Here is a 71384-nt window from a genome sequence, read left to right as displayed (position 1 = left end):
GCAAACAGGAAATGAAAATCTAACTTCGTGGGGCTTTTCTGTTTACCTGGCCACGCGCATCCGAATCTCAGATTGCTGTCCAGAGCGGTCACAGTGGTGCACTGTGGGATACCGCCGAAGGCCAATACCGTCGATTAGTGCCACACTAACCCTAATCTGATATGGTAATACTGATTTAGCGCTACTCCTCTCGTCGGGAGGAGTACAGAAACCAATTAAAGAGCCCTTTATATTGATAAAGGTTTTGGTAGTGTGGACGGGTACAGCGTTAAATCGGTTTAACACTGCTAAAATCAGTTTAAACGCGTAGTGTAGACCAGACCTCAGTGTTATCACCATAAACACTGGCTAGCAAATTTGGCTCAAGCCAGGGAATTTGCATGAATATTTTTTTCCGACATATCGAAATGTGATAGATACAGAGAAACTTTTTCTGTTCAACATTTATTGAGATTTCACTTGTCTTGAAATTGAAACTGTGAGCATTTTGATTAAGTGATTGAAGGCTTTTTATTTCACTGGGACATCGGTACATTCCCTTGCATCTTTGACTGAAATGGAGCATGTTAGTCTTACAGCAGTGCTCCCAGCCAATCATGACAGATCTCTGTGTCTCCTCCAGCAAGGGTTCATTGGGCTGGGGGCTGTGCTAAGTCAGAGCACAGTACTTTTCTGTGTAGGCTGCACTTAGACTACAGACCTGCCTATCCTAAAAAGACAGGCTTATGGTTTATGTGATGATGGTGATTTTGCATAATCTGTATTAGTAAGGAACAAGCTAAGTCATGGATGCTAATGGCTGTTTTCTCTCTAATGCTGCAGGCCGCTGACTCGGATTACGAAGATGAGTTGCCAAAGCACTCTTTTGTGAACCATTATATGAGTGACCCCACATATTACAATTCTTGGAAGCGTCAGCAGAAGGGTGTGAAGCACCCAACATCCTACAGGTACGAAGAGTGCGCGGCGAGTGAGACAGAACCCTATTTCCAGACTGTCATCACAACTCAGAGCACAGGTGGGGTGTACACCCCAATAGGACAGCCGGCTCCCGGCTCACGGACTCCAGTGACAGGGTTCTCCTCCTTTGTCTGACACTGAGAGGAACCTGACAGCACTCCTGTGGAGATGAAAATGACCTGTCATAGTGACTGCGTGTGTGATCGGTGCAGTGAACTGTGGGGAAATTTCTCTATCAGGGTAGAACAGAGGTGAACGTGAATGAGTCTATTTTTCTGAAGACAATCAACTCTTAAAACACGGAGCTGAACGTGCTAAACTTTTGTTTAAAAAAAAATATTCTGAAAAGGTACAATTTTAACCACTTGTGAACAGTGGGGGGGGGGGGTTTAACCACTTTTGTAACACTGCTTCAGGAAGCAGTTTCCATATTCTTATTTCCTCTTTCCAGCCGAGGAGGTGAATTCCCTTGATGCAGTGGGTAGCTTTGATGTAATTTGAGGAGAAAACAAAGGAAACCTCCCAAGATCTCCCCTCCCCATCAGGATCAAGTAGGAATATTTAAAGAGAGGGGAATGTTTTTCATGAAAAGCCACAACATTCTTTCCCCTGCTCCTTATCACCATTCTGCCTCCACCTTAGAAACACCAGCTGATTAGTTTACAGTGGTATCACTTCTCTTGCCTGTAGGTTCTCTACGGGTATTTCTGATAATGAATATCTTACCTGCTTTTCTATCCTACTCAAACAGGGTTTTTGAATTTCTAAAATATTCCCACCTCCGGGCTCCTCTAAGAGGAGACAACTTGGAAGCGCTGTAGATGATACTGGGTGAAGCAGCTAGGATGCTATTCTGATATGGTGTCCGTTTGTTCTTGGTGTGACTCTAACCCTCCTTTGGTACCATTTCAATTGCAAATCTGAAAGGAAAAAATAGCAAGAAGAGGAAAATTTGAATGAACGTGACAGTTACAAACTGGGGAACCTGCTAACTGATAGATTGGTTTTCACTAATCAAAGTTGTCCTTTGTTGATAGAAGCCAAGCGCCTTCCTCTCCACCATGCTGCTCTGACTTGATTCTGCAGCACTGCCCACTGATCTGTAAAAAGTACATATTGTTAACGGGGTCTGTTTGTTTTTTATTTTTATACAAATATCACATCACACAAAGGGGGTGAGTTTTGGTGTCCACAGGTGCCTTTTATTGATTGTTGCAGCTTTGTACATGAGAGAAGCGTCAAAATGTCTCCAACGTAGGTTCAACGGGTTTTCAAATGTTAGGGTTGCGAATTACCTCGTGTACATTTACAGGCTGGCTCTGTGCACCGAACCTCCAGTCGTTAGAAATGAGAGACCTTTTTTTGTTTGTTTTACCTCCATTTTGTACTGCCCCATTTTTGACCCGCAGAGCTGCAGACTTTTACCCAAGTCTGTTGTGTTTATCAGCAAGTGGTTGTTTTCAAGGGGAAGCTGTCAGTGGTTTAAAGAATCCCAGTCCAGCTTTTGGATTTAGCAACAGTCCTGCGACACCATGAGGTGTTTGAAACAATTAGTGTGGAGTAATCATATCCTTGGCACTGCTGCCATCTGGCAGTTCCTTCCAGATGTGTTTGGGGAACAGCCATGAAAAATTGGCACTGCTGCAACTTATTCAGGCACCTTTGGGGCGGGTGTGGAACAGCTTGGCATTACTATCATTGCTATTTGTCCGCATCTCTCAGCAGAGCCCTGAAACAGCTTTGGCATTGTCCTGACTGCTCCCTGCCAATGGCCTTTAGGGCGGGTTTGAAACAGTCATTGCATTATTACTGCTGTTACCTGCCAGTGCCTCTTCAGGGCAGATGAGCAACTGATTGGGCATTGGCACTTCTTCTGGACAGGTGTGGTACAACCACAACCTCAGCACAACTGTTATCTTTCAGTGCCTGCTCAGAGCAGGCAACTGCTTTATCCTTCAGCACTGCCTCTGGGCACTGCAACTCTCAGTGCATACTCTGTGTAGCCTTGACATGGGATTTATGTTCCTTTCCAAAAGCTTCAGAAAAGAAAGCGATTCCAAACCAAAAACTTCAGAGAGTGTGTTTAACAGCTTTTGAAGTTGAGATAACTATCCGCAGTTCTTGGGATGGAAAGTGTCTTGGAGAGACGTGTGCTTGAGGGAAGAAAGGAGCCTCTCACTCTTCCAGTACTGCTTGTGCACAGGGGACAACTGGAATTTGCTGTGAAGGTGAATGTAGAAATGGAGAACATGGAAAGAAACGACTGCCTTTCTGTGCACTTTGACTGTTCTCTTAAGCCATATGGACATTGCTTTAATTAATTAACTGAAAAGAATTTGTTTTGACTCTATTATTTGAATTTTTGTTTTGTTTCTTGGGGAATATTACATGAGTGAGGGTTTTGCTTTGATTTTTTTAATAGCCTCATTATTTCCTGTGATTTGATTTTTTTTCAGCTTTATTATTTCCTGTGTCTGAGTGTGTATTTTTAGATTTGTTTGGGGGTTTTTTGTATAGAATTGTTTCTACAATGTAGCTGCCCTGGCAGTGTGATTGCTGTTGGAATTTTAGCAACTGCACTAATCCAATAGCCTTGAGGGATGATGTTAGTGGAAGCATGCTTCCAGTTCCTTTCTGGTAAGATACATGGATTGGAAGGGCATAGATCCAAACCTGGAAAGGCTTAGGTCCAAAGTCAGCCTTGGCTTAAGCAGGTGCACCACCACTGATGACAACACCAGGTCTCAATGTGGCACATGATAGAGCACTTCCTGGAATAGGGTTACCACCACATTGGTTTGTATCCCAACTTCCATTCTCATTTTGCAAACAGCTAGTGAACAGTGCATGATAAAAGGAAATGAACCTTAATGGCAACCATTCCCCTGTAGCTTGAAGAGGGAAATGGTGAGAACTTGATAGGGTGAGATGAAGGGAATATTCCCCCTTCCTTAGATCCTTCTGCTAATTAACTGTCAGGAGTTTTGTTGAGTTTGTTGAGGAGCCTGCTGAATTGGCTGTATGAGAACTCTCTTTGACTCCCAAATAAAAATGTCAAGAGTGATTCTTTTAGGACCTGTTGACACTAATAGAGTAAGTTCTACTCAATTCTATTCTACCAGTCATTTCCACATCTGTTCATTTATTTAGGTTACCCTATCCATTAAGAATGGAAGTGCATGGCATTAGTTACTCTTACCAAATGGGAATATAATATGCATTACCCCTCCCACTATCATGTATCATAGTTAAACACATGATGAAGTTGAGCCTCCCGTCATCTGCTGTTCATATTCTGTAGTTGAAAAAGTATGATTAATAGTTGTGTTTTACTTATTAGGATTTAAGGGATTTAAGATAATTTGCCATGTCTGGCATGATGCGCCCCATCAGTTAGCAAGAAAATCCTGTTTCAAAGCTGTGATCTTTGGGAATCGGATCCTTTAAATGTTTCACGTTTGAGGAAAACTCAAGACACCATTCCACATTTTAGCCAATAAGACCTGAGTATGCAAATAAACTAAAGTGCACTATAGGTTGAGATAGCTGTATGTCAGAATCCTTCTACCCATCACACCCACCTTCCACAATATCACTGTTCAGAACAATCATTTAATTCAAGGCTTATATTTAAAAAAATCTGTTTTGCTCTTTTGCTCCCTCCCTCCCCTGTGGATCTATTTAAAAACAAAAACAGCATAATTAACAAATCCATGCAAGAGCACAGATGGACATCTCTGATCTGATTTTAATGGAAACATATTTTTCTTGTCATAGCCTTCAAATATATCAAACCTCGCACAGGAAAACAGTGCATCATATTACACACCCATCTCTGGGCTCAGATTTCACTGCAAACCACTCAGTCAATGATGTCATCTTTGATGTGAGCATATAACCTGAATCTGAAGTTATCCGTGTAACAAATCTAACTCTGTTGGAAAAACTCACACAGCTTAAAAACCCCTCTACAAATCTTTTGCATCATTCTGCATAATTCTAAAAGTATGGATTTTTCTTAACCTCTGGTTCTGTTTCATAAACAACACTGTCCCCCACCAAGCCTCAACCATTCACTCACTCTTTTGAATGCTCTACAAGATCTTTGTTTAATGTATCCACCGAGAAACAAGGTGGGTGAGGTAATATCTTTTATTGTACCAATTTCTGTGGGTGATAGAGACAAGCTTTCAAGTCACACAGAGCTCTTCTTCAGGTCTGGGAAAGGTACCCCCAGCATCACAGCATGAGTTTTAATGTCTAGCAGAATGTGTCCTGGTCTGTGGGGAGCTTGTTTCTGGTCTTCAAACTCCTCTGGCCTTTAAACAACACCCCAGCCTTTCCAAGCTCATCACCAAAAGCAAGCTCCCCACAGACCAGGAAACACCAACTCAAAGCGGCAACAGATCCTGCCAGAATAATAGATGCAACATCTGCAAACATATATCTGCTGCTACAATGATCAACATCCTCCACAATAAACCTTTCAAGACCCTTGGATCCTATATATGCCTATTACAACATGTGGTGTACCTCATCCAGTGCATAAATGCCTCAATAACAGCTATGTGGGTGCAAAGAGACAATCGCTTGTGCTCTCACATTAATTCACACAGGAAAATGATAAATGACAAAACACCCTATCATCTGTGGGTGAACACTTTTCACAAAGCGATCACTCTATATCTGACCTCTCAGTCCTCATCCTCATCGGAAACCTACACAACACTTCCAAAAGAAAGCCTGGGAACTTAAATTCATTACTCTGCTAACCACTAAAAATCATGAACTGAACAGAGACACTGGATTTGTGGCTAATTACAACAACCTGTAACCCAGTAACCCCCTCTTTTTGTCCTATGACTGCAGAGGTCTTAATGGGACACTCTACCTTCAAGTTCCTTACAATATGTGCTAACTACTTACGCTACACAATCTGTTCCACCTTGCATTTTGCAGTGTTGCTTGGAGTACCCATCCCAGACCTGAAGAAGAGCCAGGGCCGGCGCTTCCATTTAGGTGGCCTAGGCAATCGCCTAGGGTGCCAGGATTATTGGGGGGCGACATTTTGCCGGGGCGGGGCGGCGGGCGGCTCCGGTTGACCTGCCGCAATCATGCCTGCAGACGGTCCGCTGCTCCTGCGGCTCCGGTGGACCTCCCGCAGGCACGACTGCAGCAGCTCCACCGGAGCCGCGGACCAGGGGACCCTCCGCAGGCACAACTGCGGCAGGTCAACCAGATCGCGGGGCGGCGAAATGGCCATGCGCCTAGGGCGCTAAAAATACTAGTGGCGGTCCTGAGAGGAGCTCTATGTAGCTTGGAAGCTTGTCTCTCTCACCAGTAGAAATTGGTTCAGTAAAAGATATTACCTTTCTCACCTTGTCTGTCTAATATCCTGGGACCAACACAGCTACAACTACACTGCATACAATAATGTTATCAATCCTAATTCCAGACAATTGCTGAAACCGTGTGCTATGCTGCAGTACTAATGAAGAGACAGGAGAGGGCACTGTTTCACTTTAATCAATGACAACCTCTTGCTTTTTTTCATCATGGCCAGCAGTTGCCCGGGGACGTGAATGGAAAGTGAAAAGTTTCAACAGCATTTATTAAAATGCTTTTGGAAGTAATTGCTGCCCCTGCAGAGAAGAAGAAATATTTGAAAAGGGGGGCTGGTTATTCACCCAATGAGAAATGTTTTGCCTTTATGTGAGTGCAAAAATACAGGCCTGTGACATTTTCCAGGTTGGCTGAGGTCTCATTTGAGTCCGTACTCCCAGGTCAACATCAGACTGCTGCAGTATTTGGTCAGAGCAAGCGTCTGACTTTGGCTCCTCCATGTGAAGATGCACTTACTATCCTTATCGTTGCTGCCCTCAAGAAATCCATGGCTTACATGAAAGGCTCCAAGATGCTTCTCAGAAAGGAAGTAGAGGTAGCTTTTTCTGCACACACAGTACTGCTGTCTTCCCCGTTTACTCTTCACAATCCTCATAATCAAAACACATCAGTCTATGATATGTTCACTGATTGCAGAAAATGAAATTATCAGGATATGAAATTAAATCGCTTTGACAGGCCTACTGGAAATCGGCTGAGTCTTGAAAAGTAGGGCTGTACAAGAGAGGGAGCACGGACGTGATTTCAGACACTGCTTTCTGTCTGAGAGCTCCTCCATAAATAGCCAGCAGCAGTGAGTGTGCATCAACGGATGAGCTGTGGAGGAGAAAGGCTATCACAGAACTAGGTGCTAGTAGATGCCTTCTGTTGTGTACAGGCTGGGAGTCAAACCTCAGTGTTTGCCAGTTCCCAGTTAAGTGAGACATAGTAATAAAAGAACCAAAGCTCATTTGGGAAGCAGAGTGTGGTTGTTTTGTGTACACAAAAGCCACTGATTAAATTGGCTGAAATGTTCTCACTGCAGAAAGTCATCCCCCAAGTTTGGAGCGGAGTTATTGCAGGGAATGAAAATGATAGAGAGATGGATGGGCTTATGCAGGTGAGTCTGAGAACTTCATCTTTGTAGATAACCCTCCACCCCCAATAGCCAAACAAACTTGGTTTGCAGTCCAGCTACTGGTAGTGGAGTGCCTGCACTGATAAGCACATTCACCATGCATGGGACAGATGAAGGAGAAGTGGCTTGGATCAGACAGAATCAGTCAATGACCTTCCATATACATATCTGGATAAGGGATGTACTTCCATTGTGACGTGAGTTTCAGGATCTGACCCAGGATGATTACCCTGTCAGAGCTGCCGCAGGCACCCTTTTAGTAGTGTCTTCTTCCTCGAGGTTAGTCGTGACTTGTTAGGAGAATCATGATTTTGAACCCAGTTAGATTTGATCATTGATCTTGGTGCTTATATCTTTGGATTTGCAGGCCTGAAGCAGGATTTTATAGCAAAGGTATCCTCCATGCATGTCTGTTTCTCTGCACTGCACACTAAGCCCAGGCTCCTCCATCCGCACACAAATCAATTTTACTCGGGTCAGCAAGAAATAAGGACCCAGGTCCTTGGACCCTGCTGCTGGGGATGGGTCAGAGCCCAAGTCCGGCTGTAACTCAGGTCCAAGCCCTTTCATTTTACAGTGTGTATGCAGGTCAAGCCACAGTCCCAAGGCAGATGGTCTGAGTAGTGTAATATAGACATGTCAGCATGGCTGTGAGACCTGGGTCCAGCAATTGTAAAACCAGGGTTACAGTGCACTGTAGATGGGCTTGCAAACACTTGGTAGGTCTACACAGCCATTAAACACCCCCATGGCTGGCCTGTGTCAGCTGACTCAGGGTCCCAGGGCTCAGGCTGCCCCCACCCCAACAGAGTCCCAGAGCTCGAGCTCCAGCCTGAGCCCAAACATCTACATCACAATTAAACAGCCCCCATAACGCGACTCCTGTGAGTGTAGTCAGCTGACACGAGCAGTGTAGACATACCCACCAGGTTCACAAGCCCAAGTTCCATCAGCCCAGGCTTAGCGTGCAGAGCAGATGTACCTCAAGGCATCTAAGCCACGTCTGGAAACAAGATCTTCCTAGTCATGCGACAGGTGGAGCCTTGCAGGTAGGGGTATGGTATGTTTGCACTAGATCATGTTAACCCTGTGAATAGCAGGCACTGCTGCGACCTATGTCTGTACAATGTGAGGTCTCAGGTAACAGAAAGGTGCAAGAAAAACTGTACATTGAGTTTGTAGCCACACACTTGTTACTCTTCAAATGGAGATTTAGTCGTTTGATGTGTCTGCTGTCCGCATAGGAGGTAGAACCAATGTTTCACAGCTCCTTTCAAGAATTAGTCTCTTTTTACTGTACTGTGGTAATTGGGTCCTGCTTTTACTTTGGGTTTATTTTCCTCAGGATTTGACATGTTTTTTGTTCCACTCCTGTTGTTAGCCTCACTCCCACCACTCCCCTCTTTTATATGAAAAAATTATTTCTTCTTTTGCAAAATTGCTTCTGATTAAAAGAACCGTTTTTTGAACGTGAGTGTCCTGCGTACAGTTATTTTTGAAAAATATTTGCAAGCTGTCAGTTATTTTTGGGTTGCAGGGAATCCAGTGCGCTTTTGGATTAGCAGCTCAGGCCAGTGAAAATCGATCATGGGTGAAATCACAAGCTGATAGTTCTAGGTTGTAAAATCTTAGAATCCCCTGCTGCCTTTCAGTTAAAATGATACTTCAAGTAGTTTAGACCCAAAATGTGATCAACCTTAAATTGTTGTTGTTACCGCGCAATAAATTTCCTCCAGATTCTGAATATTAGGGGTGGGGGAGGAAATGCAAAGCCAAACAGCAACCATTTTGTGTGGTTCTGTGCCTTCACGAGCCACGTTTGGCCTCTCCCTGCAGGCTTTCAAACAGCAGTGAATCTGTTCCCTGATGTGTGCTGATGTTGATGGGGCCAGATCCTGAGCTGGTGCAAATCAGCCCAGTTCCAGGGATTTCAGTGGCATTATGCTGATTTATACAAGTTGATGAGCTGACAGTAGAAAATCAGTGTACCTATTTACACTGCTCAGGATCTGGCCCCGATATCAGTGTTTGCCAAATGGAAGAAAAGAGCCAAACCTCTAAGGAAGAACTTTTATTTTCCAGCTCCTGAAAGGGATATTATAAATAATGCGGCATTGTATAAGCACAGCAGCCCTCTGTAGCTGGTCGCTCATCATAATCCAGAAGTATCAATGTGCCCATTTTGAAGATGAAAATCCTCTCTCTGCAGAACAGTGCGAGCAAGATACTATTCTACAAAATTGCCACAAAATGCAGCCGTGCTTTTCTGAGGTGATTCAGCTCCAAAGCATATCATCCTCCCACTTCCAGCCTTAACTGTTTTCAGCACACGTTTCCCCTGCACATGTTTTTGTGTTTAATAGCAGAGCATGGATATAAACACTGCAGAATGTGGGAATGCTGCCATGGCTTTTGCAGCCTAAACAATCCCACAGAAAAATGGCTTGGCTGCCTGCCCCACTCTGAACAGCAGAGGAAATGAATGACCCAGGGAGGGATAGCTCAGTAGTTTGAGTATTGGCCTGCTAAACCCAAGGTTGTGAGTTCAGTCCTTGAGAGGCCCATTTAGGGATATAGGGCAAAAATCAGTAGTGAAGGCAGGGGGCTGGACTCCATGACCTTTCAGGGTCCCTTCCAGCTCTATGAGATAGGTATATCTCCATATATTTAAAAAAAAAAAAAAATCACTTCAGGGAGAGGGATAGCTCAGTGGTTTGATCATTGGCCTACTAAACCCAGGGTTGTGAGTTCAATCCTTGAGGGGGCAATTTAGGGATGTGGGGCAAAAATCTGTCTGGGGATTGGTCCCCCTTTGAACAGGGGGTTGGACTAGATGACCTCCTGAGGTCCCTTCCAACTGTGATAGTCTATGACTTGACTGAATCAAGAAATCTGTTTTGATTGCTGACTCTCTTCCTGGTAACTGTCTCATTGTTTCCTCCTCTTCACCATGTTGTCTCCTCTGTGGTTATTTCATTTAGCTCCCTTCTCTTTTAATTTCTCATTTTTAAAACTTTTTCATTGAACTTACCCTTCTGGTTGATTTTCTATATTTTCCTCCTTTGCTTGATTCACTCGTTATTTTCATTTCTTGCTCATTTCTTCTTTCCCATCCTGGCCCTTCTACAAAACTGAAAGAAACATTTTTATAAATGCACGTTTATGTTCATTTGGATGTGCATGGCTTAGAGAAAAGGAGTCCTCCTTCCTCCTAGCCTTGCCTGGACATTACAAGCCAAACAGAGCATGAAGGAATGGCTCGTACTGTGAAGCAATCACATGTCCTTAAGTAAAACAAAGTATTTTGAATGGGAGACTTATCCCTTTTCTATGGTTCCTAGTCTGCTTCCCACCTCCACCTCTCAAGGCCTCTGCCCAGTATAAACGTATGTTCCTCCCTACGACTGTCACGCTTCCTGTCTGGTGTTTTTCAGGAGTAGTGTGTTGTGCTTCTCCACACACAATGGTTGTAGCACCCCATTGCTGTGCGTGTGCACACAGTGCTGCTGGCATTGGGATGAACTGGAAAGCCCAGGACAACAAAAGTAGAAGCTGAAGCTGCAACTGTCCTATATCGAGACTAGGGCAGAATCCTGTAGTGGGGGTCCACTGGAAAGAGGGAAGAGGCATAAACACATTGGTTCCTAGCTGAGACTGGGAAGAGGCATATTTGTTCAAGACGTGGGAACTCTGCTTTGGAGAAAGGAACTATGTGCATCTGCTTATTTCCATTCATCTGTGGACAGGTGTAAGGGAGAGCTCAAAAAGCAAGGGACATGTTGACTAGAGGCAGATGATCTCTGGCTGGGGATAAATCAGGCCAAACCATGTCTAAAGGGTAGAGAGAATGAGCAATGGGGATGGAACCTGTTTGAGGAATGTCTACTGGGACAGAGGACATAGGAATAGGGGTGAGAAGATGGTAGGGAGTTTCCGGGCGGGGTGTTGGGTAGGCACAATTCAGAGATAAAGACCGGCTGGGCTCCGGGGCAGTAGATAACCTTGGTGGTGCAAGGCACCCCTTAAAAGGAAAAATAATTGAAAATATGTTTAAAAGAGCAGAGCGTATAAGAGTTTCAGATACAGGACAGGTGCTGGGCATGCAGAACATTTTCCCCTTACTAAATGAGAGCTTCAGGACCATAACTACCCACAGTAAAAGCAACATTTTTGAAGTTCACGTGACACTGGTGTCTGAAAGGGTTGAGTATCTGAATAGCAGCAAAAAGGTTTAACACAATGAGACAATTTCTGTGCTGGCCTAACTCCACTGCAGCCCATGGAGTTTCACTAGCAGAGAATCTGGCCCAATAAATGGAGAAGTTAAGAAAGCAACAGTGTATGAGAGCACAACAAGATTAAAAGCTCAGGGAGGAGGAAGCAGCCAGCACAAAGCCTATAATATCATGAAAGAGTCTCTCCCCAAATTGCTTAATACCCTGATGACTGGTAAGGAAACGGCTTCCTGCAGGTTTTACTCAACAGCATGTGATTTCGTGACAAAGCAGGAGGAGATGCTGTCTGAGGCAATAGGAATGAAATACATTTGTCCTGCCCTTTATCCTGATCCTTGAAAAAAAGAAACCATGTGTGAGCAAGACGTTAATTGTTTGTGCATTATCCAAACTGAGAACTCCAGGCCAGCTATAAAGATAGCCATGAAAGGAAATATATGTAATACTATTGGGTACCTATGAAACTGCTTCCTTCTAAGGATGTCAGCATGCTTTACAATCAGTCAACATAGTGATTTCATTCATGCTGTACCAAGGGAATGTGTGTGAGAGTTAATTAGCCTTTTATCAGTACAACTCTCTGCTCTTAAATACAAATATTTTCTTTATGTTGGGGTAGTTTTTTAGCCATTCACACTGAGGGTCTGGCGGGTGTAAACAGCAAGGAGATGGGTGAGGAGTGTATTCGTTTGATCCTGAGTGGGACTAGGAATAATGGGAAGAAACTGAACTATGGAAAATTTGGTGTGAAGTGCTGGATAAATTTCCAGACTGAGCTATTAGCCTGTGAAATGATCTCCCAGGAGACATGAAGAAAACCCTATCATCCGGGTCATTAAAAACTAAACTGCACAAAACAGCTAAGAATAGGGAGCAATCCTGCATTAGCTGCGGCAGGGACAGGACAGGAGGAGGAAGAACTGGGCACAACAATCCTGCGTATGAATTGTCTAACGCCTAGTTGACTGACATATGAGGACTCATTTATTAGTTCATGCAGGTGTTGCCCCATCATGGAAAGAAATTAGCGAGGTAAGGGTACTTTCAAAAGTAAGTAACGGTTAAAACAATTATTAATACTCAGGTTCAGTTGCTATGTCAAATTCTTCCCCATCAGGATGAGTGAGCAGCTTCCAGTCACCCCTGCTGTGCTTCTCCAAAGTAGCATGCCCAGGCATGCCCTGACCGGTAGCAAGCAGCACAGCTTGCTAATGTGATAACTATGCTGAAATAACTGCAGACCTACGAGGTTACATCACTCACCGATGAGGTCGCTCTTTGATCAATATGCACAGCGCTCTCTGCAGAAAGAGACGGCTACTTTAGTCACAGACACTGGAGATAGCAAGGTAAGGTGCAGATTCTGCCCTTAGTCAATGGATTTAGATTAGCTAAACTGCAACCAGATTCTGGCCCTAAAACACATTGTTGCCGACTCCTGTGATTTTTATTGGGAGGCTTGTGATATTTGGTGTGTTTCTTAAATCCCCAACTCCTGGGGTGAAGAGATTATGAGACAATTTCATCTTCCATTTTAAAAAAAAGTTTCTAGCCCTCCTGGTTGCAGAAAAAGCTTGTCACTGTGACCCTGTGACAAGTCCTTTGTCCACCCCTCTTCCTGGGGCCCGCTGGTTGCCCCAATAAAGCTCAGAGAGGCTTCTATTTTTGCAGCACCCGTGGCTTTATTTACACAGTGTTCTCCCACCACCACTGTTATACTATATACAGAGCTTGCAGGCCTGATAATCTCCTCTTCTAAACAGAGTCTGCCCTCAGCCTGGAGACTGACCTTCCCCTGGCCATTTCCCCCTTCTTCTGGCTGCCAGTCAGCCTTTATAGCCCTTGAACCCTCAGGCCCACAGGTGCAGCCAATTCCAAAGGCCAGGCACCAGACCTCTCGCCAGCCCTAATCTATTTTCCCTGATTGAGGCTGGCAGAGCAGGGGCTAATATAAGTGCCTTTGCACCAGCACCCTGCTACAGACTCAAGGTCGCCCTAATGGCTCAGAAGCCAGAAAACAGCAAACCTGTTTGTTTTTTTAAATCTCATGAGTTCCCAAGCCAGTTTCATGATTTTTTGAGGCCTGACTCATGATTTCAGAATGTTTGGGGGTACAATACAAATTCATCGAAGTGATGTAGTTGCTTTGGCTATGTTTTTTTGAACTATCTTGGGTGACTGTTAAGGGGAGCCCCAGTATCCTGAGCAGAGCTGTTATTAAAGGATTGCCTTCTTGAGATGTAGTTTCTCTTTGTGGAGGGGGGCAGAGAGTGAGCAAAGTACAAAAATGGATGGCCAGGGTACCATGATGCAGGGTAGCTAGAGAAATGTGCTTGAATTTCTAAAAATGTATGAGAGGTTGCGTTCAGTGGGCGCTCTGGCCCAGGACTATAAAATATTGAAAGCTCTGATCATAAAAAATCATTTGTTGTGCTTCACCAACCAGCTCGGAAATTTCCAGATAAAAATGCAAAAGTTCCATCCTTATGGAAACCAATTTGCAACCCGGTGTAAGGAGCAAGTGCTATCTAATCTCTGGCTGTCCAGGAATTTCTAGCATGCTCATCCTAGTGTCTCAGCACTCGTGCTGCTGTCTAGTGCATACACAATGTTTACACAGTAAAAAGAGGATGTTGTTAAACTATGCTTGTTGTCTACAGTGCTCGACCATGCAAGAGACTCAGGCCACGTCTATACGACGTGCCGTATCGGCGCGTTACAATCGATTGCTCGGGGATCGATATATCGCGTCTCATCTAGACGCGATATATCGATCCCTGAGCGTGCTTACATCGATTCCGGAACTCCACCAACCCCAACGGTGTTCCAGAATCGACATGGCGAGCCGCGCACATCGATCCCGCACGGTAAAGACGGGTGAGTAGATCGATTTTAGATAATCGATTTCAGCTACACTATTCTCGTAGCTGAAATTGCGTATCTAAAATCGATTTTTGTGCGTTGTGTAGACCTGGCCTCAGTGTTGATTCCCAACCCTAGCTTCTTGATCCGTGGGAATGGGTGTGGGCAGCATTTTGCATTGTCCCATAGCAATTTCCTCTCTGAATCACTGGGAACTGAAGGACATAATTCAGGTGACAGTGTGGAGAGAGGGACCTGTTAGACCCCTCCAGAGGCAGATAAAGATTTCCTTAAACTCAGACGATTGTGCCCGTACCAGGCTAGAAAAGAAATATCTATCACAATGTATTCATGACTGGTCACTATTTAAGGAGATGCTTCTTCCTCTTCATCGTCCTTCTCTCATCCCTCAGTGAGGCTTTGGAAATGCACTCCTTATTCTGGAATAAAAGCAATTTTTATTCTGGAATAGATTGTCTACCCAGGCAGCTATTCCAGTCCAATTCCCTAGGTAGGCATACCTAATATCTACCTACACGTGACTTTCCACAGCAGCACAAGTGAGAGTTAGTTTGGAATCCCACCCTCTTATCTCCTCAGTCCTTTCCCTTCACCTCCCGGATACTTCACTCACTGGTGGTGTTTGAATCCTCTTTCAGAAGGACTCCTCTTGCTGGGAAGATGCACAGTGCACTGTCAAGAAGCTCAGATCTAAACTGTGGCTGAAGCACAGATGACACTGTTAAGATGTAATCAGTGGCATTATAAAAGCGGCATCTCCACCCCGCCCCTGAATGGGTCTCTGGACTGCACTGGGTGCTGTGATTATAGGTGAGGCAAGGTTACGTGCTTGGAGGTTTGAGATGAGGAAGGCACATGTCATTCGGCAGTGCTAAATGCCTTCCAGATAGTCAAGGGACCACAAGCGGTTGGGCCCTTATTTCAATTTGCTCCTTTGTGGCAAAACCATTTTCCAGTTATAATTGAGTCAGAAAGAGAACAGCTGGATGACCTGCCCCTGGATGCGGTATTTGATCGCATGGAGAGTGTTCTAGCCTTTCTGTTTTTTATAAATTGCTGTGTGCTGTAATTCTCACTATAAACTATCATTCTTTCTCCTCACTGGGAAATTACAGAGTATAAAGGGGAAAATGCTCTTCTGAGTTGTCAGCACTTCAGGAGCAGAGCGATTACTGATTTAACAGAAATAGACTCTTGGTCGGGCAGAACAGCCTGTGGTATAGCTATGCAGAAGTGATGGGAACATGCAGACATGGTGGGCTTGGTCCTGGGGTCCACGAGAAAGAGGCGAGAAGTGAACGCCAACATTCAATCATTCCCTGAGAGTGAAACCCTCGGAGGAAGTTATACATCTCATGCTTGCCTGGGTAGTCTCTACAAGTTCAGGAGTGAGCAAGAGGCTCATTGGAAGGTGGGTTAGCGGGAAAGTGCTTCCCCATCTGGAAGGAAAGGAAAGGAGCATCTCACAGAATAGTCAAAGGTAGGGCAATCAACTAAAGTTACTTCATTATCAAGTCTAAAGTGTTGCTTTCTGCTATGGGAGATGGTTCTATGTTGCAATATGATCTTTTCAAAGGGAGAAGGGGAAACATTACTAACGTTGTTCCTCGTAGCTGAAGAGCAATGGGAAAACGGCCTCCAGAGCCTCTCTCACTGGTCATCCTCTAGACCATCCTCCCCTGGGCAGTGCAGGATTGTTCCCACAAAGCTCTGTTCTGTCTAGTATTCAGTGGCCCAAGTGGCGAGGATCCCACTGCCACAATGTCTGTAGTAGCTCATGAGCAAGATTACCAACCCCAGGACTGATGGTTAAGGAGCAGGGTGCAAACCCCAAACTGCTTGTGAGTTCTGTAATTAGTTTTCACCGACCGAGTAACAAATGTGAGCTCCTCAGGCACTATACAGCCTTACTATGGAGTCGCAGATAGGCCCCTCGGGCATTCCAATCTATCTTGCCACCCCAGCAAGCTTAACTCTGTGCTAGATGGTCACTTTACACTAAAGCTCACAGAATATTCAGGTTACCCCCAATTTCCAAGGCCCAGTCACTTACCCCAGGTCAATTTTCATCTTAGATCACACACCAAAGACAAGGCTTGTAGCCAATCATGTAATAAACTAACTAAAGGTTTATCAACTAGGAAAAGGAAATGAGAATTATTTACACGGTTAAAGCAGATAAACATACACCCACAAATGAGTTGTGGTCTTAGGTTTCAGAGGCTGATAGAGCTGCTGAAATATGCCAGTTCTGTATGTCCAATAGGGCTAACCCAAGTTTGTCCTGGAAATCTCTGGCTTATGTTTAGGAATCTTTTCACCTTTGAGTCCAAACAGCATAAAAAGATCTAATTCCTTCTGGTTGGGGATTTCCCCTCCCCAGCCCCCTAGAGTTCAAGGTGATGGGACGAGCACTTCTGTATGGAATCACCTCATGAGTGCGGGGTGGGGCGCAATCAACAAGGTCTTTGTGCCACAAAGACCCATTTGGGTTCAATAGGCCTTCCTGATCGGCAGGAGATAATGCTTCCAATAGAAATCCAGCGTTCGGTGACTTTTTTCCCATTTGGCAAGTTATAGAGTTTCAGAAAAAACATTTGACAGTTCTAGAGCACACACTTAAGTATTAAGTGGGATGCAGATATTATAACTAGGATTAATACATGCAGCGTCCTACAAGTCTTCTACAAAGTCTAAACACATTCTTATAACACTAATATGTATTTTAACTGTTCTGGCCCACAGGTGAGCCAGACTGGTTCAGTGTTCAGTGAGACCTGGGCCTGCACCTGGTCTGCTAGTGTCTCACTCACCTTTCCCTGGGGGAGGCTATTCCAGTGTTTGCTAGGATTGATTTACTGGTTGTATATTTGCTTTTCTCCCTTAGCTGTAGGGCCCTGCCAAATGCTTCACGGACCGTGAAATCTGGTGTCCCCCGTGAAATCTGATCTTTTATGTACTTTCATCCTACTGTACAGATTTCACAGGGGAGAGCAGCATTTCTCAAACTGGGAGTCCTAACCCAAAAGAGGGTAGTGGGGAGGGGGAATGTCACAAGGTTATTTTAGGGAGGTCATGGTATTGCCACTCTTACTTCTGTGCTATCTTCAGAGCAGGGTGGCCAGAGAGCAGCAGCTGCTGGTCGGGTGCCCAGCTCTGAGGGCAGCACCCTGCCAGCAGCAGCGCAGAAATAAGGATGGCAATACTGCAACCTGCCCTACAATAACCTTGTGACCTTCCCCCTTTTCGGTCAGTACCCATACAGTTACACCACCATTTAAATATCTGAAATAATGAAATTTACTATTTTTAAAACCCAGTGGCAGTGAAATTGACCAAAATAGACCATGATTTTGGTAAGGCCCTACTTATCTGACACCTCCCCAGTTTTGCAGGTTTTCAAAAATAATTGTCAATCTAGGAAGTTTGTTAGCCATTTCTCTTACACTGTACGATCTATCTCCTGGGCCCCTTTTGGGGTCCATCTGTGTTACAGCTGCAACTGTAATGTTATGGTCACCATAAATAATACGGTTCATTTAGTGTTCTCTCTGAACCCTTGAAGATCTATTTGGACATGTTCATGGAAGCTGCCTGCTGGGTGTACCTGGATTCTCAGAATGAATCAGCCTGTGCCCCTCGCACGGTGGTTTTTGCATTCACGCCTTCCTGCCATGCTGCTCGTCCATTTCTGAATCAGTGCAATGTGGGAAAATTGGGGCAAATATCCTATAGTGTACCCTGGGGTAGAGCACCCTGAGAAGGACAAAGAGCAGCACCAGCCACACATGAGGCAATGTGTCCGCGGCACAGTGAAATACGAGAGAGGAGGGAAGACCAGCCAAAATTATTGTAGAGACATGACTGAATACGGTTTCCTGTCCATATTGCAAAATAAGGTGCTGAACTGGCTAACGGCTGAACCATGCACCTGCCAAAGACTCTGGCGGGGGAGAGACACTGCTAGCTACCACAGTTACTAACTATGCTGTGTGTAGATGCAGTCAGACCATGCTGCTAACTGTTACAAACACAGGAGTGGTACTGGACCTTTGTCTGGAGTTCTGTCTGAAAGCTTGAAGGGTTATTTTGACGCATTAGTGGAAGCGGCCTGCTGGGTTTAACTGGGTTCAGACTGAATCACCCTGTGTCCACAAGCTAGAGAAATAATCCTTTATATCACAGTGCATCTAGTGGAGGTTCACACCCATCTTGCTATTCACTGGTGTCCCAAGGCTTTATTTCTTATTCAATAGGGAATGTAGTGGCACGCAGTCTGTAAAATTCCAATAACAATGGCATGGTCAGGAAAGTTAAGAAGCCACTTTTATAACAGCTTATGGAGCCAGGGAAGAAGACTTCTTCTGACTATTCAGGAATCCATAGCATCCTCTATAGCTAGAGACACTTAATCCCTCAAAGATATGACTTCAATTGCAAGCCACCTTCTCTAATAGCTAATGGTGCACTTAGACCCCTGAAACAGAGGCTTGTACTAACTTGGTGAGGTTCTCAGTACCGGGGTGAATGGCTCTCCAAGAGAACAGGAAACCAAGGTTCTATTTGTCCCTGGCCAAAGTCAATACCATACATGGTATGTTCCATAAAAGAGTGAAGTCACACCAGGAACCTGCAGTTTGTTTATTGTAAAACTGCTGACTCCCATGGCTGTCATCATTGATCTTTTGAACAAAAAAGGAATCAACTTTCTCTCTATTGATATAATGTTACTTCATGAAGGTTTGGTTACACCTCTGCCAGGTGAGATTAGTGGAAAGTCATGCCAGTGCACTAATTAATCAGTAATGGAGTTCGGGGAGTGCCATGTTTGCTCCTGGCCTATTGTGGCAATAGTGTGCTGTTGGTGTCACTCTTGCCGTAGCAGCAGAAGGTAAGTTCTTTGGGCCAGGGACTATCTTCATATGTGTGTGGCAAGTGCCTACCCCATTGTTGGTGTTCTATAATACAAATAGGAATACAGCCTGTAGCAAGGCGGTGTGGCTCCCCTCCTCCACAGGGAGGGTTGAGCCCCGTCAATCTTCCCCCAGGGCGGAACTTCCGGGCGGAAGCCCCGCCCCTCAAAGGGTCAGGCTGTCATAAGTAGATAGGTAATGGTTAATTTTCTTTTACCTGTAAAGGGGGAACAAAGGGGGAACCAAACACCTGACCAGAGGACCAATCAGAGACCTGGATTTTTTTTAAAGTCTGGGAGGGAACTGGAAACTCGGGTCTTTTGGTTTTCCCTCGGGCGGTGAGTAAACAAGCTTCTTCCTAAACTCCATCTTTTCAAAAATTCTACTATAAAGTGTGAGTAACAAAAGGAACCAAGAAGTTAACGCGTGCTGTGCTTTGATTTGGTATTTAATGATGGGTGTTGATTTGCTGGAATGGTTTAATTGGGCTATCTTTAAACAGACATGTTTATTCCTATTTTCTTATATAGCCATATCCCTCGTATTAATTTCTTAATGCAGAGTGTAGTATATGTTAAGTTCCTTTCTTTTTTTTATATTAAGTTTTCTTTTTAAAACTGTGTGGGAGTTTTCAATTTTCCTAAGGTGAGGCAAAGGGGGAGAGAAAATTTCTGTGCCCGGGAGTTCTGTTACATCTGTGACAGGCTGGGGGGAGGGAAAAGCCCATGCTCTTGGTTCCTTCCTATTGTCCAGGGCGGGAAAAAGTTACGGGAAGAAAGCGAGCGAGAATCAGCTCTGTTCACCTGGCGCTTATAGCGTGGCTCTTTGGCAGAGACGCGGAGACTTCTTGTTTGTAATGTAAAGAATTGCAATCAATCCCTAGCTTGCTCGGAGCGGAACAATGGATGAGACGAGGGAGAAGGAGGGGAGATCCTTCTTTGCCGGAGCATCACTTTCTGGTTTGGGGGGTCCTCAGGGAAAGGTGGGGTGACTCGGGGTGACCAGGACCCTAAAAGCTGGTTGGCAGCGCAACCAAAGATCCAAGCTGGTAGTAATGAGCTGGGGAGTTCATTGTAAGCACCCAGTTGTGAACGCTGGTTCAGTATTGGGGACAGGAATTTATCGCACCAACGAGGCGGGATCCGGAAGTATAAAGGCGGGCGCTAGCCTTCGTTTGCAGCTCAGCTGCCCGCACAGAGCAGACGTGCGGCTGACCTCGTCGCTGGAGGCTTGTGAGCTCAGAGGACACGGTACATGCGGACTTGCCGGAGCCAACCGCAGCAATACGACCGCCGAGCTGCCGGAGCTACCCCGCAGCAGCTACGATGGGAGGCAACCGGAACTACACCGCTGTCCTGAACCAGATCGGGACTACCAGAGCTGCGCAGCCCTTATCACGGCCCGGAGGGAACCTGGACCAGCTGGCCCAGCTCCCGGAGACGCTCTGGATTCTACCCACCTAGCCCAGACTGGAGGAGCCATGGGGGTGAACGACCCTGCGGACCAGTGGAAAGTGAAGGAGATTTGGACAGTAGCCTGGGGGCGGCTGACTTAGTCGGCTGCAGAAGGCCCGAGCCTAATGACCGTTGGTGTACGTCCGGATCCCCATGATCGCTCGTCAGTGTGTTCAGTACCGGATACCCCCTGATGCCACTAGCGGCGAACCGCTGCTCTAGGGCCCCGGCTTGGAAGCAGGAGTTGGGGTGGGCCTGCACGTTGCCACCCTGCCACCGTCACGCCGGGTGGCAGAAACCCCCCTTTCGCACCGCCGCATTGGACTCTGCGAATTGCTCTGCCCTGCCCAAAAGGGCCCGAGCTTATTTGAACTGTTTGTTTGGTCCCCCGCCCAAGAACCAAGGCTGGAGCGCCCATTGACTCTGTTACTGCTCTGCCCTGCCCCAAAAGGGCCAGAGCCTATTGAAGTGGGTGTGGTGCCCCGCCTGAGCCAAGGGCTGGGCCCCTATTGACTCTGTTACTGCTCTGCCCTGCCCCAAAAGGGCCGGAGCCTATTGAACTGTGTTTGGTGCCCTGCCTGAGCCAAGGGCTGGGCCCCTATTGACTCTGTCACTGCTCTGCCCTGCTCCAAAGCGGCCAGAGCTACCCAAGCTCATAGAGCTACCAAGCTCATACAGTGTTTGGTGCCCGCCTGCGTCAAAGGCCGGACCCCTACTGACTTTGCCTGTGCTCGGTCCGCTCCACAGGGACCGAATGTTCCCCGGACGGTGGACTGCGGATCCTAAGGACCGGAGCCAGAGAGAACAGAACGAGGCCGGTGTGGCTCCCCTCCTCCACAGGGAGGGTTGAGCCCCGGCAACCCTCGCTACACAGCCCTATCCCAGATGGGCTTTCATTTAAAATGCTGATCCTCCCCCTTCCCTCCACATCTGGTCCCTCTCATCAGCAGATGAGGTCCCTACTTCCCTTCATAAATATGGAGCTGGCAAACCATCTCAGCAATACCTTCTGGGAACCAAGGCTCCCTCAACCCTCCACACACCCTCTAAATATGAAGGGCGATGTTCTGGTCTTTTCTGGTTTACACACCATTAATTGCAATGGACTTGCACAGGATGTATGTTAGAACAGGATTCAAAACCTGGCCAGTTTTTTACCTAGACAAGGGACTGATACACCCCAAGTCAGGTAACCACAGAGTCTGGATAACCTACCCTTATGCTATGAGAAATAAAATATTTCCCTCTTTAGGTGCCAGATAGCTGGTTTTCTTAATATTTCATGGTATGACCGAGTGAAAAATCTGACCCTTGGTAAAGAGTCAGTCTTTGGATATGGTGCTATGAGAGGGTCTCGGTGGATTCCAAGGGATCTCTTCCCTTTAGTAAGGGGTTTTCTAACACCCACATTTGAAGAAATCCCTCCACCTTGGAAGCTCAGTCTGGTGCCATCTTGTTCTGTCAGTTTTTTTCATTTGAGGCGGCATTTTTGGTCATGATTCTCTGAGCCAGGAAGCTAGGACAAGTCGCATGCTTTCTCTGGCAGATTCTCATTCATCGCCAGTTACCCTCCCCACGTAGACTTGAGTGCTGTGCCCAGTTCCATCCCAAAGAAGAATCCTGGCTTTCGCCTTCATCCAGAGAGCACCTCTCCCTTCCTTCTGCCCCAGCCCCCTATGGAAGAAGGAAAGATCCTACACTCACTCAGTGTGATCCAACCTGGAAATATAAAGGAAAAGACAAACAGCTCTTCCATGAACTGATCACCCTTGTGGCTGTTTTGGAGCAGCATATAAAGTCCCCTTTCTCAGAAGGAAATGAAACTCTGAGAAGGGATCCCTGTCCCCACGATCAGCGAAATTCCAATAGAGTTGAAGGAGCAGCCACTGGAAGTCCTTTGCTAAGGGCTGGTTCAGGGATCTGGCTTTCGTCTTCTGAATGGGGCTAGAGCAGGGGTTCTCAAACTGGGGGTTGGGAGCTGTCAACCTCTACCCCAAACCCCACTTTGCCTCCAGCATTTATAATGGAGTTAAACATATTTAAAAGTGTTTTTAATTTATAAGGGAGGTTGCACTCCGAGGCTTGCTATGTGAAAGGGGTCGCCAGGACAAAGTTTGAGAACCACTGTGCTAGACAGAGCCCATTGTTAGGGTTACTGCAGCTAATTGCTGCAGGAAAGTGATTTTCTCCCAAATGGTACAAAGGGTTGCTGTGTGAGCTGCTCCGATGACGTGCCCGGTTGTTGTTATTCTGTATTACTGATGCATGTTAACCATTTCTATTAGTTTGATCACTCTAGAGAAGTTGGTGTCCTATGTGTGACAGCAGCAGTGACACCTTCTGGTGAGAGACTCTTCTGTCTTCCGAGCTGTCCCACAGCCAGTGGACCTGTTAGCATGGATCATTGGAGCTGAAGCCCATTTTGCAGGTAGGGAAACATTTCTTTGTATGGCAGGTGCTACACTGACCTAAATCCTAAATTTTGTCTGGTGCCCCATCTCTTCCTTACCTTCTGTCTGGGCCAGTCCACGCTCCTTCCTTGGGGAAACTGGCTTTGCCATCAGCTGCTCTCCTGTGATTTAGAGAGGAAGGGGATGAAAACTGGAAATATGGGCAGGGTTCCCAGCAGTCATTAGTAGAGGTTATTGGAAAATCAAAGGGTTTGTGTGTAGGAGATGGAGTGCAGCCAGCCCTTATATGGGATATTCACTACGCTTTTACAGAGCTGTGCTCTCTCAAATGGCTTGTTCTTCAAAACTGAGCACTGGCTAATTCACCTCCCTCCCCATAACTGTGGTCTCGAGTCTCCTTTCTGTATTAAGCTGGATATAATTGCTCTGGGCTTTGGAAGAGGCGGCATTATATGAAAAGTGGGAAGGGTGGCTAAAGGTATCACATAATCAGCACTTTTGCGGAGCTTGTGAGATGAGAAAAATAAAAGAACCAGATATTTGAAGGGCGGAAAAGGACGCGTAAAGTTAAAGAGCCAGAGTTTCTGGCCCCAAACACTCAGTGCCAGCCCTGATCTTCAGAGAGCTGGAAATTCGCTGCAGCCTCGGGATTTGGAAATCAGGCAGGCTCCCCCAGTAAACCGACTGGCTGATTAGCAAATAAATCACCGTGCACGTTATGGCAGCGAGAAGCTGCAGCTGCCTGTGATCTTGTCCCACCAGAACCAACATTACTTCATCCCTCTTTTGTGTGGGCTTTAGCTAGAGAGCTTCTGCGGTTTCAAAAAGACAGGCACTGGATGTGTCTGATGGTGCGAAAATAAGAGCTTGGGCACAATACTGTAGCCACCCCCAACATCCCTACTAACTTAGCTCTCTGGGGTAGGTCTACACTGCAGCTGGGAGTGTGCGTCCCAGCCTGGGTCGAGAGACTCGTGCTAACAGGGCTGAAGCTGGGACAACAAAAAAGAAAAACAAACGTGGGTGTGACGGTCAAAAAGAGAGAACCTAAAGGAGACACTGAGCAGTGAACCCTGGACAGAGCCGGTGTCAAGGGAGCCAGCGGATGGCCCCCAGAGGAACTCCACCCGGATGTGTGAATGGAGGGAGGACTGGAAATAGGCTCCACTGTCGCAGAGAGTGGAAGGCAGATACGTCGGCACTAGAATGGTGAAGACCCTGTTCCTTAGGAGCTGAAAAAGGAAACTAGAGAGGCCTGTGGCCAGTTATGTGCTGCCAGTGACCTTTAAAAACCCCTCTTCCGTTGTGAGAGGGGAGGGGAGAGACAGGCTAGAGCAGGGGTAGTGGCAGCGGGAAGGACAGGCTTCCCCTGGGTGGAAAGCTGTCTCCCCTCCCTATGGGGAAAGAAATGAGATCACAGCTGCTTGGGGAAACCTTGGCAAGTAGGAGCCAGTGTGGGAGGGTAACACCCTGAAAGAGGGGCCAAGGGGAAGTATTTCTGTTCGCGTTGTGAATTTGGAGGTTTTGTTCTTTTTTTTTTTTTTTTCCCTGAAGGAGAACTTTCTGGGCCAACCCTGAGGCCCACCATGTAAATAAGGGAAAATAAACCCCGAGCAAAGAGAAACTTTCTGGCATCACCAGATTGGTTTACTCCAGGCCCCCTACCACCCAAGGGAGAAACGCTGAGGCCGACGAGGCAAAGGAAGTGCCTTGCTATGATTCACAAGAGAACTAGACCCGCCAGACAAAACAAATTGCCTTCTGCAACCACAGGCGCAGAGTGAATGGGAAGTTGTGACCATCTCTGGGATACAGGACAGAAATCCAGCTGGAAAGCCCTTTGCTGACAGCAGGTGGCTCTGAACAGAAGTGCCACTTGCTAGATTTGCCTAATGGCCTTTTGGGCCCTGTGAGTTTCTTAACATCCAATGAGCTTCCTTTCAGAATCTCACTCTTGTCAGGTCCTCCCAAGGCCCTGGGAAGGAGCAGATAAGTCACCAAAACCATCAGCATCTAAACCATATAGTGGCTTGGAAGAAGCACTGTAGTTATCTGTCCTGCTCAGCATGGTTCCGCCTGTCTTACTGGCCCATGCTGTGCTGGAGGGGGCCTGCTCTGCCATGGACAGCACTCTTGTGTTTAAGGTAATAGTCTTGGAGAGTCCAGATGCAAACTGGAAAACCAGATCTGTTCAGAGAGGTTAATTCAACCATGCAAGCAAGAGGGAGTCTGCTCACGGCTATAGAAAGAACTCCCCTTACTCCCCATCTAGGATACTGAGTGAAAGGACAATCAACCACAGGAAAAGAAGCATTATATCATCAAGATAAACTCCCATAGCCTGGCATGTGATCCTGAAGCGAGGACTCTGTTAAAAAATTAGCTCCTGAGACCTGATACAATCTTTGGTGATGTCACCTTCTGGCCCCAAAATAGTTCTATTGAGAGGCCATTACATATCTCTCACGCACTGTGAGGATCCCAGTCTGACAGCAGCACACCGGATAGAGATGATCCCTTAGTCCAATTTTTCTTTGCAGAGAGGCTGAAACAGTAGCTCTGAGGGGTGACTCCACTCTTCACTTTAGTGGTCACTAATTCAGGTGCCAATAACGATACTTTAAATGTTAACTATTATTATTAACTATAGCACTGCCTGTCATTATGTATCACAATCACTGCAGGTCGGAAAGGAATGGGAGCATCATACTGAAGAGTTGCCCAGTCTTCTCATTTTGCAGAGGCCTTTCACATCACATGCTGGGATTGAAGAGGGGTGCAGTTGGTTTCTGTTATCTGAAGAGGCAGTTGTAATGAGGGAACTCACCATGGGGCACCTTCTTATTGCTGTGTGTGGGGATTAGTGCCTTCGAGGTCAGGTGCCCCTCCTTTCTGACAGATGCGCGCACCATGTCCCTTCTCGCTCCCCAGGGCTAAGAGTGCTCCCTCTTCAAGCCTCAGCCCTCTGGCAAGTTACTGTTTAGCCCTGCCCTTCTGGAGCATCAAATTCCCATTGGATTGGCTGTCCACATGCTGTTCCAGGCAGTCATCTGGTTCAAGACCAAGTCCTGTGCCACTTTCCCAGTAGCTGGTAGGGGAACCTGGGCCCATGCACTATTCCGGGTTCCAGCCCAGGGACCCTATGTCCAGCAATAGTGATTTACTCCCAGACCTTGTTGCTATTTCCCTGGAGTCCCTCCTATGTCCCTTCTCTATCTTCTGCCCTCTCCTCCTGGGTTTAACAGCCCAAACTCCTTCCTCCCAGGGAGTAACTGTAGACTACTTCCCCTGCAGCCCTCTTCCATTCTCAGCTTCATCCCTTTATACAGGCCCAACCTGCTCCTTCCCGGGTGAACTTCCTCTTCCATTAGGCTTTATTGCTCTCTGACTCGTCGCCAGATGCAACATGCAAGGTTAATTGACATAATTGAACCTGCTTTGCTTGGTGTGGGGGTGGACACCCCATCACAGGGGTTTGGGAGACACTGCCTTAGGCCATGTAGATTACAAAGTTTGGTTGACAGAAGCTACATCTACATGCAGCTGCCGGCTTTTGTACATCGCTTGGGCACATGCAGGGATGGCTCTAGGCATTTTGCCGCCCCAAGCACGGCAGGCAGGCTGCCTTCAGCAGCTTGCCTGTGGAGGGTCTGCTAATCCCGCGGCTTTGGGGACCTCCGAAGCCATGGGACTAGCAGACCCTCCGCAGGCACGTCTGCAGGAAGTCCTCCGAAGCTGCGGAACAAGCGGACCCTCCGCAGGGAAGTCGCTGAAGGCAGCCTGCCTGCCGCCCTCGCGGCACCGGCAGAGCACCCCCCGTGGCTTGTCTCCCCAAGCACGCGCTTGGCGTGTTGGAGCCTGGAGCCGCCCCTGGGGACATGCACACTTTGTTGCCTGTGTTGGCACTGTGTGTCCTCACCACGAGTGGTTGTGTTGATGGAAAATGCTGTGCACGATGGGAGTGGGTATCCCAATGTGGCCTGTGTCACCATCTGGTGCAGTCACTTGTGGGACATTTTCACAGTGTTCTGTGGCATAACAGAATTCACCCAGGGATTTCTGGGAACTAGGAGTGAAATTCCTACAATGCCACCTTCTCCATCCTATAATGCTCATTCCATCTCATAACTCATGTGCCATTTAAAAAAAAGTCCACAGTCCCTTGCACTGCTTTTGGTCTCTCCACCATCTCTCTGGAAGAAGCACGGACCCAACAGAGCTCAGCACAATTCTAATGACTGTTGCTAATACAGAACACACAATTGTACTGTATTTGTGGAACATCAGTGAATATTACTAGAACAGGTTGTGTGAGGAGGAAGGAGAGAAGATGTTCAACAACGATGAGCATAGGACTTTTTCAAAAGCTGAAAACAGGGACATTCTTCCCTGACCAGCACATTTCTATTGGCCCTGTTGAAATGCCAGAAATTGTTATGGGAAACCCAGCCTACCCCTTGCTCATGCCGCCTTGACAGCACTCAGGAAAGATTCAGCTACAGCTCAGCAGGTGGAAGACAACTATTGGATGTGCTTTTGATAGATTCAAAGGTCACTGGTAATGTTTACTGACTAGATTAGATCTCAGTGAGGCAACTATTCCTGTTGTTAGAGCTGTGTGTTGTGTACTACATAATATCTGTGAGGTAAAGAGGGAAAGGCTACCAGCAGGGGGGAGGTTTGAAGTGGACTGACTATTTGCTGCATTTGAACAGCTGGACACAAGGACTATTAGAACTGCAAACTGTGGAGCTATAAAGGTCTTTTAACAGTCAGCCAAAGCAGTGCTGGGTGATGCTTTTATGAACTAGTGAGCCTTGGTGTGTACAGAGCTTACATACGGGTTGGTTATTGACTCCTGGTATGAATTTTGTAAAGTGGTATTTATGGTTATTGTGAACTAATAAACGAATTCCGAGTTTCCAAAAATATAACTTTATTGTGTGCAAAGAAACGGGAGACAACATTAAAGAGCAAATACACAAGTTAAACCCATTTTAGCAGCACTGTAAGAGGGTGACCCATACTTGGAAAACCCAAATAAATGATAAACATGCATATTAAAAACATATTACAGGGGTTCATTCATGTTACAAAACATGTAGCACATTGTGTCTGGGGCTGATCCTGCAGTTATCACAAGTCACTATGGGTGTGGTTATGGTTCTCCTCTTTTCCCCAGGTGTGCAGTGGCCACGAGGGTAAGGGTTCATGTCCTGCTGCCACCTGATGTGTTGGGGGTTATAGGGAGCAATGACCATGGTATTTCCTAGGAACTGTAAAGGCTGCTGTGCCAGGAGTATAACGAAGTGGGACTGTTCTTTATGTTTCATCTGAATACTGTGTGGGTGCCTCAGTTTCCCCTATGCATTTCTTAAGTCTCTAGGTGGTGGAATAAAGGTCAGTGTGCATAAATCACTGACACTCTGTCTTCCTGGCATCTAATGGCCAGGCTCTTCCCCCCTGCAAGGTGATAGCTAAAGGTGTGGGAGAACAAAGAGGTCAGATGACCTCCCGGCCCGTGAAAGGAACTCAGCAGAGAAGGCAGGGCTAGCGGGGGTTTCAGTTTGGGGCTGACTGGGGACGAGGAGTGAGTGCAGACAGGGTGGTCTGCCTTGCTGGGCCCCAGAATGGACCCGGCTAAGGGGTCCCATTCTCTGTACCAACAAGCTCTGTTTTAGACTGTGTTCCTGTCATCTAATAAAACTCTGTTTTACTGGCTGGCTAAAAGTCATGTCTGACTGCAACGCAAAGTGGGGGTGCAGGACCCTGTGGCTTCCCCAGGACTCTGCGGTTTCCCCAGGACCCTGCCTGGGTGGACTCGCTGTGGGAAGCGCACGGAGGGGCAAAAAATGCTGAATGCTCCAAGGAAAGACCCAGGAGGTGAAGCTGTGTGAGCTTCTTGCCCTAAAAACAGTCTGCTCCAAGGGAGAGGAGACTCCCCAAAGTCCTGCCTGGCTTTGTGGGGAGCAGTTCCAGAGCATCACCCAGAAACTCCGTGACCAAAGCCGTAATGTCCTGCTGTGCTTCCTGCTGCTCCTCTCTGTCCTTTTGCCTCTCCTCCCATAACAGATTTCTCCATTCCTATCCTGCCCCCTGCTCTCAGCCACTTGCCCCCCTCTAATCCATGTGTTCACTTTCAGCAGCTGCAGAGGACTGAAGGATCTCGCCGAATGTATCCTTTCTGGTCTGCTTCTTTCTTCTTCTGACCAGGTCAGACATTCAGCAGGCATGGAGGGGACACCTTTAAAGGCTACCATGCCACAGGCTGCTGATTAAAACAGACAGGTCCGGCATTAGATTTACAGTCACAACAGAAAGGGAAAGATAAGTCTCAACACTTCCTTTCATTATTTCCATGAACATCTTTCCTAAGAAGTGGTAATTGTCATTTTAGCTTTGGAGCACTTCATTACAGCACCATTCTGCAGCACAAGCCATGGTGAGTACGGCCTAGTCAGGAACTGGGAGCGGGGCAAAGGGCTGTTGCATGGAAGAATTAACAACTGGGTGTCTCTGGGTGTGAGTAGAAGGAAAGTGCAGTGAATATTGCCAATATTTTCACCGGCAGTGGTGCTTTGGGCTGATGTCTTACTCCTGAGGGTGACAAAGTCACAGAGAACCCAGCTGCTACTGATGTTCAAAAGCTGGCCAGGACTGTTTACTGTAATGGTGTCAGCACAAGTAGTCGCAGAGTGGCATGGGACAGTCTCCTATCACAGAGAAAGAAACAAGGCCCCCCTCCCTAGAAATGTTCAGGAAAGGATTGCAGAGTATATCTCTGAATGTTTCATCGAGACTGCTCAACAGGATAAAAGGGACATTCCTGTTCACATAAACAGCGTACTCCACTTGGCCCCCGCCTAGCCCAACAAGCCAAAAAATGGAAGAGCTGATGTTGTCTCCACTTCTTTCTTTTCCCTCTGTCCAAGCACAGGACACTGATCTTATGCAGACTGTGTAATCTGAACAGCCAGAATAATCTGTATAAATTTATTTTCTAACATTTCACAAGGAAAGTGAGCAATCAAGTCAATGTCTTTGTTCTCTAAACACGCAGAGGGGATGGGTGCCATGTTTAAGTGGGGAAGAAGGGGCAGGGAGGGAGAGAGAGAGAGAAGACTTGGGGCAATTAATAGATTAAAAAAACACTTCTAAGGAAGAATGCCTGTACACAGGGCTGGTCTACACTACGGGGGAAAATTGATCTTAGATATGCAACTTCAGCTACGTGAATAACATAGCTGAAGTCGAAGTATCTAAGATCAAATTACTCACCGTCCTCATGGCATGGGATCGATGTCCGCGGCTCCCCCTGTCGATTCCGCAATTCTGCTAGGCTTGGTGGAGTTCCGGAATCGATATAAGCGCGTTCGGGGATCGATACATCGCGTCTAGATGAGATGCAATATATCAATCCCCGAGCAATTGATTGCTACCCGCCAATACGGCGGGTAGTGAAGACGTAGCCACACTTACCTGAGCTCCCTTCCCCTTCATCAGCAGGTTCATCTGCACTTGCCTTGTGGGACTGGCTTGACTCCGGTGAAGGTTCCTGGCTGGCTTCATGGTTTGTGTCTCCCACCGTTTCCCCCACTCCCCCATCCACCTCCTCCTCCTCCTCATTGTGCACTTGCAGGGGTCTCCTGGTCAAGTTCTCCCTAAATGTCCACAGTCAGACATGGGGTGCTAGTAGGGTACCTAGGCATATAGTTCACTGGAGAAGTGGCAGATCTGCCAAAGTTTCTTTGCTTTCACCCTCCACTGCTGTCCATCCCTGTCCTGCCCCAGTTTCAGCATCCCTTGTGCCAGCTGCAGGTAGATATCTATATTTCTTTGGCTGATCCTTAGCTCCTCGCCACAGGATAAGGAGATCCATGAGTTCTCGCCTGCTCCAGGCAGGAGCACATCTAGTAGCTCCATGTGTGGAGCTGGCATGGTCAGATGCTTGCAAAAGTGGGCTAGTAGTTGTGTTCAGGGCTTAAATTAAGCTGGAGCTCGGTAAACCCCTCTGGAGTTTTATTAGCATGGGGGGGGGGGCCTCTGGGGAATAATCTATGAGAATTTAAGCCCTAGTTGTGTTCGTCAAAGTGGGCCCGCAGGAAAAGATATTTCAAAAACAGGCTGGGGGAGGGGAGGATAGAAAAGAGGGAGAGGCGGTTTTTAAGGTCAGGCTTGACAAACCCCTAGCTAGGATGATTTACTTGGGGTTTGGTCCTGCTCTGAGCAGGGGGTTGGACTAGATGACCTCCTGGGGTCCCTTCCAACCCTCATAGTCTATGATTCTGTGACTTCCAATGTCTGTGACCCCTGGCCAGCGCAGTTCAAAATTGTGACTGAAGCAACCACTGTTGCAGGGACAGAGGCATTGTGGGAGAGCTGCTGGAGGACTATGAGGGTCGATGCTGGTAATGCAGCATCTACACTTGCCCTGTCTCAATGGAAGTAGGTTGAGTGTGGCTCTGCCTTGTTCAGGGAGGTGGTGTTACTACGTCACCGTAATGGGGAACCTGTAGCAGTGGGAGACAAATTTTGCAGTCACATGCAAAAACTAGGTCAAACAAGTCATCTTAGGTCCACCTAACTCTGTAGTGTAGCCCAGGCCCTAGTCTGTGTCTGTCTGACCAAGGAATCTGAGCTGAGCCAGCTGCAGAGACCCATTTATCAGTTCCTCTTCTCTGTGGTGAAGAGTGTTACATTGTCTCAGCAGGTTCTGCACAAGACGTCCAGACAACAATCTAAAGCAGTGGCTCTCCGACTTTTGTACTGGTGACCCCTTTCACATAACAAACCTCTGAGCGTGACCCCCCCCCCCCCATTATAAATTAAAAACACTTTTTAATATATTTAACGCCATTACAAATGCTGGAGGCAAAGCGGGGTTTTGGGTGGAGGCTGACAGCCTGCGACCCCCCAAAGGGTCCCGACCCCCAGTTTGAGAACCCCTGGTCTAAAGCAGTGGTTCTAAACCTGCGGCCTGCCAGCGGCCAAGTCAGAACACAGCTGTGGCCCATGTGACATCCTCAGGGCCGTACAGGTGGTATACATATATTGTGCGGTTGTAGTCCACGTAACACATACACAGCTGCATATGTAGCCCACAATGGTAAAATAGGTTGAGAACCACAGGTTTAAAGACACAGGGTTGTAGCAAAATAAAACAAGAAAAGAGAGTGCATATGTCACAAGGAGAAAAATAGTCTGCTTCACCCATCTAGCCTGGAACGCTTTGGCTGGGTGCTATTTGGGGAGTTTCTGTATAGCACATCCTCTCATCCTGTTCTCCTCTAACCCCATTCCAGGCAGCATGTCAGAGAAGTAGCTTTTTGCCTCCAGGTAGCATCCCTTCAAAAGTTGATGCCCAGCACTGTTCTATATCGCAGGTGAGTTCAGAGTGCTTGGAACCCTCAAGTCCCCTCCCCCACTCACCTAGGTGTTCCTATCTATGGGGGTAGATGAACAGAAATGACCTTTTGGGTCAGTTCACTGTTGCTGATTGGTTTGCCGTCCCCTTGTAGTCAGCACAATGAGGTGGCCGGGGGCTGCATTTCAAGACTCCAGCACAGGGCACTTCTCTAGCTTAGGTAGGGTGACCAGATAGCAACTGTGAAAAAATGGGATGGGGGGGTGTAATAGACACCTATATAAGAAAAAGTTCTCAAAACGAGACTGTCTCTATAAAAACAGGACATCTGGTCACCCTAAGCTTAGGAAAAAGGGGAGGCAGCATGAGGGATCTGACGGGTAGGTTGGCTACAGGCCAATAGGCTTTGCTAAGGCACCTCTGAGTTCAGAGGATACTGAGGGAAGTGATGCAAAAAGAAAGCAGGTACAGTTGTCACAGGCACTCCAGGGAGAAGCCCGTTTGAGGATTAAAGCTCATGCAACGAGAGTAAATAACAGCCTACTAAATCATGTGACCGGGAACATCCCTTGCAGAGAAACTGCTGTACTCGGCTGGAAGGCTGAAAAACTTCAAATAGCAGAGAAGCCTCTTTGGAGCTGAGAGTTGTTTGTTTGGAGCAGGCAGGGAGTCGAGATGAATTTCCTTCCAAGTTTATCCCTAGAAACCTGGCTTTTACTCATTGCCTTCGTGAGCCTCTTGATGCTGTAAGTAGAACCCTGCCTCTAACAGGTGATGGGACAGGGGATCTTCCATGGTGTTTGACCAGTACTTGCAAGGCCTTTGGGAGAACTTAGGGGAGAAGCAGACCAGGAAAATAATGGACATTCAGCAGAGAAGAGGGACTGGCCTTCCTAACAGGGAAGGGCATGGCCTTCACTGGACTTCAGGGAACTCCTTATGGGTGGAGAAAAGAGAAACGGGGAGAGGATAATACACAGAGGAGGGGTAGGGTGACCAGTCAGCAAATGTGAAAAATCGGGACAGGGGTTGGGGGTAATACGAATCTATATAAGAAAAAGAGCCCAAAATTGTGACTGTCCCTATAAAATTGGGACATCTGGTCACCCTAAGGAGGGGGAACACCTTTTGCCAAAGAAACTCGGCAGAAGACGCTCTGGCTTGCATCCTGTTTACTGTGAAGCAGAGCTGGTCTACTTGGTCCCACACTCCTGTGGGCACAGCACCTCCCGCCTTCAACTCCCCAGTTTGGGTTGGCCTATAAAGACAGAACCTGACTTTTGGTTTAGAAAAAGATAACGTCTCTCACTCTTTCCACAGGGACCCTTAGGGTAGGTCTGGACTCCAATAGCGCCGCTGCAGCGCAGACACTTGCGACAGCAAAAGAAGGGGCTTTTCCATCAATTCAGTGAATCCACCCGTTCAAAAGGTGATAGCTGAAGAATTTTTTCCGCCGTCTGCCTTGGGGCTTAGGTTGGCTTAATTATGTCTCTCGGGGGGGTGTGACTTTTTCACACTCCTGAGTGACATAGCTAGGTCAACCTACGTTGTAGGTCTGTAGACCACACCTTAGAAATGTACCTAATGCACTAGTGGCTTGCAAGCTCCTTGCTAGCCATAGTTCAGCAGGCAACATGACCTCTAATTACAAAGGGGGACAGTCGAAAATATGAGAGGCACCGAGGTCTAGTGGCAAGGGACCAATCCCAGCTTGGATACTGACTGTCTGGGGCTTCAGTCAAGATACACAGGCCAAAGTGCTCGGGCTAAGGCTGTGTCTACACTGCTATTAGACACCCGTGGCTGCCCTGTGCCAGCTGCCTCGGGCTAAGGGACTAGTTAATTGCAGTGTAGATGTTCCGGCATGGGCTGGAGCCTGGGCTCTAGGATCCTGCAAGGTGAGAAGGTCCCAGAGCTTGAGCTGCAGCCTGAGCTCAAATGTCTACACCGTAGTTCAACAGCCCCTTAGCCTGAGTCAGCTGGCACAGGGCAGCTGTGGATTTTTAATTGCAGTGTAGACATACCCTTCGGTGCCTGAAGTAGGTCCCCCAGGAGAGGGAAAGGTTTGGGTGGCTAACCTTACAGCCATATTTGTAAGTGCTGGCCTCCCCTCCAGGCCTAAGGCCTGGAGCTCCTCTGGCTTCTCTCTTGGCTCTGTTAGGGGAGGGAATGATGGTGTTTCCAAAACAGCAACAACCACCTGTTCTACTGTATTGAAAAAAATCTAAATGATTCTTGCACATCAAGCAATGCCCTATTCAGGTCTTTCATGCTGCTTCACTGAGCTAAGGTAGCAAAAGCCCAGGGAACAGAGGTGGGCACATCCACTCACCGGGTTCTCGTGCCCATCAGCACGGTACATCTGGGAGCTTTCCAGCTCACCCTTATCCAGCAAGAAGGTGTCATGTCCCAGCACCAGGCACATTGGTGCAGGTTTCCAAATCCTCCGTACCTGCTGGGGATTCCGATTCTGCATCCTTTACGCGCTGGCAATGGAACACACTTTGTGCCCTTATAAAAAAGACAAGGGTAGCAGCTCCAAACTGCAGAGTCCCTGCTGGAACTGCTACGCTTTGGACAGTGACTTTATGCTGCTTTGTCGGAGCCTTCTGACCTCAGTTTGAAACACCCACGCTACTACATGTAGGAGGCCACATGGAGTAACGTGGCAAGGAAGCTAAGGCAGACGATTGGGACCAGCTGGAAGCTGACTCCTTGCTGAGCACTGCAGGTGACAGTCATCTGTGACACAGAGAGCTGCTGCAAGGCTCTCCACACGGTTCAGCTCTTGCATAGGGTAAGCATGTAGGGGCTGGAAGCTGATCTGTGAACAGCTGATAGCTAGTGTAAGAGCCTCTGCATTGGCCCCTTATAGTACCAGTCAGAAAGCCGTGCTGCTTTACGCTGATCCCGTGGCTACTGCATCCTGCATGACTAGCACCGAAGGGCTGGGAATGCGGCCATGTTCCAGCCCATAGACAGGAACAGCAGCTGTCCCTCACCCTAGCACTAGACCAGGGGTAGATTTCCTCTCCCCTCACGCCAGCTGCATGGAGTATGACTCTCTGGGCTTTAGTTGGGTGGAGAGGATTTTGCCATATGGAGAATGGCACAAGAAGGTAAATGCGACTTCAACACTCTTATCCCCTTCCCATTAGACACCAAAAGAGAGAGACAACTAGACAAATTCCTGCTCCTTCATCCATGCGTTCTCTATCCATTATTTCAGCAGTACCTAAGTGATGGTGACAGCTGTTTAAACCATCAGCACAGGGGCCATTCATGTGTAAATGACCTGTCGCTCATGTATTTGCTCTCTGTTTGCTTCGCAGTTATGGGATCTGGCCATACCGATTCTTTAAGAAGCTAGGTATTCCTGGGCCAAGGCCTCTGCCTTTCATTGGAACGTTCCATGAATACCGGAATGTGAGTGGTGGGAGTTTGTGCTTTCTGGCCCTTCAGAGGATAATGGCTCTTAACTAACCTAGGGTTGTAGGGTCGGGGGGTGTCTCTGCCTTGCTCCTGTGCAAAGGTTTCGTAAGGTCTAAACCAGGTGTCTATAGGAGACTCAGGGCATGTCTTCATGGGGACAGTCAGGAAAGTTAAGCTGAATTAACTCAAGGCATGAATCTAAAGTTCCTTACAGGCCACTTTACTCTGAATGAAGAACGTCGACAGAGGGGTTTAATGTGTTTTAAATAATACACTTTAAAGTCATCCCTTTAGGTGACTTTAGGGTAAGTTAATTTATCTTTCCTGAGTGTTCCCATGTAGATGTGCCCTTAGAGAGGAGAATTGTACCCCAACCATGGGAGCAACTTGGCTTCAGAACTTTAGGAGACGGGAATTGATGTCAAGTCTGTATTGTGGTTCCTAATTCACCATAGCTAAACCCTGGTTTATCTGAATAGCTACACCAGTCAGGGGTGTGAAAAATCCGCACCCTCAACTGACATAGTTACACCTGCCTAACCACCCGTGTAGATGCAGCTGTGTCCAGGGAAGAATGCTTCAGTCAATGTAGTCTGGGAGGTGGCATTGCTGCCCCAACAGAAAAAGCCCTCCCATCAGTATAAGCTGCATCTCTATGACAGGGCTATGCTGGCATAGATATGGGCAATGTTGTGCAGACCTATCCTAAGACAACCATTTGATTGGGGTTTTTTTTAAAGAGGAGGAAGTATTATTCAATCCTGGGTTCTTGCGTCTCCACACGAACCAGATGTGGGCTCTATACTCAGTCATTTCAGATGAAGCCTTAAAACTCTAAGTCCTGCCTGTTCAGCGTGGACATTAAAGGTTTCACGGCCCTTCTTGCAAGCCCAGCAATTAGCCCTGGAGTCCTTGGCTAGGATTTCCCCTCCCTTCACTATTTTGCAGCATGCTGTGTGTGGCTCTGGAGGGTCTGCTTTCCAGTGGGGCTTGTAAAGTAATTTGGGATCTTTTGAGAAGATGCAGCCTCAGGAGGTGTAAGACACTGCCACCAGGCGCTGGCTAAGATGAGCGAAGTTGGTGATATGTTTCACCCCCTCTTTATTCTCAGCCACCTGCTTTTCTCCCTAGTTTTTCCTCCCCCACTCTTGGTGCATCACTGCAGCAGTTAGGGACCTTTGGAAACCAAGAGCTCAAATCCTGTCCACAATGTTCCCAGCCCTGCTTGTTAAGGGACAAAGTGCCATGGCTCTTCATGAGTCTGGCCTCCTGTGTGGTCGTGGTTTGCCCTAGCTACTGAAGAGAGGCCAGCACCAGTCCCTGCAAAGACCAAGCTTCTCTCAGGTACATCTGCACGGCTGCTGGAAGTGTAATTCCAGCTCAGGTAGACATAAATGCACTAGCTTCAATTGAGCCAGTGTGCTGAAAATAGCAGTGTAGCCACAGAAGCCTGGCCTAATTGCCCAAGTACTCACCCAAGATCTTGAGTGGAATTGTACTCGGAACAGCCAGCCTGCCTTGCTGCCCATGTCATTCCAAACGTTACATTGATAATTACACTTTACACCTGAGGGCAGGAGAGATGTTCACTTGGGAGAAAGATACACTGTATGCCACAGGAAATGGCTTGTCCCTAAAATGCCCCTTAAAATAAAGCATTGACCCTTTTTTCATGTGGTTTCCCTTATTTCCATCCAACAAAGATGGTCACCGCAAGTGGTGCCTTTACGCCAGGTGATTGGATTCACACCAAGGGGTTGTCTTTCCTGCAGAAAAAAAGGTGTGTTAGCTAACTCAACTTAAGAACACACCCTTGTTGACAGTAAAGACGTATCTGCTCCTCAGGGCAACCCACCTTTCCCTTCTGCACACCTCACCCATCTCTGCCATTTATTTCTGGTTTGCTATGGAGAAATCCAAGCTGCGGCCCTCTTTTGCTCCCTGTTTACCTGCAGACATCTAACCTCTCTCTCTCTCTCTCTGGCAGGGAATTCTGGATTTCAACAAGAAGTGTTTCCAGAAATATGGTAAAATTTGGGGGTGAGTTTTTCACTGAACAAAATTCCTAATTCATGGTGAGATCTGGGAAGCCCCAAAACATAATGATTACACCCTTTCAAAGGGCAATTGGTCACTGAAACCTCTTTTTCTCCATATAATGCTCTATCTTGGCATTTTAATTCCTGCTGTGGTAGGCTAGATCACAGGGGAAACTCAGGTTCACTAGTCTCAGTTCCTCTGTGCTGAAAATATGACAGAGGTTGCTGGAGCCCACTGAGATCTTTCACTTTGTTTCTCAAAGGCTCTTTGTAATGGGGAGTGCTCATTTCGAGACTTCTCCCTTGTGTCAGGGTGCAATGATGCAGGGGTTTTCATCTTTAGCACCCCTGGCAGGCTGTCTGTCTTTGGGCACCATTCAGTCCCTTCAGCTGAGAAGTGACTAGTCCCAATAATAATAAATATCGAAGTGCAGTCCAAAGTCCCAGAGTCAGCCTGTCCTCTGGGAACTGTGCTCAACCCTTCCCCGGGGTTCCACTGCCTTTTTCCGGCTCTGTCCCACCCAACCTTAGCCTCTCTGAGGGCTCTAACCACTAAGGGTACATCTACACAGTGAAGAAAAACCTGGGCCAGCCAACTCGGGGTCACAGGGCTGTTTCATTGCTGTGTAGATGTCCAGGCTCAAGCTGGAGCCCAGACTCTAGGACCCTCCAGTGTGGGAGGGTCACAGAGCCAGCCCTGGTCACCTGGCACGAGCCAGCCACAGGTTTTTCTTTGCTGTGTAGATGTAGCCTAACAGTGCCCTTTACAGGAGCCTGCTTGCCTGAACTCTTGCACCTGTTTATAAGGCCCAGGTGTCTGTTGAGTAACCACCCCATCCATTTTCAGTCCCGTCCTCTCTGGCTGACAAGCTAAGATGTGATTATTGCCCAGGTGGAGTGAATGTGCCCAACTGGCCTTTAACCCTTTCACCCCATTATCCTCTTCTCTCGCTCTTTGTTTCCGGTTGGAGTTGTAGTGCTCTGATCTTTTGTTTGCACAGCAGCTTAGTAAATAGCCCAGTCCTACCCCCTCTGGGCCAGATTTGACACGGCACTACAGACCCTTGTGCCAGCTAGCCTGTAGGGCAGGCATGAGGCCCCCCAGGAATACCTCTAGCACAGGAAGCCCCTATACGTGGCTCTGACAGCTAGGCAGAGCTGCCCCCCTACAATCACAGGAGCATTCTGGGATATGGGCGGGGGGGCATAGCAAGGGTTGGAGGAGGCATGGCTGGGTCCAGCCTGCTCCTGGAAGATTCAACTCCCCTGCCAACCCCCATAGAGGTCTTTGTAGTAAGACACAAATCTGAGCAGCCCTCAGGTCTCCTGTAGCCTGTGCTGGGTGTCCCAGGGAGGCACAAACTGCCTCTCTCTGTGCTCTCCCTTGTTCCTCAGCAGCAGCACTTTCAGAGATGCCATTTGTGTCTGTGGAGTGCTTTCCCTTTCACCTAAACCTGAGAGAAACAGGGTCGCCAAAAGCGGGTTTGAGCCCCAGTGAAAAAACATTTTGGGCCCTCCAGCAGACCGGCAGGGCCCCAGTAATTTGTACCGCCTTTCCCCAACTCTCGTCAGCCCTGAGAATGGCACCCCCGCTCAGTACGGTCCAGACCTTACCCCTGTGCTCCGAATAAGCCTTCCCAGCCAAGGAAGGGAGACCTCCTTTCCCGAGCTTTACAGCCCACACAGAAATCATGGCTTTTAGATCCCCAAATGAGCCTGGAGCCATTCTGTGTGGCCCAGGGTGGCTGCTGCTGCAGGTTTTTATCTTGTTTATCAGCTCCTCCTACAATCAGGGCATGAGCTACCTTTAGTCCTGACTGCCTCTTTCACAATGCAGGTTTTGTATGGCCAGAAACACAGGAAGCTCTCTCATCGCATTTCCCTTAGGATCCTCTCAGAGGGAAATTGTTGCACAAAACTCTGAAAAGTTTCATGAGCTCAAAACATTTTTAAAAGATAAAAGTGCTTGAGATTTGTGAAATCTGAGACGTGCACATGCACTCCCGGCTCTCCCGCCCCTGGGCCCAAGCTTTGGATTTTAATGTTTTTCTACATATTTTGATTAAAAAGCAGACGCAGCAGATATTTGGGTTTTTTCCCCTCTGCTTGTCTGAGACGCTGTGCAGAGAAATCCATTCTTCTATTTACTGAGTAATAAAACAATTTCAGAATCTTATCCCTTTTGACAGGTTTTAGGGGAGCTTGAGGGAGCGGGATGGGGAGAATTGAGGCCATTGATATTGGCATTGTAAATTAGTATGGATGATTATTTATTCATAACTAAACCAAGACACTCCTGCTCTGACACAAACAAAGGACTGATTCAGAGTTTCTCTTTGGCCTAGATTTTTTGATGGCAGGCAGCCAGTCCTGGCTATTCTGGACCCTGTAATCATCAAAACCATCCTGGTGAAAGAGTGCTATACCCTATTTACCAATCGCCGGGTAGGTATCCAGTGTAGGACTTTCCTATGCAGACCTGATGCAGCATGTGTGGGGGGGGAAGTCAGGGTTTCTCAGAGCAATGCAACCTTTCAGAAACACAGGCTGCTCCCAGGACAGGCCTGGGAGGCAGGACACCTGTGTTCTATTCCTGGCTCTGCCATTGACTCACTGTGTGACCATAGGCAAGTCACATCGCATCTCTGTGCCTCAGTTTCCCCATTTATAAAATAAAGGTAATGATACTGACCTCAGAGGACAGGTTGATTGATATTTGGAGTGCTTCAGTTCAAATATACTGTAGCATTGCATATAATTCATTGCTTCACCCACTAGGCAGGGCAAGGCCTTTGCTTCCATATTGCAGTAGTATGATAATGGGCCTGATCCTAGAGTTTCCTGGTGCAGGCAGAGAGGTTCCATTGCTAAGGCGTTGTGGGCACAGTCAGAGTTCTGTGTTCAGGACGACCATGTGAAGGTGCTGGTTGAAATCCTACCACAATGCACTGTATAAGCAGGTACCTTTTGCTTTATTCTCCCCCTTTAGGACTTTGGTCTAAGTGGAGATTTAGAGTCTGCCCTTACAATAGCTGCAGATGAGCAGTGGAAAAGGATTCGCACTGTGCTCTCTCCGACATTCACCAGCAGGAAGCTAAAGGAGGTGAAGTCCAGATTACGTTAATAGTTCCAGTTTGGGTCAGTGGCTTGAAAGCTATTTGGGTTTGGTGCCTGAATACAGATCCACCTGGAAAATCATCTTGCCGTGCCACTCATCCCCTTTCCATCCTCATTTGCCAAAAGGGCCTCTGCCTGAAGCACCCGTACTTACGTGCATTTCCGTAACATGATGTTTTTTCAGTCAGGGTAAGGGTGGTGGATTTTTCCCCATTCTGCCCCTCATCATGGCCTCTCATCCTTACTGAGATTAAGGAACTGACCTCTGGGGAATGAAATGGGTACATTCTCCTTCCAAGATTTTCCATACTAGGGTATCGCAATCTGTTGCCAAGGATCCCACCATTGACCTGAGATTTCTTCTTGCTGATCCCTCTTCACAAAGAGAAAGGCAGCACAATGGGTAGATTTGCAGTCGGAGCAGTGGGGGTGTGATTCGCAGCTTGAGGAGACATATTCCTGCCAGCTGTGATCCCGCTAGCATGCTAAAAATAGAGCGTGGCCGTGGGAGCATGGGTGGCAAGACAGGTTAGCTACCCCAAGTACATGCCCATCCGAGATAATAGGTACATTCTCTATCAGCCAGCCCCTCCTGTCACTCTCCTCGCCACGGCTTGTTACTCAAACACTATAGAGCATCCCACCTTTACTCTTCCGTGGGCTCAAGGGGTTAGTATAGTCACCCTGCCCTTACCCAGTTCTTAGGCTCAGGGAGTATTCTTCTGTGTGTTTGTGGGGCCCTTTACTTATGAGAGCCTTAACCTCAATTTATTAACAGTTACCAAAACCGAATACACACACTAATAGGGTGACCAGATAGCAAACGTCAAAAATCAGGACACGGAGTGGGGGATAATAGGTGCTTATACAAGAAAAAGCCCCCAAAATCAGGACCGTCCCTATAAAATCAGGACATCTGGTCACCCTACACACTAAGCATATAATGCTCACCACTCCCAATAAGGCAGATGAATTTTTCCTGCTGGCCAGTCAGGGTCAGGTCCTCTGGGGCTCCAGCTTCTGCACGATATAATTGGCAGGGTGTTGAGATCTGGCAGCTCTGATTTTGGGCCGTGTCCTGCAGTTAGGTTCCAAAGACCTTATACAGTGAAACTTGAATCCTTCTTAACTATACTATAACCACTTATTTTGAACTAAAGTACTACCAAGCAGTATTTTTCACTAATCACAGCCCATTACGAAACAATTCTTTAACCAATCACACCCCACCACCTTAGTTGATTTAAATCTTGCAAAATTAGTTATTCAACAGATGGAAACAATTAAAGAATTAGAGACCCTACAGATAAACAATAGAGAAGTAGGGGACCATAAAATAATCCAAAATATAATCCTAAAAAAGTCCAGCCATTTCGTTTTGACATTTTTGAAATGTTTTGATTTTTTTGTTTGAAATGACTTTTCCTTTAAAAGCTTCCTTTACATTTTTTTAAGTTTACAAATGGTGAAAATATAAATGAAACAATTTGATTTTGTCAAAATGAAACATTTTGATCAACCCAAAATGAAATATTTTTCAAATGTTTGGTTTGCCAAAAATTAAAAAAAAACCACATTTTCGGTTTGATCCAAAACAGTTTTTTCCCCTCCTCCCGATTTTTGGGAATTGCCCCCAAACCAGAAAAAAAACATTTGCCCAGCACTAGGGGTGGGTGCTTGACCGCTGGTGCCAAAGAACATCTGTCTCCCTTTCCACACTGTAGCCAGGAGCTGGACTACATGGGTTTCTCAATCCTTTTCACCTATGCTCTCCCTTCAGGGCAGACAGCTATAGAATCTACCTGTGTCACTGATGGACAGCACTCCATTGGCCTTTGCACCATGTGGTGCTTTCTGGAGGGGAAGCTGGGTGTGTTGTGGGGGGAGAGACCCCTTTTTAGTTCACACCCAGATGATTCTGTGGACCAACTACAGAGATAAGAGCAACCGTGTTTTTTTCCCCAACCACGTCTGAGCCCTGGCTGTAATGATGCCCCCCTCAAACCAGAGTGTTGATTATTAGGGGACTGCCAGCAAATAGCAGTGCTGAGATACCTAGTGGTGACCCTGCCTCAGGAACCAGTAGGCGTCTGCAATGCCTCGTGCTTTGGTTTGCATTTCAGATGTTTCCTATCATGAATCGCTATGGAGAGATTTTAGTGAAAAACATCCAGAAGAAAGTGGATAACAACGAGTCCCTGGAAATGAAGAGGTAAGTGGCTTTGTTGGGCTGGCAGGAAAGAGCCTGTGTTCACAAGAGGTGTGGGGAGCAAGTCTTGGAGTTCATAAGGTAGCGCAGCCACAGAGTTTGGTTTGGCTCTAGCTTACCCTAAGCATGCTGCATTTCACCTCTGCGAAGTATAGCTGAGTTGGAGAGGCCATGACAGCCTTCCCACAGCATCTTCCACTCGAGAAAATGCCCATCACACTGTAAAGATGTGTTTACTTTTATTTAAAACACCCATGGATATTCTGATGCTTCCACAATAGGAGCCAGGTCCCTAAAGATATTTCCATGTTCCCACTTTTCTCCCCCACCGTTCTTGAGATGTGACATGGAGACACTCTCCATAACAGTCCTGCTCCTGACACCTTTCTCAGTTGCGCACTGCCTCTCTCTGCCCAGATCAGACCAGACCAGTGCTAGTCACTACACTTCTGTGGTTTTGTCTCTCTACTGCTGTTGTGGGAGGGAGGGAAGGGGCAGAGTCTTTGTTGGGGACGGGAGAAATCAGGCGCATCCCAGGAGCATGACAAACTGTAGAAGGGGAAAAGGCATTTTAAGGTAATTTTAACAGTCACTTTTACAGATGAGAGGGGCTTGCTCTCAAATGCTGATGGAATTTAGAGCACGTTCTTTGCTACCCTGTACTGCAGTTCAGCTCCATCCACCTACCATCCAGTGTGCTGGGCTCAGAGAGAGAGATTGAGGGCAATTTAGTCATAAAAGGAACTGGCAAAAACTGGGGAAATGTGTCCTGTGCATACCCAAACTGAGGCAAGGACTCAATTTTGATAGGACCAAGGTGCCAGGCTTTTGGGGGTATTGAGTCCTTGAGCAGGGAAAGTTCTCTGTGCTGAGGATTCTCCCTAGGAGGATCTCCTGGTCCTGCACAGTCCTGGCATTCATTTTCTCCACCTCTCTCCTCAGCATCTTTGGCGCCTACAGCTTGGATGTGGTGGCCAGCACTTCATTTAGTGTGAACATAGACTCCATGAACAACCCCAGCGACCCCTTTGTCGCCTACATCAAGAAGCATCTCTCATTCAGTTTCTTTAACCCACTGCTCGTCTCAGTAGGTATGAGGAGCCTACACATCTAAAGACTCAGATTCCTGGATTAGTACCTTAGGGCCTGTGTACCCTATCTCCCATCATCTCCTTTGGGATTTCAGGGTCCCCTTCACTTTTCAGGAGGTGCTCAGCCCTTTGTAGGATCAGGCCGCAGGACAACTACACTGAATGGGACACCACAGTTGGCTAAGTAGAGGGGTAAAAGTCAATAGATTCTCAAGTGAAATTCCCACCCACCCCACAACTGTGGGCTCCTGTTATCCCTCTTGACCGGGCATCTGAACTAGTTGAAGTAAATTGAGAATCACCCATTGTCATTAGAGCCAGAGCATTGGGAAAAAATGTGATTTGGCAGGCTAGTTGTTCTTGATGAGTTGCCTAGACCCAGCTCCCTCTCCTGCTGTGCCTTGGAGCTCATGTCTCACTGCAGCCCCTCATTGCTGAGCTGCGCCTGTTAACAGCAGGGGGAACTGTTGTGTTTCTTTCCTTTTCAGTGATGTTCCCCTTCCTCACTCCAGTGCTGGATAAGATGAACGTAAGTCTGTTTCCCTCGGGCTTCCTGGACTTTTTCCTCAACATCATCCAGTGCATCAAGAAGGAGCGGCAGAAGAATGACCACTCGGTCAGTCTGGCCCACCTCTTCTTCCTGATCATGCATGCACTCACTCTGAGAGTATGACTACGCTGGAGCTGGAGATGTCGTTTCCAGGTCCAGGAAACAGACCCATGCCAGCTCGAATCAAGCTTGCGTGCTAAAATTAGAAGTGTGGCTGCAACAGCACAAGCAGCAGGAAGGGCTAAGCACCCCAAGTAGAATGCTCTCCGAGACTCTAGGTACAGTCTCAGGTGGCTAGCCCCTCCCGCTGCTCATGCTGCTGCAACTATGGTTCTATTTTTAGCACACTAACGCGATTGGAACTAGCGCAAGTATGTGTCCTCCTGCTGGAAATTGCACCTCCAGCTCCGGTGTAGACATACCCTGTGTGCAGAAGGTTTCTGAGCCTGTCCCCAGAGGCAACACTCCATACTAGCTCTCAGTTTGCCAAATTTGGGTGAGACTGGAAAAGTGTCCTGCTCAGGCTTCCATGAGAAGAAAATCATCCCCTTGCTCAAAATGGGTCTCCAGCCTGCGCCTTAAGGAGCCTCCTAGCCACCATGCTTTGAGGTCTTCCTCTCATCCTCCTTATGCTGCTGGACCGACGGAGGAACTAAAGCTGAAAATCAGAGGGAAAGCCTGTGCTGAACTAGCCTTTCATTCCACCCATGGCTCCTCTGAGGGTGCATGTACACAGCACACAAAGGTGTGATTACAGAACAGGTGAGCACAGCCCACACCAGCTTTTAATTTAGTTAGCATGGGTACCTGTAGTGAAGATGTGGCAGCATGGGCTTCAGTGCAGGCTAGCAGCCCCAGTGCAAACATGCAGGGAAACCTGGATATGTACTCAGGGTGCTAGCCTGCGCAGAAGTCCATGCCATTGTGTCCTTACTACTATTGTTAGCTGTGCTAGCTAGGTTAAAGCTAGCATGGGCATGCCTACCTGCACGGCAAGCACACCTTCATTTGTGCTGTAGATCTGCCTTGACTCTGTCCTTCCATCCCCAGGTCCGGGTGGATTTCCTGCAGCTGATGATTGACTCACAGAGCTCAGATGGCAGCTCTGAACCTAATGAGAAGACACACTCCTATAAAGGTAAGTCTGCAGGCCGCTCCTTCTCCCAGCCACTAGCTGGGATGTTTCATATAGAGTTTTGGAGGGGCAGGGTTTTAGTACACATCAGTAGGATGACCAGAAAATCCTCCCCTGCCAACCCTGACAAAGCAAGTTCTGTGCTTTCCAGAAATGCATACTGTGATCTGGATCTCTCTCAGAAATAGAGAAAGGGAATTGAACACCAACAGCTGGAGTTTCAGAGATGCTGAGCACCCACAATCCCTACTGAAGCCAATGGGAGTTGTTGATTCTCAGCACTCTTGAGAATCAGGACAGTAATGATGTGTGCTGCATATGAAATGGAATAGAATCAAACCTAATGAACTAGGGGCAAATCCCGAGGCACTTAATCAACCTAACTGGAGATTTATCGGTGTGAAATCTGAGTCAAAGCCAGCAGGGCAGATGACTTAGGATTTGGCCCTAGGTGCTCCTAGTTGCTGTAATTAAAAGATATATAGATATATAGTTCTCTGCCCTTGTCTCGTTGCCACGTCCTCCCATACTCTGCCAATGACATTAGCCTTGATCACTCACCTGTCTGTCATTCCCATCGCTCTTTTCATCCTGTCTTCCTCTGCACATGGAACGCCCTCCCTGGAAAGCTAATAACTACTCTGCCTTCCTGTATGCCATTCGTCACGATCCTATATAAGAAACTCAGACAGTAGTGAAATGGAGGCCAAGGGTAATTGTAGTGAGGCGATGACTTGCCGGCACGGCCCTCCTGCTGGTCATCTTGGGAATTAGTTCTTGTCCATCCCAGAGAGCCTTCTGCAGGCCAGTGTCTCGCCTGCTTTAGGGCCCCTGTGTCCCTCCCAGACCCCGGTGCCCCTTACCTTGGGGTTCTGCCCACTGCAGTGCCCCCACTCTGAGTCTCCCCTCCCAGGAGAATCCCCAGTCCACTACACCCACCTTGCCTCAGTGGCTACTGCCAGTCGTCCTTTAGCCCCCACTCACTGGGGCAGACTGCCGTCTGTAATGACCAGTCATCACTGGCAAGGGGGTAGGACCAACTGCCTCTGCCAATCCCCAGGCTGTGTATCTCCTGCCTCAGTACCTCTGTAGGATTTCACTGCCCCAGTTCAGGCACCTTGCTCCCTAGCAGCCAGGCCCGTCTCCCTCCAGGGCTGGAGACAGACTCTTCCAGCTCCCGGCCCCCAGCCCTCTTATTGGGGCCAGTTGGGCCCTAAGTGAGCTGGTCACAGCTGTGGCTGCTTCCCCCAGCTGTTCTCACTCTTCTTATTTCAGGAGCCAGGTAACCACCCCGCTACAGTAATCGAAGAGAGTTCAGACGTGGTGGTTCTATTTTAAAACAGTGCATAATAAAGGATAAAAATGTGTGTCATAAAAGTAACATTTGTACCTAGTTTTATTTTATCCCTCTCCTTAGTTTGTAAGCGCTTTGGGGCAGGTGTTTGTACAGCACCTTGCATGATGGGGTCCCAATTGACTGTGGCCTCTGACACTGTTGCAGTAGAATTGTTAAATAATAATTATTGCAGAGCACTACCAGCGTGCTTAGCACAGTCCAGACCTTCCCTCAGGAGCTGGCAGCTCACCTCAGAGCCTAGGGGAGAGTTTCAGACATCTGCCCCCCATGAATATCTCTAGTATGTTGTTATATTTTCAAACCCACTGTGGAGCAGGAGTGCAGTTCCGCAAACCGTCTCCAGAGCAGCGTCTCTCCTATGCCTGCTCTTCAAGCTGCTGTGTTGCAGCGAATAAACTCAATGGTCCTGTTTCCCATCTCACAGACGTGGATGGGACTCAGTGGATTTTAATGGAGTTACTCATTTACACCAGGGTGAGAGGGGAGTCAAGTCCACCACTTGCCACTGTTGCTCGGATTCTAGAGGGGTTAACTCACATCAGATGGACCTTTTGCTGTTGTGGTTAAACGATCAGGAAAGGAATTGCAGTAAATGGATACCTGGATAGGGCTCTCGTCTGAGCTGGGCAGTGTATAGAAGGAAGGCTTCACCCTCCCTGTGTGCTTTCACTCCTCTGTTTCCAGCTCTGTCTGACAAGGAGATTATGGCGCAGGCCCTTGTCTTTATCTTAGCTGGTTATGAGACCACCAGCTCCACCCTCAACTTCCTCTCATATAACCTGGCCACTCACCCTGACGTGCAGCAGACGCTGCAGGAGGAGATTGATGCTGCTCTTCCCAACAAGGTCAGAGGGGTTTGCTGTGCTCTGTGTCCAGCAGACGCATTCTGGTCACTGCTGGGCGGGGGCTGAGCTCAACCTGGGTGGAAGGCAGAGCATTTGTTCTGTGCATAGAAGGTTTCCCCCACCAGGTTTCCATAGAATCCCAGTCTTTCGATAGCATCTGGGTGAATCTGGGAGCAGAGACATCTATGGAAGTTCCCTCTTGCGACCTGCCAGTCTGTGCCAGGGGGGCACCTGGAATGGCGGGACAGGTCCAAGGATGGGGATTGAGGTCATTCCCTGGTGTCCATCTTAGACAACCTCTGGACTGGATGACACAGGCAGAGGCTACTGAAGGGGAACCTGGATACAGGAGCCTCATTGAGCCCACAAACTGCAAGCCTCAGTTTAACCCTTGGCATCCGGATGCTGCAGTATTTAAAGTAGCAGCCCTCTGGGTCAGCACTGTACCAGTACCTCAGCCTCATGCTAGAGGGTGCTGTCCTGCTGGAGGTGGACATGACAATTTGCCCTGGGTCCCATTGTCATCCCGATCTGTTTAGCATGGCTATTGTGCGTATACACAGCCAGGCAAGCCCTCAGATGGCCTCCTCTGTAGCTGAAAATCTGTTTCCCTCTCCCATTCCCTCCCCAGGCTGCTCCCACCTATGACGCCATCCTGCAGGTGGAGTATCTCGACATGGTGGTGAATGAAACCCTCAGACTCTTCCCCGTAGGTGGGCGGATTGAAAGAGTCTGCAAGAAAAGCATTGAGATAAACGGAGTGACCATTTCGAAAGGCACCGTGGCAATGATCCCAGCTTACGCGCTGCATCAGGACCCAGAATACTGGCCAGAGCCGGAAGAGTTCAGGCCCGAGAGGTAAGGGCCAGGGAGGGGGAAGACCTGCTGCTTCCTCCTGATGTATGGGAGTGAAAATGGCAGCAAAAGTGGGGGAAGCATGACTATAACATTTGAATGAGGCATTTATTAATGTCTGACAGCCAATCCTAGCGTTGCCACGCGGGGAGTTTTATGATCTACATCCATAAACTGTGCATGGAATTTAATTAACTGTATTGAAGAAAATGACACTGAAACTGGTGCTCAGCAGCTATAACACTGAGGGGTTTATGGCCAGACATTAAAGCAAGAGCAATAGGGTGACTGGCACAGTGCCATGCGGATCAGCAATGGAAGGGCAAAGAGGCGTAGAAAATAAAATTTAATTTTCCAGTTCACGTTATGAAATGTTCCCTGCTCAGGAATTACTGATGGGTCAGACCTTGAGAAATGAGGCAAGAATCTGCTGGAATTAGGTGGCCTAACCCACACTGGATTGCGGAAGGCCCGGCAGCCGTTCTGAGTTGACACAGAAAGCCAGGAATAATTCTCTCTCTCAGTAATGATATTAAGAGCTGATATTTCTATAGCAGTGTTCATGCGAAGAGCCCAAACTCTACAAACTATTGCAGACTAATCCCCAGTCATTGAAATGCACCCACCTCTGGGGTGAAACAGAGCAGCTGTTTAACAGTGCGTGGCAGCATCAGGCCAAAGTTTAGGAGATGTGAAGAAAAACATGTCCAGCTGAAACTGCATGAGGCATCTTAGACAGATGAAATGTATTTACCCAACCGGATTTACGCACAGTGATGAAAACTATGCTAGGTGGCCAACTCTGCTCTACTATCAGATACATGGCTGGCAAGTGGTACAACTGATGGCAGATAGCACCACTCAGGAGGGGACACCATTAGAGATGAGCATGATCCTTTTCAATTAATAACATAAAAATTACTAAAGAACTAGAAGTTCCACGCAAGTTACTCTGAAGTCAACTTAGCCTCTTTGTGATGTGCTCCAAACAGCTCTCCCAAGCTAGACATGGTAGGGCCATCTCAGCAGTTGGTTGGGTGAGCTCCAAGGAACACCTGACATTGTGTGTGTGTGTGCTCTGGGAAGCAGTGTTGGGAATTAAGTAGGTGGAACACGTTCCTCTGGGTCAGCACTGCGTCTGTACTTCAGACTCAAGCTAGAGTACTGGCCTTCTGGAGGTACTGTTGGTTCAGATGATGTGTAAAATTGACATTTTGTCCACTTGTGGTGATTAATGTTCCCGTGCTGCTTTTCATAAGAGTACAGCTATTCAAGCTAAATTCCAGCCTGGGGTATTTTAATCTACCTTGTCTACATTTCCCCATTACAGTTAGAGGTAGTATTCTTCTTCACTTCCTAGTCAAACCATTTGTGTAGTGTTGTCGAATGCCATTAAACAGCTGCTCCATTCTACCTCAGAGACTCTATTTCAATGGTGATTGTAGTGAGCCTTACCTAGTTTGTAGATCCATTTAAATCTGTGAAGTGCTTTGGAATGGAAAGTGCTATAAAAATATAAGTTGTCATTTTGCTTTAGGATTATTGAAATGTTTCAATGGTAAAGCTGTTTTGTTTCACTGATCCTGTCCAGTTTGCAGCACAAAGAAACAATATCTCTTCTCTTCTGAGCAGCATGTCTCAAAAGCTAGCTCTTGTACAGACCAGACAGGAAGAGATCCTTGCTCTGTTTGTCCATTACTTGTTATAAGAAGAAGATCTAGAGCTGTTTTTTGTGATATGGACTCTGGGTTTAGTTTCTGGGAGGAGAAGGATTTCAACTTGAGTTCTGAGAACAGAATTACTCTGAAATCACTAGTATATTCTAGGACTTCCTGCTCATTTGAAGTCCCTGGAGATGTATAGCAAATTTTAGGCACCAGCATGGAAGTGAGGGGGGAGGGTGTTGTATGGTGATGGAAGAACATGGGGAATAGATGAGTTCTGATTGAAATATGCAAAGCAGGCCTTTGCCTCCTCCCAATCCCTTGAGCATGCCAAATCCAACAAAGAGGACAGGTCCTGAGACAGTAGTTTCTCCTAACTTGTTTCTTCATTTCTCTGATTGGAACCAGGTTCAGTAAAGAGAACAGAGAGAGCATTGACCCCTACATTTTCCTTCCCTTTGGAGCTGGTCCCAGGAACTGCATTGGAATGAGGTTTGCTCTTCTCAGCCTGAAAGTGGCCATGATTGTGCTATTGCAAAGATTTTACTTCAGAATCTGCAAAGACACCTTGGTGAGAATCCAGCCTTGTATCTGTATCATTTGTTTTACTACCTGTGATGGTCTTCGCTCACGGGGAGTGTTGCCTAGTGGTCAGGGCTTAGGCCCTTCGATATTGGGAGATCTTATATAAATGAGGCAAATTCTTCAAACTACCTCCTTCCTCCTGTCAGTATGTCCTCAGTCTTGCTTGGGCTTCAGATTCATACATGTACTGATTGAGCAAAGCACTCCGAAAGTTGCAGATGGTGCTATTTATATTTGACATAAAGTAGGTGCAAGTTGCTATTTGAAAGTATATGTCAAATAATCCCTGCTGCAAGATCTTTGTTTGTAACTGCTTTGGGAGAGGGAGAAGTTTGTTCAGTTCCCAGGCTAATTAGCATTATTCTTAGGTTTTCAGGGCAGGTTCTTGCAATTTCAAATTCTAAATTTGCTTTCTGTAAATATTCTACAGTGCTCCCGTAAAATGTACCGTTTCCAAGGACGTCATTGTCCACAAGCTTGTTTGCTGAGGGAAGATGAGCCCAATGGCCATGAACACGAGCAAACCAGATTTGTTTTAAAAATCAAACAGATATTTACAGAAGTTTTTCTTGGCTGTGAGTGATCAGCTCTAAACTCTACTGACCTGAGCTGTAACTGAATTGTTAACTTGGAGGTGAAAGACTGTAGCAGTCCATTAACAATCCACTGACCTACCTAGCCTCCCCTGCATCTAAAGATGCTTTTCTAGTCCTGAAATAGTTCTGTTTAATTTAATTAGAGGAAGGCTAGTTAAATATGTATCATATCACTAATTCCAGTAGCTTTATGTAGCTCCTCCAGCTTTCCCACCAAAACACCACTCCAAAATATATACTCAAAGAAGCTGCTTTCCCCTTGGGCTCAGTAATGCAGGCTGTCCTGAAAGCCAAACTTAGGCATCAGGAGGTTACTCAGGATTCCTGGCACGAGCCCATATGAAGCCTGAAGCAACCTGTTACATTGTTGATGTATTCATGTTGTCTTGTTGGAAAAGAGAATGCTGGGTATCCTGCTTGTACTGGTGAATCTCAGCAGCATTAAATTCCCTAAGAGCTAGAGAGGGAAATAGACCATCTCTGCTCATCCTCTGCAAGTGCAAGACTGTTCCCAGCACTATATCCTCTGCTGCTCTATCCAGACTAGTTTTAAAAGTCTCATGGTTTGATGCTTCCACCCTGTCCCTGGGACAGACAGTTCCACAGCCTGGTGCATCTCACTGACAGGAAGTTTCTCTGGCTATTTAGTCTGATAATCCTTTCTTCATTTTGTTCCATTACTCCTACATGTCACACACAATACCTCTCCCAGCTTAGTATTTACACTTATCAGCTATTAACAGACTGCTTCCATGTCTCTGGTAAGTCATTGCTCAGCCAAGATTTACCTCGTGAAAGCTTTCCTTATATGTCCAGCTCCCTCATCAGTTGTGTGGTTCTCCTTTGAGCTCCTCCCAATATATCAATATCTTGAGGGGCCACAATTGATGGCAATATTGGTCCTGCTACTGGAGAACATTATACCTGTACTGCACTCTTCTCACTGGACCTGTAGCAACATATTCGGCAACAGCGGGCTCATAAAGTAGGTCAGAAAAATGCAAAGCAAAGGGTGTGAGACATGAATTGGTGTAGCGTGACCAGATGTTCTGATTTTATAGGGAGAGTCCTGATATTTGGGGCTTTTTCTTATATAGGTACCTATTACCCCCACTCCCTGGTCCTGATTTTTCATACTTTCTATCTGGTCACCCTAAATGGGTGCTTCATTGGGTATGTCCACACTTGGAGCTGGCAGATCAAGCTCTTTCTTAGCTAGCATGCTAAAAATAGTGTGTAGCTGCTCTGAGTGCGTGTCCGTCAGAAACCCTAGGTATGCACTCGGGGCAGTTAGCCCCTCCTGCTGTTCACACTGCCATGGCTATGTTCTATTTTTTGCATGCTTGCTTGATTACTGCTAGTGCCTGTATGTCTGCTCAAGCTGGGAATCAAAACCCCACACCGACGTGTAGACAACATGCCCTTAGTTGTTCCCAGGGTATTGGGCTTTTGTCAGAAAAGCTTGAGAGGGGTATAATGTCTGCTGTGTCCCTTTATAGATCTCCGCATTCACTGGCTTTCTTTTGATTTTTCTCTACTAATGGTGAAGATCCCTCTGGTGCTGGACACGAAGGGTTTCTTGCAACCCAAGAAGCCAATCATTCTGAAGATGGTCCCCAGAACCCATGTCAATCCAGAGGAGTAAAAGAATTTTGCAGCAGATCAGAGGCTGTTGCCAGTTGCTCCTTCCGCCCGACTCGTCTCTCTATAAATCACATGAGAATAGGAATGAGCCGTGTAAAACTGTATAGAGAAAGCAAAAGCAACATCTAGAAAAAGCCCCAGCTGTCTTGAAAGCAGGGCCTTGTGAATATACAGCATACCACATTTTAACAGGAGATTGTGGATGGCTTTTCTAGCAAACAAACCTACACAAAGTACAGGGTGGGCAGAGTTCATTTATAAGCAATAACAGAGACCCTGGCCTGTTTCTCATTTATACCAAGACCCCATTACACTGTTCGGACAGTCTAAAGGGACCTTTAAGGGTATGCACCCGCTTTCAGGCCTCCTTATGCTGCTAGAGCAGGGCTTAGCATAAATGAGAATCAGCCCTCTGGTGTTAAAAACTGTGTCACCTCCCATCTGGCTAAACTCAGTCAAAGTTGAGGTTGTTATGACTCTGTATAAAAATCACATGCTGCAGGTTATTTTACATTGGCGCATGGGTAGACATACCTGAGCTAGCTTTAATATCACTAACAGTGAAATCAGAACCACCCGGGCTGTACAATCACACCTGGGGACACTAGGTATGTACTCCAGCAGCTAGCCTGTGCTGCTGGGGCTTCATTATTTCATTTGAGCTAGTTCAAAGCAAGCTCAGCTATGATTACACACTTTTGACTACAACGTAGATGTACTCTTAGCCTATGCTATGGACACTACAGTGGCATGGCTGCAACTACACCATTGTAGCATCATAATGTAAACGCTTCTGACATCAGTGGAAAGGGTTTTTCTGTCAATGTAGGAGGTAATCCACCTCCCCGAGAGGGAATGCAGCTGAAACCTGACATGAGTGATTAATACATGGAGTGGGAGGCACCATTCTTTGGAAGATAGCATTAGGATGGTAATGAATCATCAGGCTCAAAACAGGACATTTGTGCTAAATAAGATAAGTTAGTAGGTTAAAAAAGACAGAATGTCAGAGCCAGCTAAGAGAAGATGGAGAACAGGAACTACTGGCTATGAACTAGATAGCAAGGGACAAAATAAGTTAGAAATGTAGAAATGAGATAGAGGAAGTCATAACATATGCAGCATATGGACAGATGCACGTAGTACAGGGATTGGTCCCGGAGGGAGCTAGGTTGATGGAGGAATTCTTCCATCTGCCAACCCATGTCTCCACTGGAGTTTAGGATGGCCTAACCATAGTGCTCAGGGGTGCTCAGGAATTTTTCACACCCCTGAGCTCCGTAGTTAGGTCGATCTACCTTTTAAGTGTAAACCAGGCATCAGACGTCAAGAGCCTACTGCGCTCAATGGCTGGGAGCAGCTCCAGGCACCAGCACGCCAAGCACGTGCTTGGGGCAGCAAGCCGCAGGGGGCGCTCTGCCAGTCACCGCGAGGGTGGCAGGCAGGCTGCCTTCGGTGGCATGCCTGTGGAGGGTCCGCTGGTCCCACAGCTTTGGCGGACCTCCCACAGGCTGCCGCCAAATTCGCAGGACCGGGGACCTCCCTCAGGCAAGCCTCTGAAGGCAGCCTGCCTGCCGTGCTTGTGGCGGCAAAATGCCTAGAGCCACCTCTGTCAATGGCTATGAAATCTAGTGCTACAGCAGCACTGTTTCTGTCAACTGTCAATGCATCAGAGGTCTCTGCTTGGTTTGAAAGACTCATTGGTGCTGTTTCTGATCCTAGTTCAAAGTCACTGCCAGTCTTCTGGGCTATCTGATGCTTTAGAAGGAGAGGTCAGGATGATGTTGGGTCAGGTGGGTCTTTCTCTCTTAGTGCTGGTCAGAGTTGTGAGGTTTCCTTCCATACATTCCCCTTACTGAGGCTTTGCTTCTGCTTAGTTGCTTCACACCCGTGTGGCTACACATTGCAACCCCCTCAGAGTAGATGCTATGCAGTGGTATAAAATAGGATTTGCACCACTGCAGCTTACCCTGGAACTTGACTGAGATAAGCTGCATTGATGCCAACTCTATTTTGTAGAAGTGCAGTGTGTCCACACTAAGGGTCTGCCCCAACTGTAAATACATCAGTGCTACACTGGTGCAAATTACTCTAGTCTAGATGTGCCCTGACCTCGAATCATGACCATCACCTTTTTAGCTGAGCACTGGCTTTGAGATACCATCAGCACTGCTAGGTTCAGGTACTTCTGTAAAGCTTTTTGGATATTAGACCCTGCTCTGAAATTTTATTCAGACATTGTCAATCTCTTCTGGCACTTTAATTGAAATCAAGGGGTAGAGCAAATTGCCCATATGTGACTGGTGCCGCCTATTTTGTCCCCATTCGTATTTCTTGGCAAGTTGGCCCTGTCTGTCTTCTAGTTTTACAACCCCAGGAGGGTGGTGACATCCAGGGCTATTTTCCAGGATCATGTGGTGCTGCAGCGTTATGGCTCTGTCAGGTGTTAAAAGTGACCACATCCTTGCAGGAAAGAATGCATGTGACATTTCTAGAGCTGATTTAGCTTGATTCTGGTATGTTTTTAGGTGACTGTTATTACTAAAGACCTGCAACGTGGCTCAGTTTGCAGATGAGTTAACTAGAGCAGCCTAGGTATAAGTAGGTACCATTTATGAGCAGTAATTTGCTAAGTGGGAGTGAAGCCTATTATGTGTTCTTTTTATTTGTTTGCTTATTGTATCCAGTGGTCTCCTGTGAGAGGGATTCTTTACACAGATATTAGCCCGGTTATGATTTTTAAACTTTGTTCTCTATTATTCCATTTTATAACTTTGATTTGAATTGTAGTAATATGGCAAGGTGCAGTGCTGGGAAAGCCCTTGGATGTCTCTCTCTGTTGTCTCTCTCTGTTGGATACTGAGAGCAGAGGAGACTCACTGGACCTGGTCATTCTTAGATTCCAAATGAGCATAATGCTGAATGCTCTGTATCATATGTGGTGTGATTTCATATTTACTAATGCAAAAAGTACTAATAAGAGGATAATTAAAATGAAAATCAACATAATTCCTTATCATTGGCACTGAGATGATGCCAACATCTGATTCCACTCCCCGCCCTTCCACACACAAATCAATCCTTTTCTAGGACATCGGAGCCAGTGTCCGTGCAGTTCACAATCTGGTTACATCTCCCAAACACAGCAGGATTGGGCTTGGTCATTAGCTTGATGGGAGACTTCTAGGGAAATCCCTGGTGATGCAGCAAAGTTACATTAATGACTGAGATGGGGACCCTCTTCCCTCTGAGGCAGGAATGAGCAAATACGCTGGTATGAATCAATGAACTACTGGAGGTGCCATCTTAAATGAGATGTAAAACCAAGCTCTTGACTTTCTGCGAGCTGATCCCTTGTCACTTTTCACAGGAGTACAGTGTTCTAATTATTGTATCCTCTCCACCTTGTAAATTAGCTAGTCATATTCTGTGATAAAATACATTTCACATCCTTTTATAAAATTTATGGCACATTATTTCTGTGCACTATTTAACAGCTGCCACGGTTTTCCCTAAAACTGGCTGTATTTCAGGGTGGGAGAAGTGATTTCTATATATTCTTTACAATCTGTAACATTTGCAATGCACTTAGGGATTCCTGTGTGATGGAAAATCATTATTACAATCAATCTTTACTGTAGAACACAAAGCATTATGTCATTATGTCAGCAGCAGGAAAAGCCACTTCTGGCTGCAACTTAGAAACACAGATCCTAAAATTGGATACTTCTGACTCCTATTAACCAACAGAAATACACCAATCCATCGGAAAAGGCTGTGTAAAGCTCTGGAGACTGTCTAAATGGCTTTTATACCAACCATCAATTTTAGGAGCTTTCTTCTACTATTGCATAGTGGCTGGCTATACAGGAACAGACATGTTATTTTCTCTGTACTTGTATCTTTGTGGAATTTGGTAGAATGCTACGTTAGGGAAACATAATGTGCTTTCTGTACAGGATGACATTCCCAATATAGAGCTTTCCTTACCTAGAGAAGGGAGATGGAGGATTTTTTTTTCATTTTCGGGGAGCCAGCTATGAACTGGGAGAGAGAACACTGAAAGTGCAGATGTGGATTCTGACATCTGAGGTTACTGCTTCCACCTTTTATGTTTCATAAGCTTCAGTGATGCAGCTTCCTGCTGCTGCTTCTACCTAAAAGCAAACGACTTTATTTTATTTTAAGCTTTTTCTCTCCTCTCTCTTAAATATATGGCACATGCAGCTAGACCAGAAAACACTGAGAGGGAGCCCAAGCAAGGCTCTGCCCTCAGAAGGGAGAGCAAAAAGGAGGAATCCACTGACTCTGTGATGCCAAGGCTCAGGAGGTTCTCTGGTTCCTGTCTTGAGAGGTGTCCCAGTCTGTCAAATGGAACAGTATTGCAGTTCAGGAAGCAGAGCTATGAATTAATAACTTAGCTATATTTTGCTGTCTGCTGCACAGAAAGCCATGTTCCAACCAACCATGTTTGGCTACATGTCCAACATCTTTCCAAGGGGCTTTGAGAACAGCAAAGACACTTTCCACTCACTCCATTGCTATGTTGGATTAAGTCACATGCATCATAACTAAGTCAAACACACTCCTATGTATAAAGTACAACCTTTCTCATAAGATATTTCAGGATAGTCAGTTTCTTCCTCTCTCTCTCAAGCAAAGCCTCACAACAATACGGTAATAATAATATACAGTTTACTTTTCTGGGAGTGTCAAACGAGTTCTGCCACTCTGATCACCATTCAAAGCTGTGTTCGTACCCTGACAACCTAACTCTGCATTATTACCGCTGGTTCAGCTTACAGTTTCCACAGTTTTGTTCATGCAGCACTGCTCTAACACATGGAGAATTGGATGGTGAAACTCACTGTCTCTTGGCCACAATGCATTAGCACTGAATTCAAACGATGTAATGACAGAAGAAGTGCTGATATCATGTGGGAAGCTTTAGACTGAATTCAACAGGCTTTAAGAATAAAACTGCAATCACAGGATGTTACCCTCTGACAGCTGCTGGGGCTTATATGAAATGACTCTGTGGTTTCACTCAAGTTAGTTCTCAGCAGATGTGTGTTCTTGTCACACAACCAGCAGCAGTCACTTTTCTGAAGGCAAACGGTGTAACTGTGCCTCAGTGGGTCACAACTGAGAATGCCAAATTCAGGCCAAACTGCTGAGAAAAGGGGCAGGTATACCCCAAGACTGGTGGTTAATACCCCATAGAATATATCAAACCAGCAATAAATGTAACTATCTGTTTCCCCACACTGGCTAACAAGAAGTCAGGAAGGCAGTTTCCTTAGGTATTCCAGTCCTTGCATCACCACCAAGAACACTGGATTTAAAGTTGAGTGGTTCTTTAAAACCAGTCTCACCAAACAAGAGGTTCTTCTGATCCCAAAGGACCAGCCACACACCCAGGTCAAAATATAACTTAGATCTTGCTCAAAAATCACGCTGATGTCAATCATTTAGTATCTAAAGCTTTACTTATAAAAAGAAAGAAAGTTGAGAGTTAAAATTGTTTAAAGGAATCACATACATACAACAATTGCAAAGTTCTTGGTTCAGGCTTGTAGCAGTGATGAAATAAACTGCTGGGTCTCTGGTTGCTTGCAAATCATTGGACGGTCCTCCTTCCCTTGATTAGAATGCTCTCATTAGTATAAAACCATAGTCCAGAGGCTTGAGCAGGCAAAATGGAGGTGTTTCCAGGGCTTTTTATAGCTTCTGACATGTGGAGGGAAACCCATTGTTTCAAACAAAGCCCTCAGCACAGCTAGTGGAAAATTGCAGGTAAAGATGGAGTTTGGAGTCACATGGGGGGGTCACATGTCTATGCATGATGTCTCTTAGTCATGGCAGGAGTCATTACCTATACTTCAAAGGTTCACAGAAAAGTCCATTCAGGCTAGGTGGGTGTCTTCCGCTGTGAGTTAAATGTTCTTTTGATGGGCCACTCAATTTAAATAGTCACTCCAAGATGTGCTGGCTAACTACCTTGTGGGGGTTACCCAAGAGCAAACATTTGAAATCCAGGTACAGAGCCAATGTGCAGAACTTCAAATACAAAAATGTTACATGCATACAAATAGCATAATCATATTCAGCAAATCATAACCTTTCCACAGACACCTTACTTGACAACCTTTGTACAATATTTGTTGCAATTATATAACTGTGGTAGCAACAATGATCTACGTGGTCATATTTTAATCAGATAACGTCACACAGGGTAAAGCTTGAATGAGGCAGAACCTGAATTCCCTTCTCAAGTGATCTGTCCAAGGCAACATTCAGGCAGCATGGGGTAAATTTGCACCTACTGTGCCTATTCTCTAGATAAACAGAAGACTTCCATTTCCAGTGCTGGCACCTGCCACAGACAATAAACTCTTGTCAAACTAACATAAATGATTACAACTCAAGAATAAATTCCACAAAGTAGATTATCAGATGGCAACACCAGCAAGAGATGGATATGTTCACTGATAATCTGAGATAAACGGTTGCCATCCCCAAATTGCTCACTTCCTAGGTATGATGGCCTTGGGAATCTTAGCAATGGTCACTAAGTGGTGACATAAAGCAGCATCACCCTAGAAATCAGCATTAGAAGGGCCAAAAGCATTTTTGGAGTTCACCAGTAGAGGTGAGACAATGAGTTTAAATTAGTAGGAGTAGTGGAAGGGTTTTGTATGGGAAGAACTTGAAATCCCCCATGTCTTCTAGGAAAGGCAATGTGGAGGGACCTTAGGGTGCTTCTATAATCTTATAATAATCACAAGAAAGGCGATGTCTACCCTGCACACCTTACAACAGCCTATGTCTACAGCCGCACCATTGTAAAGCGCATAGTGTAGCCGCTGTTTATCACCAGGAGCGAGCTCTCCTGATGACAAAATAAAACCACCCCCAAACAAGGGCTGGTAGCTTTGTCAGCAGGAGAGCATCAGAGCTGAAGCACTGTCCACACTGTCGCTTTTTGTCATTACAACTTTTGTCATTGGGGGGCGAGGGGAGGTGTTTTTTCACACCTCTGACCAACAAAAGTTTTAAGGACATACGTGCAGTGTAGACAAGGCCTCACATGCTTCCAGGGACTCACATGATATTCCTGAGTTATTCAAACAGGTTTAGGCCAAAGTATAAGTGTGGGATTAAACTTGGAAACAGGCTGCAAATACATCTGGAGTAGGGTGCAGAATATAGGCTGGAATTGCTACTAATGTCCCTAGAGCTAGGATGAGAATCCAGGTCTCCTGATTCCTAGACCAGTGTTTCCTATTGTGAAATCAATCTCTAATATCCTGGCGTTAGCCCATCCCACATAAACGTCCAATTACTCCTTCCTTGAAGCACGTTTATGGTATATGGTTTTCTGGACATTCTGAAGCCCTTGTGTTAAAACTTGTAAACATATTTTGATCTTTCATTTCTAAATGACACTATTTAATGCCCTATAGGAATAATGTAAACCTGGATGACACGTTACAGTGGAATGTACAATGTTAAGTAAAATGCAGCTTGTGTAACCACTTTTTTACCATTTACGTAAACATGTAGGTTGAATGTCATATATCAAAGTTCTACTTCTGATTGAAGGTAAAGACAAATAGCTATATATTCCACCATCACACCCAGCACGTACCTGCTTGCAATTAAATTACTGGAAAATCCTAGCATGTCAGGATGGAAAATACCTATTAGATCAGCGCTATCAAATCCCTCTCACACTATAGGGTTGATCCCTACAATATAATCTCAGATGTTTAATCCTGGCTAGTTTAATATGTACCAGCAATGGGGCTTCCATCACGTCTTTGGCCAACTGTTCCATAGGGAGGCACTGCTCTTCCTTATAGGATGGAATACAAATAAGATTAATGGATGTAGCAACTTACAAACATTCTAGAGAGTCGAAACACTGAATCCATTCTTATAAGACTAATATCTATTTTGAGTACCACTACCACAAAAGTGATCTGGTCTACAGCTATGAATTTGTCAGTTCTTAGCTAATGCCTGTAGCCTTGGCAAGAGCTGGCACCTGGCCTGTCAGTGTCACATAACTGACAAGTATTATTCTATAATACTATTAAAGTAATCATTTAACAATATCAAAAGCACATGTAGTTCCTCGCCCTTGGGTTTCAATAAGAAAAGGGAGACATTCTAATCTAAAATGAAAAATGGATCAAAGGCATCAAACATCTTATCTTCTTAATCTGCTTAACAAAGGTATGACTGGAATTGATCACTGAGTCAGTATCAGAGGGGTAGCCGTGTTAGTCTGTATCCACAAAAACAACAAGCAGTCTGGTGGCACCTTAAAGACTAGTCCAAAGGAGCTTATGCCTAAATAAATCTATCAGTCTTTAAGGTACCCCCGGACTCCTCGTTGTTTCACTGAGGCAGTGTTTACAATAAATGAGGTAATGACATCCATAGCCAAGCTGCAAGGTCCAAAGAAGCTACGAAGAGAAAGAAAATGGAAGAGTGACGTCTTGCTGGGGTGTTCAGGCTACTTCACCACAGAGAGATGTCTTTGAGAAGCCACAGCTACATGACTCACTATCATTCTGCCAACTGTTTTTCTCACTCGCAACCATCCAGCCATCATACACATCATGCAGTACACAGGAATTAATCAGCATAGGAGTTCAAAGCTCATGCGTTAGCTCTTGTAGGCTAGGCTCACTGGAGTTGGAGTGTTGCAGTCAACTACAGAGAGAGTGAGATGGTCCCTGCATTTGAAAGGAATGGCATTCCAGGGGAGGCTTTGTTCCTCTCTAAAGTACACTGATGCAACAGGAACCTATCTGAGAAAGAGACAAGGACACTTCAGCCAGAGAGCAGGTATTGTGCCCAGTTAACCACATGATTTCAAATAGCAACTCACTCTCTAACAGTAACACATGTGTCTTTTCCCACTGTCTTCTAAACATGTTGCACTAGTACCTCTCCAGAGTGCAGTATGGTGGGAAACATCTGAAATATAATCAAGACACCACCCTGTATTTTGCTTTACAATAGAGAACATGTTATTGAAAAGCATGACCTGGGCAATGTCTTACGGCATCCACCGCCAGATTCCAAAAACATTCTCAGCAATGAATCTGAACTCCTTTCTCAGCCAGCACTTTTACCCCATTTCCTACAGCATTCCTCCTGAAAGAGGCTGGAACTGGAATAGTTGTGAGTTACATTAGTGCTCTTACACTGTTCTTTACTTTGACTCTTGCTGGGAGAAGATAGGACTTATGAAAGAGTTTTCTGGGTTTAAAACCAAACTTTTTCCTAATGTCCATATTTGAAGATTAAAACTGAATGTGTTGGTGATTTGATTTTGACTGGAGAGACCAGTGAATTTTAAATGTCCTGCACAGAGCCATTGGGTTAGTTTGTGACCGATCTTCTAGGTTATTTACCTCTTTTCACTTCCCGCTGGTGAAGCTCAGAGAAAGTGAATCCTCTTCCACTGCTCATCTGTGACACCTGAAATGGTGAACTCCAGCGCCCCCATAAGACCAAAGTTTTGAGAGAGTGGAGCCAAGATTGAGTTTGAAAATTAGAGCAGATAAAAGTACAATGAATTGTCCTCATACTCGTCACTGTACAGTAGAAAAAAGTATAAACTATTGAAGCATTTGGAGACCAAAAGTAAGTTCTTAATTATACAACTCAAACAATTTACATGGCAGCTGTGAGATTTGGAATTTGGCAAAAGTCATCTAGAGAGAACAAGACTAATACCTCTTTAATACAATTAGACCACTTTCTCATGGTGTCAGAGAAGTAAGATAGCAAGCATTATTGTACAAGACTTTAAACAGAGAAGCATGTTTGAGAGGCTTGCTAGCACTTAGTAGCCAGTCATTCTGTAAGCTATCTTAGATCCTGGAAGAAGCTACTTAGGTGAACTTCCAAAGCATGATAGAGAATTACTGAGGACCTAGAGGAATCTTCAAGCTCTGACTTCAAAACCGTAAGAAGTATGGGATAATATATTACTTTTTACCCAGATTAAATGTCATTTATTAAAAGGCTGGCCAGTTCCCCTCAATAAAGTTAAATTTGTCTAGAGATTCTCACAATCCTCCATAGTCTTTATTAAATAAAATAACACAGCTTTATAGCAGCAAACATCACTTTGTCCACTTTGTGACCCAAATCATTAATGAATATATTTAAAAATTAATAAATAAGGTAATGTGGTGACTGGTTGGGTTAATTCTCAAGATTGACTCCTTTTGGATACCTGGGATCCAGCTTTCTAGTTAAAAGTGGCATGTGATGGGGTTTCCCCAGCACTGGAAAAAAAAAACCCTAACAACAATTAGAGACATGCTCTACACCTGGGGGTTGATTGATTGCCTCCCAGCCAGAGGGAGCAGAGCTAGGTGATGAGCCATTATTCACTGGGGCCTTATATGAAGTCTGAGGGCACTGAGTTGGACAGACACTGCAGAAGGGATAGGACTCTCCTGTAAGGGATGGCCCAGTAGTTTGGGCTGGGTTGTGGCTGAAGAGATGAGCCACAGGAGTAGAGTCAGCAACAGGCACCTCTGCAACAGGCTGTGTGTCCTGGGTGCATCCTGGGGCTGGTGTTTTGGAAAGGAACGAGGGAATAGAAGAGATCCACAGGGAACAGGACAGGATCTTGTGAGAAAGCACTGAGGTGGGGCCAATAACAAACAGGAAACTGAAGAACTAGGAGGGGCTAAGAAACTTTTGTTTATGGTGGGGCTCTGAGTATCCCAGAAGGGAACTGAACTGTGAACTCTTATGTGACGTGGCTGCAGGGCCAGGCCACAGAAGCCCTGGACTGAGGCAGATGGCCTGCAGTAGGCAAGTATACTTGCATTATTATGCCCTGACCCCCACAAGGGGGTGCACTGTAACAGGTGGGCAATAAAATAAATGTTAATTATATATTCTGTCTGACTAGGCTGATTTCCATGCCACCCTAACTCTGAATTTAACAAACTGGGGTATGTCGTGCTGATGTTAGAAAGTGCTACATTGCCTCTAAAGTTAAAGCTGGGATGGTGATTTAAGTCAGGCATGCACACAACACAGGCCGCTCCCAGCCCAGCAGAAGGGACCCTGTGGCTGCTGCAGAATACACATCTGGCACATTACCCACTGGCTAGTAAAGGTCATATATCAGTCTTTCACCAGCATGGTTTTAATGACTGTAGGCTCCAGGATGGCCAGCTTGGGCTGTCTGCCATTGGAAAACTGTTGATATATATAAACTACTCCACCAATGCTTTGAGTAGAAGGAGAGGAGTTTAATGACAGTGCTTTACTGGGGGCTATGATTTGTTTTGTTTTTAGGTTGGGAGGGATTCTGAATGCATTGGAAGTGTGTGACTCTCTATGAGCCACGGAGCACTCTCCATTTAGGGCAGCACAGTAAGCAGGAGTAAATGTGTGGACCAGGTGAGCCTAAGGTTAGGATTTTGCCATGCTGGGCACACCATGTCACATATGCTTGCACAGAGTAAAGTAAATCCTGCGGTTTCATCAGATCAATAGTGTATATGTGTCATGACGCTCACGCATTGCCCCTTCCTTTACACAGCATAGCTGGAATTGCGTGCTCCCACCAAGTCTGTGGGTTTCCTTGCAGTTCCTCCCCTCAGCCACTGACTGGAGCCAGGGAGACTGTCTCCCCTTTGTACTCAGAGCTGCCCATAGTGGCATCTTGCCTGTGAGGTGCTGTTGGGGGATAATCGGGCTGGGTAGGCAGAAAGAAGCCATGTGTGCAGGGGCCCTGGAAGAAAATGAGGGGGACAGAGAATTGAGGGGAAGGTGCTGAGGGAGGATTGGAGCCTTGCAGTGGATGGAGGATGGGCAGAAGGGTATTGTGGGGACTGGGGACTCGAGGAGTAGTGGGCTGTATGGGGATGGAGTCCTGCGGGGGAATAGGCCAGGGGGGGTGGCTGGGAGATCAAGGGAAGCTCCAGGGGAACATGGAGTGAGGAGAGATGAGGACTCAAGGAGGAGCAGGGCTGAGGGGACACAAGGGGTCATGAGGAGGAATAGACTGAGAGGGACAGAAACCTGAGAGGGAGCAAGGTCTTGTAGCACGACATTTTAGCTATACCTGCCGTGAGGGCAGGAAACTGGACTCGATGACCGCTCGAGGTCACTTCCAGTCTTAGAATCTATGGATCTTTTTCCACTTGGACTCTAGGATTTGAGTTGGGGGCAATGCGTGTGTACGCTGCACTCTGTGAGCTGGGGGCAGTGTGTGTGTACACTGTGTGCAGCACTGGAAGAGTCAAGTTAGTTTTACTGCGATAGGTGATTACTCACCCCAGGATTTCCCCATATTTCTGAAAACACTCCTCACTGAAGTTCACAAGCCCCTGCAAGAAAGTGGGGGAGGGGAACTGGGTTTATGAGCAGGGTTAGCTAACAGACCTGTACCAACAAGGGCTGTAATTATTCAGTCAGCACAAGGGTTGTGTTGCTTTAACTCTGGAAACCTCATGTAAGTCACTTTACCGGACTCTAGGCACATTTCAAAGGAAGGCAAAGTTGGATTGCCATATGAACTTGGAAATCTGGAAACCCAGGTTGCGTTCCCGGGAGGGTTTTCCCCTCAGGCAATGCTAGTCCCTTAGCAATGTGTGGAATTACCTCACACCTGGGGGGAGGGGTAATGTAAATGGTATTTTATAGTGCAGGAGAATGTGCAAACCATGTAATCAGTCATTAATCATTGCATAAAGAACTAAAAAACGCAACCCAGTTGATCCAGAGCCACCGGGAGTGGGGGGCAAGTGGGGCAATTTACCCTGGGCCCTGCATGCCCTGGCCAAGAATCCCTTCCCTTTCCTCGGGGGCCTTTTTAATTTTCACTCACCCGGCAGTGCTCCGGGTCTTTGGTGGCACTCCTGCTGCGGGTCCTTCAGTGGCGCTGAAGACCTGGAGCAAGTGAAGGACCTGCCACTGAAGTGCCGCCGAAGACCCGGACCGCCGCCGGGTGAGTATAAGCGCCGCAGCGGGTGGCGCCTTTGCCTCAGCCCCCTGAAGCTCCTGGGCAGCCCTGAGTTGATCCATGCTCCTCTCTCTGGTCTGCTCATGTGTTTCAGGCAGTGTGAAAGGAGTGGCCATTTGACTGGCAGTTGGTTCAGTGCTCTGTTTATGTGCAACTGGCAGCATAGGAGTGATTGGAGGGAGAGGGCGTGGACTGCTAGCAACATTGGAGTTTGGGAAGGAAAAAGAAGGGGAAAACTAGATCAGGTGGGAGGGGGAGAGAAAAATGGGATGAGTAAAAGAGGAAGCACAGGGAGAAACTACAATATGTATTCATCTATGGGTGTGGATGTGATTGTAGAAAATGTCAATGGAAAAAATCATCAGGCTTATACCCCTATAAGTGCAATGACCAGCATCTCTTTCCGACCCCCACCCCTGGACAAATCTGTCAGAAGTTTTTGCATCAAGAACAAAAGTAAAACATCAGCAAAGCACATTTTCAGAAGCAATAAGGAAAATTATATTTGATGTGCCAGCAGAGCTAGCAACATAATAAGAATTCAGATTTCTATAGAAGGAAGCTCATTTTCATTCTCTCTGTTATCCTCTCAGTCTCTCTTCTTTACTTTTCCTTGACCTCACATGGGTCTGTGGTTAAAATGAAAAGCACGGTGCTTCTTTTTGCTTCCACTCCAATATGACTCACTGTCGCTCTGTCAACACTTTGCGGACATGTGAAAGGACTTGAGAATGTATATTTTGGAGATAGAGCAGAGTCCAACAGGATTTTTCTACCACCGTTTTGGGATGCTTAATGATCAATTTCAGAACTTTTTTCCTGAGTGCACAAGTTGCTTTTTCTCAGTAAATCCCCCTACTAATGTTACTTTCTTTCTGCCATGCTGGTGTGAGAAAGATTCTGTACTTCCCCAGCAAGCTCCTTCTCATAACAGGCATTAGAATGATTACAACTGTCTATATACAACCTAGGGAGCTTGAAAAGTAAGAAGTATACTTAGAGTAATCTTAAAAATTGTGGTAACTTCAAGTGCTAATGAAATGGATCAAATTACTAGCACTTCAGTCAGTCTTCTGTGTGTCCTCAAATCAACGAGATATGACCAGAATTAGTACAAGCTACCTGGCACTGTCCTGACAATGTCCTTCAACCCGGTCCCACAAAGACCACCTCTGAGTTTGAGAACAGAGTTTATATTCCGTTCCATTCAGTCCTCTCCTTCTCTGTTGAGACTGGAACATGTGGCTTGTTTTTGTGATCTGGAATCTTTACTCTAGGAAAAGGACAGAGATGATCATCTAATTTCATCCTGCTCAGTGACTAGGCATAAAAATGTTAGTAATTTGAAAACATCATTGGCACTAGTCAGGATTGTACCTGTGAACTTAAGATCAAAGGCTCCATATACGACCTGTACTGTAAGTGTATTATGAACACTTTATCTACATTTAAGTTAATATTTCACTAGTAATAACTATTCTCCAAGATAATGCAAGAACAACCGTAAACATAAACTTCTGCTATTGACACTTACCCTTTTCCATCCCTCTGCAAATGCTGAGAGACTAGAAGATGACAGGTACCCAGCCTTTACTAGCATTTCTGCAACACCACAAGTCCCTCTCCACTCCTCCATTCAGGCCCTCTTCCTTGAAAGTCAATAGAGCTCTCAGATCACGCGCCTAGCCAGGCTTTGGTTGGTTCAGTATGGTGACTCTTGGACTTCTGTGTCATCTTCAGTCATGGAAGCGAAGTCCGGAAAGAGTCAGGATATGCAGGAGCCAGCCTGAATAGTCAGATTAGTGTTACGCAGTTAAGTCACAGTGGCTCTAATTTTCTTTCTAGGAATCTTATTAATGTTATCTTGTTACCCCAAAATACATATAGTCCCATGTGCCAGTGGTGGCAGGTTATAATTGACCCTTACCAAGGAATTATTCATATTTTTCATTCTGAAAAGCATAAGCAGCAAATACAGTTACTTTACTTCATTTTTATGGACTCCATGCCTGTGCTGTTCTTACTGTGTTGTGGCTAGATTAACAGTTTCTCATTCTAATTATCCTGTTTAGTAGCATATGTTTTCATCACTAGATGCCATGTGAATCCTCTTCTGAAGCTGCTAACTACCCCACATGTGGTTTGGAGGGTTTGTTTGTTTGTTTGTTTGTTTTTTGCTGGATATGTTTTGCTATTCCTGATCTTTCTTTCTCCTTCATAGTGTCTGGAGTGGCTGTTCTGGTAAAATCTGGCACTCTTCTGAGTGTGTGTGGGGGGGAAACATTCTTCATTTGCTGCTGTTTTATGGGTCACTTCTGACTATTTACTGGCCACTACTTGTGCCTTGCACTGATGTGGCTGGTTTGTGAAATGCTAGAAGAGAGAGGTTCCCTGCTCATTTAAGAGCTAGAGTCCCTACCCATCACTTTTAGCTGAAGCTATTCTTACTCCTTGCCTGAGATGAATGACAGTTTGAGCAACACAGTGCTGCCTTTCCGGTATTTTCAAGTCTGCTGTTTTGAGTGTATACCAAGACACAGGCAACAATTTCTTATCAATGAAGTCCTTTTTAATCTTCCCCAGGGGAGTCTTCAGAGGCTCCATGGAACCCTTTACATGTAACACTTTAATTTCTCCCTCTTTGGTTCTTGCTTCTATTTGGGGGCATCTCGTTGGCTGTGGCATCCTGGCCAAGAAAGATGATGGTCCTTAATCGAGCAAAGAAGTGGCTGTTGAGTGACACAAAGCATTGTCTCTCCACATGGGCTAAGGGCGCCTGATTCTCCAGCAGTGTTGTTAAAAATATTTCCATGCATTTTGTTTGTAAGCTGCTTTTACCCAGACAGAAAAGATATTCCCTGTAATCAAATAACCAACTGGGGTGGGAGAGAAGAGACAAAAAATATGTGAAAAAGTTCCTAGAAGAAGAAAAAGTGCTGTTACTAGGTTAGAAAGAACTTAAACAGATTTTGAGGATATTCTGTTATACAATTCTATTGCAGAGTGAGACAGAATAAACTCCTCAGCATCCTCCTCCATCATTCATTTTAAGAAAAACCTCTCCAAGTTCTGATTAAAATGGGTAAAGAAATTAGATAGAAGAAACGTGCATGAGTGAGAAATGTTTGAAGTCGTTTTGTTAATTTTTTCATAGTACAATTAAACAGCTACAGCCATATATTGTCCTTTATACAAGATACAAAGTCATAAAAAGATGGTGGGGCCTGTTTACAGTAGCTACTAACAATGGTAGGGCATATTCAGGACCACACACTTAAAAAATTATAATACAGGAATCATTCTCTTTGCTTAACTGCTGTATAGTAATAGTTTTCCTGTGGCAAACAATGGTAACCACAGTCTGGAATCTGTCTGTACATTTCTAGAGCATCCATTACAATGGTATCTGGGCGCTACTGATCATAGCTAGTTAATACTGATGTTAACAGAAACTAGCGTTCCATCGGGTTCCTGTGATTGTTTCTGAAGGTGTCAAAGAGAGGCTACCAGTAGACATATTCATGCTGAAATCCATTTTGAGTGCAGGGGTTGGTGTGTAGGTATAGATTCAGGGACAGAAGTGTGAAAGTACAGTACATGACAAAGCACAACAGTCTTGCACCTTGAAGAAAACACTGTATTTGAAAAGTGATGTGGGAAATACAAGAGCATGGACTATTTTTTCCTTTAGTTTGTGAGGTATTCCAGGGGAAGCTCATCTGTAGAACATCATGAGACCAAAAGGATGTTGACAGAACAGCAACTGCTTCACTTGATTAAGGAACAACATCTTCATGAGGTTCTAGCCAGAAATACAGGAAGCATTTCTTGCCCAAAATACAAGTGTAGTGATATATTTTGTGACGACTGTGGTGACTATTGTGCCCATTACCATAACAAGCGAAACAAGAGGTGGTCTTGCGGGAAATGACATATCAAATATGTCTAAAAGGCTTTTTATCATATTTACTTCATTCATTTGACCAAGTGGATTACAAGATAGAAAAGAAATTAGTAGTACAGTGCGTAAGTAGTTTATTAGATTAAGTCCATTCCTATTGCTTTGACTGAACTAAGCAATTACTCTTGACATCCATACAATAATGAAGACTCTCATCACAGATTGTTTAGCACACACATGCCAATGCTCTGAATGTCAGTAACAATGTCTAAACACAAATTTCCACTATAGTTTATCTTGTTTATAGTCTGAATGAAAACCCATAAGACAATTGGTCTTCTCTGTTAATTAAATGGGAACTTCCTATAGCCATTGCTCAAATTATCAAATATTTGCCTAATGCAATATCATTCATCAAGGTATGTGGAAGTTGTATTATATGTAAAACAAATGTTTTTGTTTAGATTTTGAGCAAGATAAGTGATCAAGTTTACCAGAGATTGAATTGAGTCGAAAATGCTATATATTAATAATTTCAGCAGTCAAGACTGCATATTTCTTTCAAATGACAAGAAGTGATGAACTCATTTATAATATAAAACAGACGAA

The 71384-nt window shown here is 46.1% G+C and overlaps 2 protein-coding genes and 1 long non-coding RNA gene across 4 annotated transcripts in view; all 3 read left to right on the top strand.

Annotated features, from left to right (window-relative positions):
- SDK1 (sidekick cell adhesion molecule 1) overlaps positions 1-6211 on the top strand; it is a 662005-nt gene extending 655794 nt beyond the window's left edge. For both annotated transcript variants that reach the window (XM_075069178.1, XM_032767751.2), the window contains one exon: positions 823-6211. In XM_075069178.1, coding sequence (XP_074925279.1) covers positions 823-1095 — 273 coding nt within the window. In that variant the 3' untranslated portion in view covers positions 1096-6211. The remainder of the gene's footprint in view (positions 1-822) is intronic.
- A 6771-nt stretch (positions 6212-12982) lies between these two features.
- Positions 12983-31063, top strand: LOC142047301 (uncharacterized). The gene is made up of 3 exons (XR_012656489.1): positions 12983-13064; positions 23251-23393; positions 30880-31063. It is a non-coding gene; the product is annotated as an uncharacterized LOC142047301 (long non-coding RNA).
- A 2182-nt stretch (positions 31064-33245) lies between these two features.
- LOC116817555 (cytochrome P450 3A21-like) lies at positions 33246-56680 on the top strand. Its single transcript, XM_032767762.2, has 13 exons — positions 33246-33486; positions 36073-36166; positions 38160-38212; positions 40557-40656; positions 41201-41314; positions 43452-43540; positions 44480-44628; positions 45117-45244; positions 46229-46316; positions 48355-48515; positions 49147-49373; positions 51443-51605; positions 53765-56680. Exons 1-13 carry the CDS (start codon positions 33416-33418, stop codon positions 53858-53860), a joined length of 1533 nt encoding a protein of 510 aa, XP_032623653.1. The 5' UTR covers positions 33246-33415; the 3' UTR covers positions 53861-56680.
- Positions 56681-71384: the final 14704 nt, after the last annotated feature.

Source organism: Chelonoidis abingdonii, chromosome 9, assembly GCF_003597395.2.
Source record: "Chelonoidis abingdonii isolate Lonesome George chromosome 9, CheloAbing_2.0, whole genome shotgun sequence".
Classification (NCBI taxonomy): domain Eukaryota; kingdom Metazoa; phylum Chordata; order Testudines; family Testudinidae; genus Chelonoidis; species Chelonoidis abingdonii.
The sequence above is the reverse complement of the archived record's forward strand: the minus strand, read 5'-3'. Positions and strand labels throughout refer to the sequence as shown.

What these genes read in the sequence shown, in the direction of transcription:
- LOC116817555 (XM_032767762.2), top strand. Translation starts at nt 33,416, where the DNA reads ATGAATTTCCTTCCAAGTTTATCCCTAGAAACCTGGCTTTTACTCATT. An exon ending in GAAGACACACTCCTATAAAG is followed by an intron (nt 46,317 to 48,354) that starts GTAAGTCTGCAG and finishes CTCTGTTTCCAG; the next exon opens with CTCTGTCTGACAAGGAGATT. An exon ending in GAATCTGCAAAGACACCTTG is followed by an intron (nt 51,606 to 53,764) that starts GTGAGAATCCAG and finishes CTAATGGTGAAG; the next exon opens with ATCCCTCTGGTGCTGGACAC.